The sequence below is a fragment of the Akebia trifoliata genome, chromosome 14 (assembly GCF_017979445.1).
Source record: "Akebia trifoliata isolate Shusen 1 chromosome 14, ASM1797944v1, whole genome shotgun sequence".
Taxonomy (NCBI): Eukaryota; Viridiplantae; Streptophyta; class Magnoliopsida; order Ranunculales; family Lardizabalaceae; genus Akebia; species Akebia trifoliata.
Genome location: NC_141388.1, coordinates 27,225,491 through 27,297,579, shown reverse-complemented (window position 1 = coordinate 27,297,579; position 72,089 = coordinate 27,225,491). Strand labels below are relative to the sequence as shown.

The 72,089-nt window shown below is 34.7% G+C and overlaps 1 protein-coding gene and 1 long non-coding RNA gene across 9 annotated transcripts in view; both read right to left on the bottom strand.

The window, feature by feature from the left end:
* LOC147386649 (putative inactive receptor kinase At5g58300) overlaps positions 1-5,594 on the bottom strand; it is an 8,311-nt gene extending 2,717 nt beyond the window's left edge. The window contains exons 1-3 of one of the 2 annotated variants that reach the window (XM_086423034.1): positions 5,127-5,594; positions 4,685-4,771; positions 1-241 (exon numbers count right to left, since the gene is read on the bottom strand). The exon at positions 1-241 is cut by the window's left edge and continues 1,094 nt beyond it. In XM_086423034.1, the coding sequence (XP_086279160.1) occupies positions 1-241; positions 4,685-4,748 (305 nt within the window). In that variant the 5' untranslated portion in view covers positions 4,749-4,771; positions 5,127-5,594. The remainder of the gene's footprint in view (positions 242-4,684; positions 4,772-5,126) is intronic. The other variant, XM_086423035.1, reaches the window with a different exon arrangement.
* Positions 5,595-18,256: 12,662 nt separating this feature from the next.
* Positions 18,257-46,659, bottom strand: LOC147386648 (uncharacterized). Of its 7 annotated transcripts, none has more exons than XR_015171660.1 (8): positions 46,499-46,658; positions 44,618-44,738; positions 42,674-42,752; positions 35,969-36,111; positions 35,817-35,861; positions 20,820-21,156; positions 20,388-20,474; positions 18,257-19,194 (listed from the first exon to the last, which is right to left on the bottom strand). It is a non-coding gene; the product is annotated as an uncharacterized LOC147386648 (long non-coding RNA). The 7 variants fall into 7 exon arrangements; XR_015171664.1 differs by having other exon boundaries at positions 20,388-20,466; XR_015171665.1 differs by lacking the exon at positions 18,257-19,194 and adding an exon at positions 42,458-42,498 and having other exon boundaries at positions 20,204-20,474; positions 46,499-46,659.
* Between the last annotated feature and the right edge of the window lie 25,430 nt (positions 46,660-72,089).

Sequence of the window (72,089 nt, the reverse complement as noted above, 5' to 3'; positions counted from 1 at the left end):
CAAGAAGAGCAGATGGGGGTAGTGGGATTCCAATTGAGTTTCCGACCGTGGGGTACAGCAGAAGCGAAGTCAAGGAGTGCTTGTTTGTCAGAATCAAGATCTGCAATGGTTAGAGGAAGGAGAAACAGTAGAAGGAAAATGAGCAGAGGGGATGCTGAATACAAAGAATTGAGGTTTGGGTAGTTCATGAGGAGTTGTCCAGTAAGAGATTTATGGAAGTGAGCTTGTCTTCTTTGTTTTCCTGATTCAATAACAAGAGCAATGGAACAATATTAGCTGAAGGGGAATGAAGCTGGCACATTATTTAAAATAAAAAAAAACATAAAGCTTTCTTGTTTTCTTATTGAGCGTGACTGTAGTAACGCCCCCATGTTCTGTTCTCCCTCTTTAACAACTGCCAACATGGAACTTCCAAATTGCAAAAAAAATACATATATCCTATGCAACAGTTTTAAAGTGGGGAATAGAAATTCCAAAAGAATGACAGAAAAAATAAAGGGTAAATTACTTAATAAACCCAGCCGGAAGTATTTATTTCTAAAAATCTCATAATTTTTCCACGATATCTTTATAGTTCATTTAATACATTATATTTCTGTCTTAGTGCCCTCTCACTCCCTCTCAATTGGTGAGATCGACCTTTTACAACTTTCAAGATTAAAGAATATAAACCACCAAGATAATTGATTCAAATTGGCAACATCAACGTTGTAATAACCATCAATCTCAATGTTCCAACATGAATCATCAAGATCAACGATTCAAATAGTAAAAAATATCGACAATTTGACTGGTTGATGATCTAATGATTCAAATCGTCAATCTTGAAAATTTTATTTCACTGCTTTGTCTGGTGAGGGGCATTTAGAAAGAAAGATTTTTACTAAATGGGTAGTTAAGGTAGCATTTAAGAAGGCACCCTCAACCCATGATCTATTAAATAATTTTTCCAAAATAAATATGCTTGGTGTTCACCTTCGAGATCAAGAATAGGGTTGACCCAAAAAATAATATACTAAGGCCCCTTTTTTGGGGGAAGTTGAATGGGGTTGGGACGCAGATCATCTGTAGAACATGATTTCTATAGCACAGATCCAACGATTGAAAGAACACCATATTAGACATGCACTTAGATCCCACACTTAAAATATTGGGTGTTCAATAACTGTTCATTTTCAAAGACATGGATCTCGAGGAAAAAAAACATTTTTTTCTAATTTTTATTTTTATTTTAAATCAGATCTAAATCATGATCACAAGAGGTTGAGATGTTAAATCAGATCTAAATCATGATCACCATTGGATCTATGAACCGTACGCTATAAAGGATCTGCTTCCTTGGAGACGTGGGTCACTATGTAATAAATGAGAACCCCTCCTAAAGCAAAACACCAATCTGCCCTCATTCATTTACCATGGTTTGTGAGAAGGCAATTTTTTTCTTTAACAATGGAACTCTTTAACTTTTTACATGAATAAGAGCCCTATGTGAAAAATATCTTCTTCTCTTTTAATTTTTTTTATTTAAAAATTCTTATGTGCTAGGTACATTACGAAACTTTCCTTAATAAGAGTAAAGAAAATATTTTTCATTAAAAAAAAAAAATTCAAATAAAAGATGTGTTTATTTTAAAGGCAAATTACTTAAAGGACCTTGTCGGAGGGATTATTTTGGAATAGTACCTAAGTTTTGAGTTGTAGCTTGATAGGACATTTAGAAACTTTTTATTTCTTTATGGTCCCTCATTATTGGCAACCTCACCACTTTTTATTTATTATAGAGTTCACCACTCAGTAAAACCCACCCACTTTTGATTTTTGAATTTTTTTCGACTAAAATACATGAAAAGATCAACTAACAACTCGAGATAATGACTTGTTTAATGACTTCAAATCAAAAAAAAAAAAAATGTTCTTGGTCACTTTTCATCCCAAAACTAAGAAGAAACAAAAATGTGAAAAAATCCTAATTTTTTAGGTACACCTTAAAAAGATTTGAAAAACCCTTGAAAATGGTTTGTCCTTCCTTCTTAAATCCTTTTCGACAAAATGGCGTCTCCAAAACTCAATTGAAATGCAAAAAATCCAATTTGTTTGAATGAAACCAATGAGTTTGAAAGGTTAGCACATTCAATGGTGAGAAATGTGGGAGAGGAGGTCCATCATCTAAAGAAACGAAAAGTTACTGGATGAACTATCAAGAGACCGTCCAAAAACATAGGGAGTACTTAGAAATAAGTCCCTCTGTCAGGGTCTTTAAGTAATTTTTCCTCGTTTTAATAGTGAGATGCACATGGGCGTAAATGATTGATAGCAACAGTGGAATGGCACTTTCGTGAATTAGGCAACGCAAGCTATAGTTGTATCGTTCTGAACAAATTAAGCATTAAATGAAACAGCTGTCCTTGAAATGAAATTACATAATTGCCCTATGCAATAGTAACATCATATTATCAGAAGGTTATATAGTTTAATAGTTTTTATTTAAAGATAGAAGGAGAAGAAGATGAGAAAATCATGTTGGCTTCCCACTTATTGTGGATTTTGAGGTTCGGGACCATCATCAACCTGTTCCTTTCTTAATTATAGTTTCTGCCGAAAAGATATTCGACTCTTAGGCGTAGTTTTGTTGAAGTGAACAGAAGAATATTTAAAGTACTTTGAACCGAAGATGTATAACATTAACACAACAACTCCATAAATATCCAGAAACTATTGGCTTATGTCTTATGTCCTACACTTTTAATAAAGTTAATAAAATAAAGGGTGATTTTGACATACCCTTATCTTTCGATGAATATTAGAGATTACCCCACATTTTCAAATTTATGACTTAGATCACTTGACTTGAGATCAACAACTACTTTTCAAAAGGTTGAAATACCATTCCAGTTAAGTCATGCTTACGTTTGAGAGGATAAGAAATTATCAAAGGATTAAAATACCCTCGCAATTAAAATCTAATAAAACAATTAAAATCTCTAATATTAAAATTAGTATAAGACGTCGGATTTAGGACATGAGATTTGAAAGTCTTGAATTTTCTTTTTTAGAAAGCTTGTTATCATCTTCAACCTCTCATTTTGATAAATACTAAAATTCTTGAGAAAATCAATCATCATCCACTAATTCTTTACATGAATTACACAATATAAAAGATTTAAGATCGATTCACTATCTCATTTTAAGCACACGTAATCTCAAAATCATAATGATGGTTGAAAATCTAATATTTTTACATCTTTTTTGTAAAAAAAAATTTATTTTTCACCTAGAATTTTAAATTTAAAATTTGAAAGTTCATTATCCATTCCTTTTTTAGGCCTTTGTTTTTAATTATTTATTAAATCTGATGCAACCATGAAATTGTAACTTTCAAAAGACGTTAACTTCAACAAAAAAAAAGATTGGAGAAGATGAATATGTTATGAAAAACACTTTCCTTAGTAAGAAAATTTCCTAACCTCGTCATCTCTTGTGGCATTCGAAAACACGATTCAACGTCACATGGTGGTTGTACATAACAAAATTTTAAGAACTTTGAAAAAAAAATTTCATAAAAACAAAAGAAAAAAAGTCATCTTTAAGTCTTTTGACAAGTACTTATTTACGAATTAATTTAATGTGAGGTATTTCAAAAGTGTGAGGATATTTAAGTCTTTTGACAAGTACTTATTCACCTAAACGTCATCTTTTGTTGGTCCCTCATTAATGACAACGGTCAAGTCATCAATTTGAAAATGTGGGGGTATCTCTAATATTCATCAAAATGTAGGGTATGTCAAAATCACCCTAAAATAAATATCATAATAACACATAAATCGACTAAAGTAAGATTTGTTTTGAAAAAGGAGACTGCTTTTTCTCTGTTTGATGCTGTTAGACTTTGCAAAGGCTTATATTCTTCTAAGTAAATGTTTGAAGTTCCTTTATTCCTTTTTCTTTTTTCTAATTAAATGAGAAAGGTATTTATGTAAAAAATTAAAATTAAAAAAACATTTAAAAGCAACCAATTATTTCCAGATGGGAAGGAAAGCTAGTCTATTTTATCTCTTTTTAACTAATACAAAACTTAAAAGTTGTTTAAAAAGACATTGTTGAGTCTTAAAGCAATTAAATATTCCATTATGGCACCAAGAGGTAAAGCTGTGGAAATAAAAAAGTAAACCCACAAAATCACAATCCTTCCTTTTTTCAAATAAATTGCTATTGGAATCCTATGTCATGTTGGCACCAATCCATAAATCAAATGCGACTATAGTCACAAAGCTCTCTCAATCTTTTCAAAAAAAAATAAAATATTCTTCAAATTAAATCGGAAAATTGACAAACTAAACAATGATCTATTACTTATTAATAGATAACATTGTTTATCTTTAAAATTTTACTTTTTCAACACGATCAAGATAGGACTTTTAATTAGATTGAAGATGATGGATTTTTGTTAATTCAAAATGTATTCCCCAAAGAATTTAAGATTTTTTTTTTTTTCTCTGAAAACCAAATTGAATCCCAAATGAATAATTGTCTTATTTCCAGAAAACATGCAAGTATGCGCCACAAATTGGTGAAAGGCGCAAGTGCGCATGTTAGGATTAACCTAAATTATCAGAAAATAAAACAATTTTGAATTTCAATGGTCTGGGTCAGCTAATGAGAAATTGAAGAAAGAGAGAAAACACACCAGAGACAATTTTTGACTGTTTAGCTCTTAGAATCCAGGGTTGTTGAAGATCCGGATGCATCATTGGACCTCAATATCTCAGCAAATCTGAAATAAGAAGTTCAGGAGGGAAGGAAAAGAAGAGAAGCTCCAGATCAATAGCTACTAATGAAACCCTAGTTTCACCAGATAGAAATTTGTTTCTCATAGCTGAAAAAGGGGGAAAACTAATAACATTTATAGTTCAGGCCTCGAAAGAAACTTTAAATCTCAAATAATTTAGGATACATTAAACTATTTGAGATTTAAAGTTTAAAAGTCAATGTCTCTCTTAAATTTCAGATACATTCGTGGATAATCTCTTGGAGACTTTAGATCTGCCATTAGATCTCCAAAAAACCGAAATTGAAAGCTAAAGAGGTCCAGAACTTCAAATTAATAATACAAAAATATGGATCCAAACCTTGAAATTTCTCGAAAACCTCGCTCACTCGTTCAATAATCCAGACTTGAAAGCTCCTAGTTCGCCATTATTAAAACATCACAAATCTGTCGCATAAAAGGGGAAGTTGAGAAATCACAACTGTCAGATTCCAAACTTCTAAGCCATTCTTTCATGAATGACTACTCTGGTCCAAACTCTGAATCCGCCATTAGAGCTCTACTTAGCTTTGTACAGTCGAACAGAGATGACTGAAACCTCGTGATGCCTCTCTAAATATTCGAGCATTTCTCTCGGGTCGGCAGCCTCAAAGTACGGAATCCTCCATTAAAGATAGAAACCGAACTGCATTTAAGTCTTATTATGTAATCAATGGGAAAGGAAATAAGACTACAAACGAAAAAACGAAGACTCAAGAAGCAGGGAGTGGTTTACATTTTAGAGAGAGAGAGAGAGAGAGAGATAGAGAGAGAGAGAGTTGAGATTTAAGAAGCAGAGCAAGTGCGTGGTTGTTGCGGTGTCTGATTTCTGCCCTAATAAAGAATAAATAAGGAAAATGCTGGTGTCACTACGTACACACTGACGTGGAGGTTTGCACAGGACCATAGAGATACGCGTAAGAAACATCTATCGTTTTCTTCGTACTTCCACGTCAGCACAACTCCTTACAAAATGACATTTTCTTAACTGCAGAATTACGAATATATCCCTGTAATGTAGTGTTTCTTACCGTCTACGATACTTCTATTAAGGGTGCTGATTTCCTAACAAGAAAGTCTTCAATCCATCAGCTGATGTGGCATAGACACGGAATCATAGATTTTTTTTTTCTAAAGATACACAATTGTACATTCCCATAAAAGATGTAGAGTGTGTATCTCGAGGAAAAGGATCTGTGACTCAGTATTTGTACCACATCAGTCGAGTATCGACTGAGTGAAAATTTTCTAGTTAGAAAATCATTATTCTTATATTAAGTGCTACAACTAAAACACCCTCCCCATTCCATGATTTTAATCTGGTTTCGACGTTTCATCTTGTCTTGTTCATGAACAAGATCGAGCTATCTCAATCGAGATATCCAATTTATTTGAGTCTTCTCGGATGAAATTTAAAAAATACCTTAGAATTGAACAAATCATGTCTTTGAGACGACTTGTCAAATGGTCTCATTGACGGACGATATCGAGCAAACTCAAACAAGTCATCTCGATTTGGGAAGAAATTTAAAACTATACTCCCCATCTATTCCCATGTGGTCACTAGTCAATGCACTACTACATTGGAAAGAGTTAGTAAATCCTTGACTAAATTAATAAGATTCCAAATCTTACCAAGCTTTGTGAGCTCACATCTTGGAATAAAAACATGAATGATGTCAAATTCTAAGAATTTAAAAAAAATTAAAAATATATTATTTTTTTATTATATTTTAAAGTTTTGACATGCCCATTTTCAACAACTTGGATTAAGTTCATTTTTTTCTCTCTTTTGAATATGAGATTGTCCATGAAATCTTTAAGGTTGTTGGGTTGGATTCTCAATGTGGCAATTCATGTGGGCCCAATGACTCTTAATAAGATTTCAAATCTTAATTAGTTAGTAAGGAAAGTGTCATTCCACTGAAAATGACAGAAGACAACGCAGTCATACCAAAGAAGGTGGTCTATTTGGTCGTGTGAGGTGTATCCCAAGGAAATCAAGGATCATCCAATGTGCATACTTTCACTTTTAAGATGACACAAAATGCTACTAAATACAAAGTTTTCATCATTCAATATATTTGATGGAATGTTGGGGATAAAAGTTAGGCGAACTCATAAAAATTGCTACTAAATACAAACTATCATCTCTACCCAATCCCTTCAAAACATCATCTTCTTTTTAAGTTTAAATGGGAAGTTCCTCTAAAGAATGTTGACAACCAACCCTTTCAAAAATGTGTTGTGCTTCCAATTGGATGCATGTCTTCAATATGCCATAGTTGTAATGGGTTTAGATACTTACAGCATTTGCAATAGTCTCTATAAAAATATTTTTTAAAATTTATTTTATTGTCTTGTAGTGACTTACATATCCAAAAGATAAAAAGAAATGATCTACCTAGTACTGCGTGAAAACTAAAAAATTCAACAGAAAATTTTGATGGGCAAAGACCCATGAATTTTAGAAACTGAATTTTGATGGTCTAAAATCGTTGAAATTATTGATGTTGACAGCTTAGAACTGTCGAATTTCTCCCATCCTTCATTAATTTGATAGTTTCGGCCTGTTGGAAAATAAAATTTGACAATAAAAAATTCGACGTCAATTCGACCCCTTGGTTCGTTAAATTTGAGTTTTTTCACATTATGTAGAAATCTAAGATAAAAATGTTCAGTTCAGAGACAATGAAGGTGTTAGGCACATTGTTCCTCCCATCCTAAGTGGTTACCAATAGTTAACCATAAGTGAAGTTAGGAAATTCTTTTTAGATTTTGAAAATAAAGAAAACTATAGAAAAAAGTAAAAAGTGAAAGTATTATAGTCTAGTTTTAGAAAATGAAAGATTTAAACTAATGAAAAAGTTAAGAATAAAAGAAGGTGCTTGCGGGAATTTTTTGTGAACATAAGATTTTTGTGAGAATCCACATAGATTTTACCTTCTTAGATCTTAAGAATTTTTTAGAGGGTTATGTGCTCACTTGGGAGCACCCTTTTATTAGTTTAACCTTTAAGAGTTGTCCATGAAAAGATTATGGACCTTATGTATGAGTTGTGTCCTCTTTGGAACTATTTTTTATTAGCTTAGAGTTAGATGTAGGTCTAGGTAGATCCCCACCTTTGACCCATGGCCATTTTAGAGAAAACATTATGATGTGTGTGCACATAGTGTATGCATGTAATAGACTTAAAAAGAAAAAATCACCTTCAATGAGATATTACTCTCTAACTGTTAAGTTATTAAGAAAGAAAACAAGATAGTCTCTATTATAGGAATCAAAATTTGCAAGGGAATTAAATAAAGTGTAAAAAAAAAAAATCTAAACTAAGAATTTAAAGCTTGCAAGGAAAGTAATGAAAAAGGACCAACTACTCTAATGCACTTATGGAGTTTATTGAGGACTCATAGGAGAAGATTACTTCTAAGAGGTTGTATTCTCTACCTCCAAGCTTCAAACTAAACAAATTAAGATCTACATTGATAAAAATAAAGAAAGCTTAAAAATAAACTTGCTTAAATGTAAAAAAAAATAGGGAGTAGATAGAAGAGGAAGGTTTAGAGGGGTATTACATAGAAAAAAAATCAAAAAGTTACAACTAGACCCCACCTTGATCTTTTCTTTTTCTTCTTTCTTCTTCTTCTTTTTCTTCTTCTTGGTTAGAATTGCTTAGGTGTTTGAGAAAGGATTTGAATAGATTTTTGATAGGCTAGAGGGCTTTTAGGAGAGACTTGGAGATAATTTTAGATCACTTGAACTCTTCTTTATTTGCCTTGGAAAATGGTCATATTCATAGGATTTTGGAAAATCCTTGAGGATAAACTTGTCCTAATTAATCATAGAGTTCTCAACATTTTCAATGAAACCTTAATAGAAAATCCAAATTACATATCTTCTCCTTGGCTTTGATAATTTTTACACTTATAGATCTCACCAATTATGATGATCAAGATGATAAGATTGTAAAAGGCAACAAGTTCTAGAAAATTCCATAAGAAGGTTAAAAAGTTCATAGGTCATTGGCTTTAGGTCAAATCCTAAAAAACTAGGCTAGATGGCATGTAAATATGGATTTGAGTGTTGAACGTTAAGATCATTTAGCTTAATTAACTTTTTATAACCTAGGGTTAATAATGTTTTTGCTTATAAGTTTTAGAGAATTCTATAGGTTGGGCAAAGTTGTCAAAATCTCTTGAACTTGGTCAATTTACATTGAACCTTCTAAGATTGAAGATAAGCTTGGGGGGCATAAGGGTAATCTACCCAAGTTTAGTTCTAACAAAATAGGGTTAGGATAGTAATTACATTCATGTGGGGATCAATTTGACCAAAGGTCTTTATTAAAAGAATAGGAAAATTACAAAAAGACCAAGGTGGTGGGATTATTGAAGAGTTAGAGGAAAGGTAAAAAAATAAAATGGATGGTTTCTTAGGAGAAAAGTCACTAAAGAGAGGGTTTAAAGGCTAATTATCCTTAAGAAAATTCAAGCACACATGGGCTTGTAACTACCCAACAAAATTAGCCTTGGGTAAATCAAGGCATGAACAAAAATATGCAGGGTTGTGGGTCCCCTTTGGACGAGGCAAAAAGTGTTTTTGGCTATAGGTCACCCTTGGCCAAGCAAAAAAATAAGTCTGGCCAATGATGAGGTACAATCAAGCTTAAATTTAAGTTTGGCCAAAGATGAGGTACGGTCAAGCTTCAATTCAAAATTGAAAAAACATGGCCTTCGAGCCTTGTGACTATTTGAAAATTGGGTTGTAAGCCCTCTTGAAATACACCTTAGATCAAGCCCCTTCTCAAAACGTTTTCGATGCTTTAGGGCTCGGCCTAGGCAAAAATTGGGTGTTTACTAGAAACTACATTGTTTATAGTGTTTACTAGAAACTACACAAAATTTATTAGCTTTGAATAAATAGGTTGATTAAAAATCAACCTTTATCAAAAGGAAATAAAAGAAATATAAATTAACTTAGAGCATTGTTTTGAAAATTTCGAGGGACGAAAACATCATCTAAAGATGTTGAATAAATAAATAAATAAATTTAAAAAAAAAATCAGATAAACACTACCTCCTACAAGGCTTCTGATGTTATTTAGAAAAGAGATGTATGTAACGAAACATTATATACCAAAATAAAGTACATCAGTTTTTTAAGTGATATCCAAAATATAACTAAACAACGTTAAAGAACATTACGGTATCGATTTTATAAAAAATCAATGTCCTTTTTTAGTTTAATTTGTATTTAAAAGGTCAAAATAGACATTGATATTAGTAAAACTCGACGTATTTTTTGATACTTTTTAATAAAATTCACATTTATATTATTATATTTTGTATAATGCAGATTGACATTATAAAACACGAGCATCCCTACAGATTACATACACACATTCCATGACACATCCAGTGCCCAAATCAGCCATTCTCACCTCATTAGTACATGTGATCGGGCATATCATTCTTTTTGTGTTATTAAAAAATGTTGAAAATTTTGTTGCTTATGAGTATGAGACTCTTTTTTAGTTTAAAGGCCTAATAGAGGTCATTACCATAGGTCGAGCCTGTGAAGCTGACATTGAGCTCATCTTTCTTATCTGTCGAGTTACATTTTCGCACAATAATTCGATAGACTTCGATCGATGGTTAAATCATAATGAAAAAATCATGGTTAATTTGAGTTGAGTTATTTGCTTCTCATCCTTCTCTTCTACTATGAAGGCCATGTGTATAATGTTCTAGAGTTTGGGAATCTACACGTGTCGAGGATGTCTCGAGGGCATTTATTAACACTAAGTCTTGTATATAGGTGTCCTTATGATTCTTGTATATGTATATGCATGTGTAAATGAGATTTTTTTATTAGGCAGGGCCCAACTCTTAAGCCTAGTATGCCTCATATGAGATTTTGATTTTTCTTTTAAAAATTGGGCAAAATTCATATCAGACACTTTCAAGGAGAGGTATTGATTCGGTGCCCAGGCCTAGTTGTCACAAAGTCGGACTATGAGTTTAAATTGGCAATGAAAATTTCGGAAAAAATGTTTAAAACGGGAAAAGAATGATAAAAAATGATAAAAATAAAATATACAAAATGTTAAAAGTCATGAAATATATATAATGAAAATTCATAAAATCAAGTTATTATCATTAAATCTCATATTTTTACATTTATAAATCAAAAATTCTATTACGTATCATACCCCACTTTGAAAAACTAAGTAAGTGTTCAATATTTTTTTTTCCTGATAAAAAATTGGAAAAAAACGGGTTTTTTCTGTCACAAAAGAAAAAGTTGCATTTTTTAATTAATTGGCAAAGATGCAAGACTCGTTTAAAAGGTCCACTATATCAAAAAGTCGTCATTTTTTGTTACTATGCTACCAACGTGTTCTTATTAAGAACTTCTTAAGCACACACTCACAATATAATTTTAGTGGTCATGTCACATCAACGACATACACTTAGCATTTGACAAAGTAATTTCAATTGTTTACTTTATTCAACAACATGGAGGTGACTCTTCAACGATTGAATTCTTGGAGACGACAAATTTCAACGAACTCACAATGACTTTTGATCACCATGAGTTTGAGGGGAGATGTTAAAATATTGGATAAGAAATAATGTACTAAAAGTATATTATGATACACCCAATCATTTTTTAGGATTCCATCAAATAATTGAGAATTAAGATAATATGTAATTAGATAATATTACATCTTTTTCAATCCCATCGGTTATAATTTCTTATGTTTTCTACATAAACCCTCCATAATCAAGTCATCAAAGGAGTAAATAACATCTTGGTTCTTAAGAATATATGGGCACCGAGGCCCGACAAGACGCTCAGATTATTTATATATAAGGTGGGGTAAGGGAAGAGAGCGTTTGGTGTGCTGTTTGCTACTATAATTCTTCACCTACTTCGATTCTAAAGTTGGTGAACGAGTTAGTAAAATATGATAACGACCAATAATTAATGTCTAACATTGTCAACAAAACAAGAGCTTCATGCATTGACAGTGGGGTGTTGACCAAATAATCATGTTCTAATGAGTTTGTTTATCTCAAGTAATATATGTAAAATATTGATAAACAGCTGGTTGGAGTAGTTACAGTTAGTGAGGGAAGCGGATCCTATGTAGCACATGGTTCGTGTAGCACCCTGTAGCACAGATCCAACGGTTGAAAGAGTACCACATCAGTCATACACTTAAATCCCATACTTAAAATATTGGGTGCTCAATAATCATTCATTTTCAAGGACATGGATCCGAGGGAAAAAATCTCTTTTTTGATTTTTTGATTTTTATCAATCAAATCTAAATCATATGATCACAAGAGATTGAGATTTCTTTTTCTTTGTCAAGATAATTCGCTCTCATCTGTTGGATTTATGCTACAGGGAGCTACAAGAACCGTGTGCTACAGAGAATCCACTCCTTTTAGTGAGACCCCTCTTTATTGGGGATAAAGGAAGACAAGGGACCACCGTTGTATTTTATTAACTATAATATAGTAAATTACATGTGGAAACTTTGAAGGAATATGCATGTACTACAAAATTTAGGATTTTTGCAACATTAAATATTTTGTACTTAATTTAAATTTTTTAAATAAATACACTTACTATATAACATAGTTTATGATAACACATTGGAGTAGTTTTTTTGCAATGGACTTTTCTAACCTCAATCGACAACATGACAATTGAGATTTGAGGGAAAATGCAAATTTCCTAAAGATTAGTATTGCTTTCTAAGGATTAACACACATTTACCTAAGGTTACGATTTTCTTGGGAATTCCTAACATCCCAATTGTCATACTAGGATTTTCCTTTTCCAATTTAAAACATTAATTTGGAGTACATTGAATTTGCATAAAACCCTTCCCTCATTAAAATATTGAATGTTAAAATGGTATTTTTAATTTTAGGAAATTAATTATCGTGATTATAAGAGTTTGCAATTTCTCCTTTTTATTGTAAAACTTAATAATTATCAAGTTTAAATATTTTATTATGGGGTAATATTTTTTAATACTATCTTCATTTCTCTCCATCCGTCTTTTCTCGTAATAATATATATATATATATATGGGGAGCGTTTGGAGGCCCTAAAGAGTGCCAAACATTTTTCAAAACATGGGTTAGCAATTTTGGAATAGACTGATTTTTTGTGATGATGATCTATAATGAAAAAATCTTCATGAAAAATCAGCTCATTCTGAAACTTTAACCCTAATTTACAATGTTTAGCTCTCTTTAGGGCCTCCAAACGCCACCCTATATATATATATATAAGGGCGGATCAAGAGACATATGTACAACAAAAAAAAGGTTGTTCAAAATATGAGTTAGAAGTTTTGGATTGAGCTAAATTTTTGTGAGGATGTTCTCTATTATGAGAAGATCGTTCTCACAAAAAAATCAGCTCAATCTGAAACTTTTAAGTCCATCAAAAGTAGTTTACAAATTATTAATAAAAAATCAATGATCCACATTCTATATCACTTTTGATGGGATTAAAAGTTTCAGATTGGACTGATTTTTTTTAGGATGATCTTCTCATCATAGAGATCATCATCACAAAAAATCAGCTCAATCCAAAATCTCTAACCCATATTTTGAATTTGTTTTATTATTACATTGTTTTTACATGTCCCTTAATCCTGACCCTAATATATATATATGCTAAAGTTTAAGATCTCATTGGAATGATAAAAATTTTAACAACCTTTGAATTTTGAAAGGACTTAATCTAATTAAAATCTCATTACCCAATGGGCACCCGCAAAGATGGACAGTTATTTTTAAATTAAATAAAGCACTAATTAATGTGAATATACCCAGATAATTCGATACATGTTGACACTGGTTGTGTGAGAGAGAGAGAGAGAGAGTGAGTGAGTGAGTGTGAGTGAGAATATTGTTGGTTGGGATGGGTAGCTAGGTATTAACAGCCAACCTTAAAATGGGATGGGCAGCTTTTAAATGCACAGGCCATAGCTCTGTCGTGTACACACTTCTGTAAACTTGATGGTCCTTCCTTGCTTTCCCACCTTAGAAATATAGCATTCTTTTTCAATAATGTGAATGCACCTTACGTCACTTTCACTGTACCAAGCCAATGAATGCTGCATGTCAGACCACAAAAGTTTTGTGAGGTCAAATTTTCTACTTAAGGTATGTTTGATTGAGGGAAAATATATTTTTTTTTTTGGCAAACAAATGATTTGTTGACAAATCCATTTTTAGGTTTTTTGTTTTTTTATTGTTTAAGTCCATTATGGAAAATTCTGGAGAAAATTATTTTCTATTACTTGAGTGGCATAGAAAAGCAAGAAATATATATATATATATATATATATTATATATATATATATATATATATATATATATATATATATATATATATATATATATAGGGGGCGGTTCAAGGGCCATATGTAAAAACATATGAAAAAACAATGGTTTTTCAAAATATGGGTTAGAGGTTTTGGATTGAGCCGATTTTTTTTGCTAGGATGGTCACTATGATGAGAAGATCATCCTCACAAAAAATCAGCTCAATCAGAAACTTCTAAATCCATCAAAAGTGATTTACAAATTATTGAAAAAAATTGGTAAAAAATCGACAGTCCATATTCTAAATCACTTTTAATGGGGTTAGAAGTTTTAGATTGGACTGATTTTTTTTTTTTTTTGGATGATCTTCCCATCATAGAGATCCTCCTCACAAAAAATCAGCTCAATCCGAAACTTTTAACCCATATTTTAAAAATTTATTAATATTACATTGTTTTTACATATGTTTTTTCATATGGCCCTTGATCCTTGATCCTGACCCATATATATATATAGATAGGGTCAAGTTCAAGGGTCATATGAGAAAACATATGTAAAAACTTTCATTTTTAATAAAATTTTAAAATATGGGTTAGAAATTTTGGATTGAGCTGAATTTTTGTGAGGATGATCTCTATGATGGGAAGATCATCCAAAAAAAAAATCAGCCCAATCTGAAACTTCTAACCCCATTAAAAGTGATTTAGAATGTGAACCGTTGATTTTTTATCAATTTTTATCACTAATTTGTAAATCACTTTTAATGGATTTAAAAATTTCTGATTGAACTGATTTTTTGTGAGGATGATCTTTTCATCATAGTGACCATCATTGCAAAAAATCAGCTCAATCCAAAACCTCTAACTCTTATTTTGAAAAACGAAAGTTTTTTCATATGTTTTCTCATATGGCCCTTGAACCGCCCCCATATATATATATATATATATATATATATATATATATATATATATATATATATATATATATATATATATATATATATATAGGATCAGGTTCAAACGACAACCATTTCAACACACATATAGACAATGTGTTTTGTCTTATATGGGCAAAAATGTTTGGAATGAGCTGATTTTTTGTGAGGATGATCTCTGTGGTGAGGAGATCATCCTTGCCAAAAATCAGCTCATTCCAAAACTTCTAGACCGTCCAATTTTTATTGAAAAATTATAGACCGTCCAATTTTGTAAATCAATTTTGATGGGGTTACAAGTTTTGGAATGGGATGATTTTTTGCCAGGATGATCCCCTCATCACAGAGATCATCCTCACAAAAAATCAGCTCATTCCAAACATTTTTACCCATATAAGACAAACACGTTGTCTATATGTGTGTCGCAATGTGTGTTACAGGAACCCGACCCATATATATATATATATTATTTTCATTTCACTTTTATAATAACTACATAAAAATCATGATAAAATCAATCAAAATTACCTGATTGTTTTGTGAAAATTTTAAAAAATATCCTTCTATAAAATTGCAATCCAACACCACATCCCTTTAGATTTCATGAAAAACTCATATCCAAAAAAATTTCGTCTTGATTTAAGATTTTGAAAATGAGCAGTTGTTGAACTCCCAAATTTAAAACCAAAGTTTAATAGTGAAAAATAATCTTATATTTTTTTCCATAAAGTTCATAGAAATTTTTTCATTACGTGCCTATGTCATTGGATCATGTTTTTAGATGCCACGAGGCGAGCTTAACGAACTTAATATCAACAACTACAAAGAAATCTGTAAGACTGGATTTATTATCAACAACTCACAAAGAGAGATTTAACGATAGACCTAACTATTGCATTTTTACTATAAAAACTTTGTTAGAGTTCCAAAGGAACCTTGCTTTATTCAGTTTGTTACCCAACAAACCTTGAAATGGAGATCCATATCAATTCAAATTGATGTTGTTAATTTGTTACTTAGCATACCTTGGAGTGGATCCTAACAACGTCAATTTTTGGCATCCAAAAACATGATTTGATGCCAAAAGATTATTAAGGAAAAAAATTTGTTAAGCACTTAGAAAAGACAAATTCTAAAAAAGAAGTCAATTTTTACAGTATAATTTGAGTTTTAAATTTGGGAGTTTGATAGCAATCCATTTTCGACACCTTTATTTTATTTATTTATTTTTTCCCATTAAATCTAGAAAGCTATGATGTTGGATTTCCAATTTGATAACCCATGTGGATCCAACAACCCTCGGTAAGATTTGAAATCTTACTAAGGCAAATCTTACTAAGGTAGTCATGCTACCTCATTCATAAAGTAAGGTTAGTTCAATAGATAACAAAAAGGAGTTCTTGTGCTAAAATTGGCACTAGATAGATACGCCATTAATCTTCCAAACACAAATAGTGTTGTATATGTTTTCTTTTTTCGTTTTTGGTTTTTTTTTTTTTTTTTAATTAACTCGTGGCAAATCGATTTCTTAAGGGGGGCGGGTGAGAAACCGATTTTTCTACCTTATTTTGTTGTCAAACACATGAAAATAGTAATTTTCCACGGTTAAATCATTTGCCACTTGCCACTGTACTTTCCACGTAATCAAACATGCCCTTAGAATTTAATTTAAAAAAACTTTTACTATCACAACTAATTTTACTTATATCACCAAAAAATAAAAAAATAAATAAAAATCATATTAAATTATCCAAATAAATGTCGCTATTTGTTCTTTTATTTTTTACTATTAATTGTACCACCATTGTTTTGTGTTTGATTGCAACATTTTCTGTGAAAATCAATTTTCCACCATATGTAAAATTCTTCCATTAATCCCACCGACCACACGGAAAACGAGTTTCCCACCTACACAAAACTTTTTATTAGATATTTTTTCCAGTTATTTCCCAAGTCTAGCTTTCCTTGCGGCTTTGACTCTACAACTCAAGAATCAACACACCGTCTTCAACGTAAGACTACCATATTCATTCTTCATAACCAGGTTTATTTCTTCTTCTTCTTTTGAAAACCCTAAATTCCTGGTCATAAAGATCAATCATCCAACCCTTAAATGATTCAACCTAAACATTAATCCTTAAACCAACACCCAAGGTCTCAGCAACTGCCACGATCGAGATCCAAAACCACAAGAGTTCTCAACAATTCATCTCTAAGAAAGAGGACAACTGACTCTTTTCCATTTCTTCTTATGTTCTTTGAAAATCCTATTGGAAGAAAATATATATATATATATATATATACTTATGTTCTTTTGAAAATCCTATTGGAAGAAAATATATATATATATATATATATATATATATATATATATATGGATGTGCCCTTTCTCTGTAAATCCAAATATCAAGTTTTTCTTTCAAAACCTTCTTGGAAAACTTTAGTGTTGAGTGAATTTTTATTATTTTATTTTTATTTTTAAAAACATATGTACGTGGTTACTTGATTCAATCCTCAAAAATCAAACTTTTGTTAGAATCGAGGATTCTTAACAAGAGTAGAGATTCATGAGTTTTCGAAGAACAAAATTCACAATTTCGAGAAGATGTGTTTTTCTTGATTTTAAAGTTTTAGATAAACCATAAACCTCTTTGATAGTGAACACCAAATTTCTAGGTAAGAACTTTGAGAAAGGAAGTAGGCGCGTTGCTGAACCACTATAAATTGTTTGTCTCGTATTTGTGAAAATGCTTATAGAAACTTACACATAAATGAATACATGTCATGAATATTTTGATTCTAAGTGAACAACTATTGCATTGCAAACTAGAGACTTGTCGTAAGAATGAATGTAGGCACATTGTCGAACTATTAGAAGTCTTATGTCCCGCGTATATTTTATGATTCCACAATTTACACTTGAATGCCATAAGAAACAATAAATGTGGAATAGATAAATCTTACATGAATGTATCATTATATGTCATGACCAAATGAACATTTAAATTCCAAGTGTATTTTCATTAAATGCATTTTAGAAACATAAGTACAAAATCGAGATTAGATGAATGACTTAGAACACAGTCAAATTATCAATCTACATTAAAATTGGATAAATCAAAAGAATTTTTAATTAACTTATTCACCCCCCCCCCCCCCCTCTAAGCCTAAATACAGTACGAAACTCATAATTTTCAATTGGTATCAAAACGGATTACTCTTGATAGGCTTAACATCTTAAAGTTTATCCCAAGACTTTGAACCATGTCTAAGTCCGACAATGATCATCCTCTAGACCTCCCATTTATTCAATAACTCAAGTATGCATGTTGGTACATTATAATAATAATCTACATCAATTCCCTTAAGTCGTGATGGATGAAACAAAGTAAAGGAAAGGTATGACCCACCAAAACAATTGAAGACAAAAAAATTTAATATAATGAAAACTTTAAATACTAGTTATACAGTCATATCACACCTGCTCCATCATTTCTTCTCTTCAACCAACATACTAAGATCACTAATGCTAAAAGAATGAGCAATGCAGAGGCCCCAATGCCAAGTTTCTTTTGTTTATGAGGGACTGTTGGTGGTGAAGGTGAAAGGGAGATTGGATGAGAGTATTGACTCAACAGAGGTGATCCACATAAGAGAGTTTCCGACAAATGAAGAATTTGGGAACTTTTCAAGGGAAAACGGAATTGAGCCATTAAGATTGTTATAGCTAAGGTTCAAATTCAGTAAGCCTTGCCAAATTCTTAATAACAGATGAGAAGATATGTCAGAAAGAAGACTCCAACTAAAGCGGTTGGATCGGAGGTTGAGAACTCTGAGGGCATCAAGTTTTCCAATAGTGTTGGACAGAATCGGGCCAGTGCCAAGGAGTCTGAGGGAAAGCCAACCAAGAAGAGCAGATGTGGGTAGTGGGATTCCACTTGAGTTTCCAGCCAGAATCGAGAATCGAGATCTGCGACGATTAGAGGAAGGAGAAACGGTAGATGGGGATGCTGAATACAAGGAATTAAGGTTTGGGTAGTTCATGAGGAGTTGTTTAGTAAGAGATTTATGGAAGTGAGCTTGTCTACGTTGTTTTCCTGATTTAATAACAAGAGCAATGGAACAATATTAGCTGAAGGGGAATGAAGCTGACACATTATTTATTTAATTTTTTTTTAAACAAAAAGCTTTCTTGTTTTCTTATTGAGGGTGACTATGGCAATGTCCCTATGTTCTGCTCTCCTTCTTTAACAACTGCCAACATGGAACTTTCAAATTGAAAAAAAAAATTCCTCTGCAACAGTTTTAAAGTGGGGAGTAGAACTTACAAAAGAATGCTAAATTACTTAATGAACCCAGCCGGAAGTTTTTCTTTATAAAAATCTCCTAATTTTTCCATAACTTTTATAGTTCATTTAATACATTATATTTCTTTCTTGGTGCCCTCTCACTCCCTTTTAATTGGTGAGATCGACCTTTTACAACTTTCAAGATTAAAGAATATAAACCACCAAGATCATTGATTCAAATTGGCAAGATCAATGTTGTAAAAACCATCAATCTCAATGTTCCAACATGAATCATCAAGATCAACCATTCAAATAGTCAAAAATATCAACGATTTGACTGGTTGATGATCTAATGATTCAAATCGTCTTAAAGCTATTAAAATACTGATTGCATAAATATTCCATTATGGCACCAAGAGGTAAAGCTATGGAAATAAAAAAGTAAACCACAAAATCACAATCCTTCCTTTTTCCAAATAAATTGCTACTGGAATCCTATGTCATGTTGGCACCAGTCCACAAATCAAATGTGACTATAGTCACAAAGCTCTCTCAATCTTTTCTAAAAAATAAAATATTCTTCAAATTAAATCGAAAAATTGACAAACTAATCGATGATTTATTAATTAATCATAGAATGTGATAACATTGTTTATCTTTAAAATTTTACATTTTCAACATTCAAATCTGATGATCAAGATAGGACTTTTAATTAGATTGAAGATGATGGATTTTGGTAAGAAATTCAAAAACATCATTTTTTTATGTAGATATATTCCCCAAAGATTTTAAGGTTTTTTTTTCCTGAAAAACCAAATTGAATCCCAAATGAATAATCGTCTTATTTCCAGAAAACATGCTAGTTTGTGCCACAAATTGGTGAAAGGCGCAAGTGCGCATGTTAGGATCAACCTAAATTATCAGTAGAAAATATAACAATTTTGAATTTCAATGGTCTGGGTCAGCTAATGAGAAATTGCAGAGAGAGAGAGAGAGCACACCAGAGTCAATTTTTGACTGTTTATCTCTTAGAATCCAGTGCTGTTGAAGATCCGGATGCGTCATTGGACCTCAATATTTCTGCAAATCTGAAATAAGTTCAGGAGGGAAGGAAAAGAAGAGAAGCTCTAGATCAATAGCTACTAATGAAACCCTAGTCTCACCAGATAGAAATTTGTTTCTCATAGCTGAAAAAGGGGGAAAACTAATGACATTTATAGTCCAGGCATCGAAAGAAATTTTAAATCTCAAATGATACGTTAAACTATTTGAGATTTAATGTTTAAAAGTCGATGTCTCTTTTAAAATTCAGATACATTCGTGTATAATATCTTGGAGAATTTAGATCTGCCATTAGATCTCCAAAAAACTGAAATTGAAAGCTAAAGAGGTCCAGGACTTCAAATTAATAATACAAAAATATGGATCCAAACCTTGAAATTTCTTGAAAACCTCGCTCACTCATTCAATAATCATGACTTCAAAGCTCCTAGTTCGCCATTATTAAAACATCATAAATCTGTCGCATAAAAGGGGAAGCTGAGAAATCACTACTGCCAGATTCTCAAACTTCTAAGCCATTCTTTCATGAATGACTACTCTGGTCCAAACTCTGGATCCGCAATTAGAGCCCTACTTAGCTTTATAAAGTCAAACAGAGATGGCTGAAACATCGTGATGTCTCTCTAAATATTCGAGCATTTCTCTCGGGTCAGCGGCCTCAAAGTACGGAATCCTCGTTCAAAGATAGAAACCGAACTGCATTTAAGTCTTATGTAATCAATGGGAAAGAAAAAAAAAGAGATTAGATGAGGGAAACCGAACTGCATTTAAGTCTTATGTAATCAACAGGAAAGAAAAAAAGAAGAGATTAGATGAGGGAAACCAAAGTACATTTAAGTCTTATGTAACCAAAGGTGACTTTGGATCAAGATTAGGGAGATGAGAAATTTGGAGGTTTAAGGCATGGATACTTAAGTAATTAAGAAGAGATTAGATGAGGGAAAATCCAACTTAAGAAGGTTGATAAGGTCATTTCCCATGAAAATCTCATGTGCACAGGGGCAGGCTAACTATCTAATTGACTTGGTCATATGCCAGGAACAGCCAAAACAATTTAACCTTGGATGTTCTTGAAGAAGGACCAGTGTTAAATAACTTGTGCACTACACAAAACAAAGGTCATAATAACCAATGGATTGGCCATATGTGCCAAACGGCCAAGCATATCCTATGATATGCCGTTTGTCCCCTATGGTTAAGCAAATATTTATTTTTCAGGTCCCCTTTGATTGGTTTTGATCGGTCTAAATGACTCCCACTTATTTGATCAAAATTATCTTGATTTAATCCATGTTAGTCCATATTTGATCAATCCAGAGATTTAAGTTGTGCATCAGACCGATTTACAATTGAAAACACGTAAAGACTCCAATAAAACTGCTCAACCTCAAGCACATCGACAAAACGCTCCAATCGTGTGTGCACAAAACCTAATAGATAATAAGACCACCTAAACCATTCCCCAACACCTAGATGATTGTTAGATCGAATTTTATTAATAAGTTAATCGTATCCCCGACCCGTTCATTCATCAAAACTTCCGAGAGCCAAAACTGACTTGTCTGGAGTCATAATGGTTATAAAGGGTATTTTGATAATTTTACCACCCTTAGACCATATCCCACCCTTGTTGAGTGTTTTGGCATCTTAGATAAGCAAGATATACTAAATCCCCGAATCATTTAATCATCGGACTTCCCAAAAGCTCAAATTAGCTCAAAATGGCTAAAAGTGTATCTTTCTAATTTTACCACCCTTAAGCCATGGCCCACACCTTGGTGAGATTTTGGGGAACTTATATTGGTAAAATCTAAAAACTCCCTAAAACATTTAATCATCGGAGCTTCCGAGAGCTCGAAATAGCCAAAATAGCATTTTCATAATTGTAACTAGATCCGAAATGACATTCACCAGGGCCGCCAACAGCAAGCTGCCTAGTTCCAACAATGCCATTGGTGGGACCAAAGCCTCGCCTGTGGAACAATACGATGGCTCACGACGCTGCCAACAGAGCACTCTAAGGGTCATATATTTTTACCGTTGAGCCTCCGACGTCATCGGTAATAACTCTGGTGCCATCGATAGGTTAGAAAAAACCACCAAATGTCTATAAAACTAATCTCTTTAGTTCATTTGTGAGTTAGATCAAACCCCAGAGAAGATTGGCTCTTCCCTCTCCATACTTAGAGAGTCTTCCCTACATCTTGGAGGATCATACCTTAGTCAAATGCACTCTCAACTCTAACAACCTCCATGAGAACCTAACATTAGGTGAGCCTACTCTCGACCTATGTAGATCTCTCACTTGATCCCACTCCCACCATCAAATGTCACCTTGCATACACATTGATACATTCTTGGAACAGAGAAGATGAAAGAAGTTATCACAAAGAGCCGATGAACTCAAAAGCTTGATTAGAAGATCCAACCGCCTAAACACACTTGTGAGCTTAAGGACTCGAAGAGCTCAAGATCGCCATTGACAAATCTTAAATGTTAAATGAGCCCTTGTTATTTTGTTTCTATTTTTAAAAATATATGTATAATTACTTGGTACAGCCCTCAAAATCCAAACTCTTGTTAGAATCAAGGATTCTAGACAAGAGTAGAAGTTTGTAAGTTTCCGAAGAACAAAACTCACAATTTCAAAATGAAACATTTCTCTCGATCTTAAGGTTTTAGAATTTAGCCTAGGTATAAAAATTATATGTAAAAGATTCGAGATAAACCATAAACCTCTTTGATAGTGAACACCAAGTTCCCATGTAGGAACTTTGGGAGTGGAGGTATGCACGTTGCTGAACAACTATAAATTATTTGTCTCGTGTTTGTGAAAATGCCTCTATCAACTTACACTTAGATGAATACATGTCATAAATTGATATTATGCCATATATGACATGCCATGAATGTTTAGATTCTAAGTGAACAACTATTGCATTGCAAGTTAGAGACTTGCCGTGAGAATGGATATAGGCACATTGCAAAATCATTAGATGTCTTATGTCTCGTGCATATTTTATGATTCTGCAATTTACACTTGAATATCTTGAATGTCATGAGATGCAATTAATGCCGAATAGGTAAAATTCTATATGAATGTGTCATTGTATGATATGAAAAAATGAATGTTTAAATTCCAAGCGTATTTTCATTAAATGCCTTTTAGAGACATAAGTGCAAAATCGAAGTTAGGTGAATGACTTAGAACACATAGTCAAATTATCAACTTAAGTTAAAATTTGATAAATCAAAAGAATTTTTAGTTATCCTATTCACCCCCCCCCCCTCTAAGACTAGACACAGTACAAAGCCCGAAATTTTCATCCTCACCATTGGATTTGAATGAGCTCTTAGGCCCGGAATTATCCAATCTTGCATAAGCAAACTGTTAGTTGTTTTGGGCGTCCATGCGGACCCAACCTATGTTTTTCACATATTAAGACTCCTCTTGGAGTCAGAGTCTTAATAAAGTTGAATCCCTATTAGAATAAGAGACTGCAACCCTTATCTTATTTTCTCTATAAATAGATAAGATGTGGGACGTGAATAATAAATTAAAAAAAAGAACAGAATATAGAAAATCAAATTCTCCCAAAAAGAAACCCTCTTTCTCTAAGTTGCAGTTTTCTAGGTTTCTATTAAGAGGACCCTAGGGTTTAAGGTGTGGAAAACAACAACAGCTCTAGTAGCGTCAACGTGACGGTTTTTTGGACTTCCGATCTCCGGCGATCGACTCAACGTGACACGATTCAAGGTTCGGATCTCCGCTGCAATAAGAAGGCACGCTCCCTATAAATCCTAACATAGGTATCAGAGCTGAATTTTTGGTTTCGTGCTCCGTTGTGTTGTTATAATAAAAACCCAAATCAATTTTTATTAGATAGAACAAAGCCTTACGAGTTCAACTACTAGAAAAAAAATTTTAATCGATTTTTTTAGGACAGCAATTTATTTAATCCCTAAATCAATTTGAACCAGAAATTTGGGGGTTTTTCTTCAAACCCTCGTTAGACACTCAGAAGACCCTATTTTTTCTTTCGATTTCTATTAGTTCTTGTTGAAGTTGGAAGAGGGTAGAAGTAGAAGGAGAAAGAATAAAAATAAAAAATAAAAAAGATGTAAACGATGAACATGAGAAGAAAACAGATCAAACTCACCTAATTTGTCGATTTAATGCGGTGAGCATGGATTGATCTTGTGTAGTGCGCCTCAGATCCATGCCAAGGCTGCCACAAATCAAAGTCATGGCTACTCTTGGATCGAAGCTCCAACGTGGCAAGTTGCCGCTTGGTCATAAAGCTCTCTAAGTTCATCCACAATGGCTTTGCTTCCACTTTAATCCTTAGTTTGAACGAAGAGATTTTTTTTTTTGTAAGAAGAAGATGAGTTCAACATAACTCTATTCTTACTAATAGAATGTCTTTAATTTGATTTTTTAAATATAAAATAGTAGTTGTATAAGTAAATGAAATTGATATTTTTTTAAATATACATTAGAAACTGTATAATTAAATGACATTGGTTTTAATTTGGTTTGTTAGTATACAACAGTGGTTGTATAACTGATATACACTGAGTTCAACAGAACTTTATGATTGTTGACATAATGCATTGAAATAGGATTTTTTAATATACAATGGTAATTGTATAATAAATTGCATTGTTTTTTTTAATAAATTGCATTGAGATTACTGAAATTAAATGGATTTTGTTTAATACATCCTTATACAGCACGTGTTTGATGTAATTCTTTAACACATAATATGCATTTTTTTTTGTATGGCTGGGATTTCCAGCAACAATTTTGTTAATTTAAACTCCATGTGTATATATGTTTTGCTGTTGTTTATTGTTCCAAAACTTGTCACTGTCATGCGACAATATGTGGGAGTTCTTTTAATGCACTTTTGTTTGATATGAAATAAAATAAATCAGCACACTATCCTATATAATAAGATGAGTGTTGACTAAGAATCAAATTCATTTTGTCTTCAAGCAAATAGTCTTTTTGTAATCTTATATATAAATGCCGACACATTTATATATATTTTTATGAGAATGACCTTTCTCTTTATAAATTATATTTAGTATGCCCATATTTTCATCTGATTCATCAAAGGGTGAGTCTATCACATAGATGTGTAATTGGGTAGATTTAATGCATTTTACTTTCATGATTATTTGTTTGATTATAATTGTTGGAATAACATGATGTCAACAATTATTTTTGGGATCAAATTTAAATATTTATTATTTTAGTTACAATTTAAAGTGGTAACCTTTGAGATTCCTCTTTAAAATTTGCGCGTCACAGATTTAACAATTAAGATCAAAAGAGATGATTGTTAACTTTGACAATCGTCAATGTTTAATCTTTCGATCTGATGTCATAACATTGATCTTGATTGGCTGGTCTGAAGGACTGAGCAAATTTTTTGTGTGTGGCATAATTGATAGAGTAACTAAACTTTCTGATGATCAAATGATCGTCGAGGATAGTGGGAGTGTACCACTAGATGTTATTAATTTCATCTTACATAACAATCATCCATTCTTTAGAAGTAGATGATGACAATGTCTCCCAGTAATTCCTAAGTTCATCATCATCAAGTAGAGCAAACATTAATGATTCCCCTTCAATCTCAAATCAACGATAGGGTATTGTTCCACGTTTACTCATACGTAACTCAAGATCATCATCTGTAACATCTAGTGGTACACTCCCACTATCCTCGACGATCATCGGATCATTAGAAGGTTTGATTACCCCACCCTCATCGAGAATAGCTGGAGGTTTCTTTTCTGATTCCGGAGTTGGTTCTATCAACTCATAGAAGACATGTGATGTCTGAGTTTTCTTTCTGCTTGGGAAATCATTCTCAATGAAATTCACATCTCGTGACTCAAGCTCTACTATTCCACCATTGTCTCGTTCATATATAAACACAAAGCCTTTAGAATGCTCAGAATGGGCTAACTCTAAAGGAATTGACGCACGTACCGCCTATCCAAATGGTTTCCTACTCGACTTTCTAGCTAGAAATTGTTCACAGACTGGAAGATCGACTTTTGAAAATGGACCTAATGGTCCATCCTTAACTAGTCTTTTCATCTTATTTTGCCCAATATGACCTAATCTAGCATGTCATTTCACAGAATCAGAAACATCATTGAAAATCGAATAAGCATCAGGGTTTAAATTATTAAAATCAATATCTAATTTAAACAAACCATTTGAAATAAAAGCATATTCATAAACAACTGAATCCAAAGAAATGCTAATTGTTTATAACGAATGATAGAAATCAAAACATAAATCTAATAGCGATGTAACTGAAAGCAAACTAAGTCAAACTCCTGGCGCATAAAGAATATCATGAAGTAACAATGTGCATCCTGTGCGCATCCGTAGTTGGTATGTTCCCACTCCCACTACATCTTCATTAGAATTGTTTCCCATGAAAATTTTCATGCTACTATGCGGGACTCGACGAAACTCTACGAACCCTACTCTATCCCTTACTATATGTTTAGTTGCTTCGGAATCAACAATCTAATCAGGATCACAAGAATCAGCAACAAGCACCTCTGTGCAAACAAAACAACGAAAGGGACTTTTAAAGTTGATTTTTACCTTCTTCGACTCGGTGCATTCAGGAGCACAAAGTGTCCTAGTTTCTTACAGTTATGACATGCCATTTTAGATTTGTCTTTCTTTCCACCAGTTTTCCTCTATGGCATTTGAAATTCGAGTTCTTCTTAGGCGCAATTTCATTATTATAAGTTCTTTTCATTGGCTTGAGTTTGGATCTAAAGTTTCCGTGCTTACCGGATTCAACAGTGAAAACGACACTATTAGTCCTTACAGACTGACGTTCAGCTTCTAATTCAAGATGTCGCAACAACTGAGAGAAATTGGTAATACTCTCATTGTGCGTCATATTGAGTTTTATCGACTCCCATGAATCAAGTAAAGATCTCAAGATAGCAAGAATTTGCTACTCATTTGTCAGAACATTTCCAACAACTTTCAGATTGCGAATCATTTGAGATATTTTCCTAAGTTGCTCGACTATGGTGTCATTGAGAGCCTTCTTATATGAGTCAAATTTCAGCATCAATACGCGCAATCTGATTGCTAAAATACTCGCAAATGACAGTTTCAAAGCATCCCACATATCTTTGGTTATTTGATAACCCTCGAATTCGCCAATAAGATCATTGTGCATACTATTCAGCATAGTAAAACAAGCGCACCGATCTTGTTTCTACCTATTCAAGTATGTATCCATACTACGTCGGTGTTGTGCAGAAGTCACTTCTTCTGGTCTATCCATAACTATGGTCAAAATATCCAAGACCCCTTGCTCATCAAAGATATTGGATCTTACAATGCCAAATGTCATAATTATTACCATCCAATTTCTCCCTTATTTAAATCCGCTACTACATTTTTATATGACATTGCAAAATACTATATAAAAAAAAACAAAAATGTGCACAAATTAAAATTTTATTTTTGTTATATCTATCAATTATGCCACACAAAAAATTTGCTCAATCCCTCAGATCAGCCAATCAAGATCAATGTTATGACATCAGATCGAAAGACTAAACATTGACGATTGTCAAAATTAACAATCATCTCTCTTGATCTTAATTGCTAAATCTGTGACGCGCAAATTTTAAAGAATTCCAAAGATTACCACTTTAAATTATAATTAAAATAATAAATATTTAAATTTGATCCTAAAAATAATTGTTGACATCATGTTATTCCAACAACTATAATCAAACAAATAATCATGAATGTAAAATGCATTAGATCTACCCAATTACACATCTATTTGATAAACCCACCTTTTGGTGAATCAGATTAAAATATGGACATACTAAATATAATTTATAAAAAGGGGTCATTCTCATAAAAATATATATAAATGTGTCGGCATTTATATATAAGATTAAAAAAAAATTATTTGTTTGAAGACAAAGTGAATCAAATTCTTAATCAACACTCATCTTACTACCTAGGATAGTATGCTGATTTTTTTTATTTCATATCAAACAAAAGAGCATTAAAAGAACTCCCACATATTGTCGCATGACAGTGACAAGTTTTGAAACAATAAACAACAGCAAAGCATAGATACACGTGGAATTTAAATTAACAAAATTGTTGTTGGAAATCCAACCATACAAAAAAATCCATATCATGTGTTAAAGAATTACATCAAACACATGTTGTATAAAGATGTATTAAACAAAATCCATTTAATTTCAACAATCTCAATGCATTTTATTATACAACTACCATTGTATATTAAAAAAGCTTATTTCAATGCATTATGTCAACAATCATAGACTTCTGTTGAACTCAGTGTATATCAGTTATACAACCACTGTTGTATACTAACAAACCAAATTAAAACTAATGTCATTTAATTATACAGCTTCTGATGTATATTAAAAAAAATATCAATGTCATTTTCTTATACAACTACTGTTGTATATTTAAAAAACCAAATTAAAGACAATCTGTTAGTAAGAATAGAGTTCTATTGAAATCAGGGTTAATTCATTATGAGCATTCTAAGGGCTTTGTATTTATATATGAACTAGACAATGGTGGAATAGTAGAGATTGACTCGCGAGATGTGGATTTCATTGAGAATGATTTCACAAGCAGAAAGAAAACTCAGACATCACATGAGTTCTATGAGTTTATAGAACCAACTCCGAAATCAAAAGAGGAACGTCCACCTATTCTCGACGAGGGTGTGGTAACTAAACCTTCTGATGATCGTCAAGGATAGTGGGAGTGTATCACTAGATGTTACTGATGATAATCTTGAGTTACGTAGGAGTAAACGTGGAACAATACCCCGTTGTGGATTTGAGATTTATTCATGTCTACTCTACTTGACGATGATGAACCTAGGAATTACTAAGAGACATTGTATCTGTTTCTAAAGAATGGATGATTGCTATGAAAGATGAAATTAGTTCTATGATGAAGAATCAAGTTTGGGAACTAGTTGATCTTCCGCCTAGACGCTGAAAATACGTGTTTCGTACCATATCTAGTCCTAGAGGGGGGGTGAATAGGATAATTAAAATTTCTTTCGATTTATCCAATTTTAACTTAGATTAATAATTTGACTATGTGTTCTAAGTCATTCACCTAGCCTCGATTTGGCACTTATGTCTCTAAGATGAATTTAATGAAAATACACTTGAAATTTAATCATTCATTTAATCATGTCATTCAATGACACATTCATATACGATTTACCTATTCAGCATTTTATGGCATCGCAAGACATTCAAAACATTCAAGTGTAAATTGAGGAATTATAAACACATGCACAAAACATACGTCATCTAATGGATCGGCAATGTGCTTACATCCATTCTCATGGCAAGTCTCTAGTTTGCAATGCAATTGAAATTCTCTTAGAATCTAAACATTCATGGCATAACATACTTAGCATAATATACATTCATAGCACACATTCATCTAAGTGTAAACTAATATAAGCATTTTCACAAGCACAAGACAAGCATTTTATAGTGGTTCGGCAACGTGCTTACATCCACTCCCAAGGTTCCTACCTAGGAACTTGGTATTCACTATCAAAAGGGTTTATGGTTCACCTCAAACCTTTTACATAGAATTTTTATACATAGGCTAAATTTTAAAACCTTAAGATCGAGATAACGTATTCTTTCGAAATTGTGAGTTTTGTTCCTCGGAAACTCACAAACCTCTACTCTTGTCAAAAATCCTCGATTCTAATCAAGAGCTTGATTTTTGAGGGCTGAACCAAGTAATCACATACATATGTTTTTAAAATTAAAAACAAAATCAAAGACTCACTCAACTTTATAAGATTTATCAATGGAGATCTTGAGTTCTGTGAGTCCTTGAACTCACAAGTATGTCTCGACGATTGGATCTTCCAATCAAGCTTTCGAGTTCGTCGGCTACTTGTAATTACTCCTACCATAATCTCTTTTTTGCTCCTTACTCCATGAATATACCAATGTGTGTGCAAGGTGACGTTTGATGGGCGGAGAGGGATCAAAAGAGAAGTCTAGGAATGTTGAAGGGTTCACCTAAGTTAGACTCTCATGAAAGTAAAGAAGACTCTCAAAATGTGGAGAGAGGAGAGGCAATCATCTCTAGGGTTGATCCAAAAGAAGGGCAAAGGGTTAAAAGGATTTTCAATGCAGTTTGAGCCCTTCCATGGCTAGAGAGAGGGTTAAAAGAATGTAGAAATAGAGGATTTACTTCTCTCAAGCTTCAACCAACTCAAATGAATGAGTTGGAGTTGTTATATATGAGAATAGAGCAAATTCGTGGCTCAACGGTCATAAATATGACCATTTGAGCACTTGCTGTAGGTGGAACCGTCAGGACTGTCGGTGGCACCGTCAGCCAAAAGTGAGGCACATCAATAAATTACCAAAATGCCCCCGTAGAGTGTTTTGACCATAACTTTCAAACGGTAACTCCATTTTGTATGCCGTTCGAGGAGCTAATAGATATTACTATTTAGAACATCCCCAAACTGCCACCAAGGGGTGGGCCATGATAAAAATGGGTAAAATGACCAAAATACCCTTTTTATCATTTCTGGTCAAAGCGAGCTTTCGGAAAGTCTAACGTCGAAACGGTTCGAAGGTGTGCTAGATTTTACCTATATAATGACACCTATAAAGTACCAAGGACAGAAAATGATTTTAGGGTGGTCAAATCTTTAATGTCCCCTCTATATCCATATTTGATTCCTGAAAGATCCAATGAGTGAACAGGTCGAGGAAAGAGTTTTCTTAGTTACTACGGGTCGACCTATCAATCATCTAAATGTTGGAAATGGTATTAGGTAGTCTCATTACCTCTTAGGCTTTGTACACACACATGGGAGCTTTTTGTCGAGGCATGTACGGTTGAGCAGCTTTAACAGAGTCTTCATATGTCTTCAATAGCAAATAGATCCGACACTCAACATGTGTCTCGGGATTGACAAAATATGAAACTTACAAACGCAAGACTATTGGAAACAAATGGATTCTAAAAGTCAAACGAAAGGTCAATGGAACTATTGATAAGTATAAAACATGTCTGGTTGCGAACCAAATAAAGGGTATTGACTATGATAAGACTTTCTAGCCAGTAGTGAGACTCACATCCGTTCGCCTCATTTTAGCCATTGTTGCATATTTAGACTTAGAATTCTTCCAGATAGACGTTAAGACTGCATTTCTCAATGGAGATTTGGATGAGAAGATCTATATGGATCAACCTGTAAGCTTCAAAATAGAAGGACATGAGCACAAAGTCTGCAAGCTTAAAAAATCCATCTATGATTTGAAGCAATCATCCAGACAATGGTATTTTCGTTTTTATTGAACCGTTACTACAAATGGGTTTACAATGATAGAAGAGGACCATTGTGTGTACGTTAAACGAAGTGAAAAAAGTTTCTTAATGTTGTCTTTGTATGCTGATGACATTCTGTTGACTGGAAATGATATGGAGTTTATCGTTGCCACTCAGAAGTGGTTATCCTCAAATTTTGAAATGAAGGATATGAGTAAAGCGAATTTTGTACTTGGAATTAAGATCACTCGTGATCATTCCAAGAGACCTCTTTGTTTGTCTTAGGAGACTTACATTAAAAGAGTGTTCGAGTGTTTTCGTATGCAAAATTATAAACCCATACACACTCCAATCTAGAAGGGGCATTCCTTACATCTTGGTCTTTACCCTATGACGGATGCAGAGAAGGAAAAGATGGCACAAATGCCCTATGCAAATGCAATTAGGAATCTGATGTATGCTATGATGTGTACTCGATCGAATATTTACTTTGCAATAGGATTGGTCAGTCGTTATCTAAGTAATCCAGGAACTACTCATTGGAAAACAGTAAAAAGAATTTTTTCGATACTTGTGTAGGACTGCTAATTATTCACTATGTTACCAGGGAACAAATTTACGATTACAGGGCTATAGTGATGCGGATTGGGCTAGTGATTTAGATAATCGTAGATCCACATCAGGTTATGCATTCTTACTTGAAGGTGTTGTTTCTTGGTCTAGCAAGAAACAGTCTTGTGTTGCTTTATCCACGATGGAATCAGAATACATTGTATGTAGTGCTGCGATTCAAGAAGCTGTGTGATTGAGAAGGTTCCTTATTCGACTCAATATAGTGCATAGAGCCTCACATCCTGTATTATTGTATTTTGATGGCATGGCAACACTAGCATATGCAAAGGATGCTAAATACCATGGAAAATCAAAGCACATCGACATTCGCTACCACTACATTCGAAATATGATTGCGCAGAAGGAGGTAATCTTATCACATATTTCTTCAGGTCAGATGGTAGCAGATCCTCTAACTAAACCTATCCCCCGAGACATTTATCATACTCATGTTAGGAGTTTGGGACTTCGTAGGTTTTGAAGTGTGATTGTAATAAACTTCTTATTTTATTGGATATTTCTTTTTTATATATAGATATTTATTCCTTCCATTCGATTATATCATTGACATATGGATTTTTTTTTTTATTATCTTATGCCCACACATTTTTTTTACTATATTTTTGAACATGGACTTATTTTTCGTCATCAGGCTAAGGTCATTTACTCACACAATGATCGCCCTGACGCATAGACTGCGAGTAGGAAGGTATTATTTAGGCAATTAAACCTTAAGGGTTGAACCAATTTTATAAGATGCAATGATTGCAAACTTAATAATTGCATTATTGTCAACTCGAATATTGTCGAGATGAGATTCATAGGAATCAATTATGATTCACAGACTTGTAGAATCATAAAGCTTAAGAAAGGCGGATGTGAACTTTAATCAGGTGCTTTGGTAAGCATTTAGATTAGAAAGTTTAAGTTAGGCACTAGCAATGCGACTAGACTTAGATCCGTATGGTGTCGAGGTTGACGAACTCTTGAGGAGCTCTACCATAGCATGTAAGTCATACTACATGCGCTACTTATTTTTGACCTATGTTTACCTATATGAGTAAGTGAATGATTCCCTGTTTCCTTACTATGTGAGTATTTTGAATTATTGGGTAATTATTGTGCCCTTAGTGACTTATGACTATGTTGTAAAGTAGAGGTCAATGTTTACTGACTCTAGCATGTTACCTATGACTAAGATTGATAAGGTCTAATGAAACATGACTGGGAAAGAAACTTAACCAAAACTAAACAACAAGAGGGCTTGAGGAAGATTATTTGGCATCACATTCTGTTGATAGATTATACACAATGGCTAGAGCTTGTGCCGGCACTGATATTTCTACTTTCAAATTTTTTTTTTGTATACTTTTGTATGTTCAACAAAATATATAGATTTACAAATTATTTTGGTTTTTGGAGAGAAAGCTCATGTATTGTGTACAGGATTGAACATTGTTCTGAGCTTAGGCTCATAAGGGTTTGGAAAATGCTCAATCCAATGTGGCAAAATAAATCTGGGGCATATGTGAGTTATAGGAGATGATATGTGTTTTGTCAGTTAGATAGAAACTTAGCATAATGCTCTCTTCAGAAGTCAAACTCCCGTTGGTCGCACACCTTATTCCCTTGTATGAAAAAAATACATGCATAATTTAAGATGAGGAGATGATTGTTGAGCTCCACCATGGACCAGTGGGAAAATGTTAGTTGTTTTGAACGTCCATGTGGACCCAACCCATGTTCACATATTAAGATTCCTCTTTGAGTCAAATTCTTAATAAGGTTGAGTCCCTATTAGAATAGTAGACTGCAACCATTATCTTATTTTCTCCATAAATAGATAAGATGTGGGACATAAATATAAAAAATTAAAATTAAAATTAAAAAAAATAGAATATAGAAAATCAGATTCTCTCAAAAAGAAACCCTTTTTTCTCTAAGTTGCAGTTTTCTAGGTTTCTATCAAGAGGACCCTAGAGTTTAAGGCGTGGAAAACAGCGACAGCTCTAGTAGCGTCAACGTGACGATTTTTTGGACTTCTGATCTCCGACGATTGACTCAATGTGACATGACTCAAGGTTCAGATCTCCGCTGCGACAAGAAGGTACGTTCCCCATAAATCCTAACACAAACTTTAATTGAAGTGGAACGTTAAAATACAGGTAAGAGGTGGCCATTCCAAGCTCTAGGTCTGACAGAGATGAGGTACCACTTTATTCTCGGTTCCGTGGCTCGATATATGGTTCTTGAAAACCTCAAATCAATATTCTAGCATGATGTAGGGCTCCAAGATCGATTGAAAAAAATATGTAAATGTTGAAAAGATGGCTTCAATTCTTGCTTGCGTTCAATAAAACTGCATCAACTTCTTGCCTATTTTCTTCGCAATTTCATAAATTTGGATTTATTTTCAGGAATTTCTTACTTTCTGATTCTGTTATATTTGTTATATTTCTGTTCTTCGACACTTGCCTTTCTATGAGAACATTTCTTGCTTGTGCCTTTGAGAGTGATCCCCTGGGGGATTTCTTGAAGTGCATTTATATTCGTTATTTGAGATTTTGCCAGAGTAGGAGTGTACCCACTAGAATAAGGGTCAATGTAATATGAGCTCTCCATCTATAATCTAGTGAGTGACAATGAACCTTTAGGGATACGGGATTTATGCGCTCTCTATCTATAATCCAGTGAGTGACAGTGAACCTTTGAGGGATACGGGATTCGGACTGCCTACTATAAAATGGAAAACTAGGGATATAAAGATGATTTGTGGGGGTATTTCCGACTTTCACTCGATTTTTCCTCTTCTTTTGAATTTTCCTCTCAACTCAATGAATTTTCTCTAAATTTCAATTTTTCTCCTCTTTTCTTTTTTTGAATTTTTCTAGAATTTTTTACTTTTCCCTCTTTTTGACTTTTTTCTTTTTCAAATTTTGTTTTTAATACATTTTTCTATATATATATATATTTCATATTTTTTTTGTAGGAAGCTTTTGGCAGTGGTCCAATACTTTCCCAAAAGCATTTCAATGCCCTTACTGAGGTATTTGATCAAGCCATGATATATCATCAAAGTCTGAATTCAATGTGCAGTCCTCCTTAGGTAGGGGCTCATCAAACTCCTTTCCTAGTAGCTCATAGCCATAGGGACTACCATGCTCATCTTCACGAAAAAGACACGGTCCCCATAGGCCCTGAACACATGTCTTGAAAGCCTTCTTTCCCCACACTCACAATGTTTGCTAGCGGCTAGAACTTCGAATCAACACAATTATATGCCATGACAGTGTCAAAAAATAAGGAAAGACCAAAACAGAGAATAATGGAAATTTCACAACATAAAAAAACTGAGATAGGGATATACCTTTATTGGTATGCACCAATCAGCCTTAAATTTGAGTAGGAAAATCTAAGTAAAAAAAAAATGTTGATTTGTATCAAATAGAAAAGATAACATGATCAGATAAAAAAATAGAAAAGATACCATGCATGGAAAAATAAATGTTAGTTTATTACCTAATATTTTGGTGCACCATATGTAAGCAAGTGAGATAAGGAAAATTCCAACATCAAATGTCGTAAAAGCTAAGACTTACACAAAGTCTTCTATGGCTAAATATACCAATAGTACTGTATAAACATGAGCACTCTAAATCCACCTGTACAAAAGAGAGAAAAAATAAGGATAAATATCCTATATTGTTCCACTTGAAATTATTCCAACAAAAATTGAGTACACCACCACCTTTGTACATAACCATCTTAATCCATCACATATTTTTCTCTACTTTTTTCCTCATTCCCATTTTTTCCTCATCGTTTACTTCATAAGAGTACTTCTATTAGGATTTTACCATTTACAATAATCTAACATGTGCTTAACCATAATTTCTTTGAGTCTTCAAACCAAAATCTCAATCTCCTTATCTTCACCACCATGAAAACTTGATGAGTCCCAATAAAGGAATGCCAACATTTGATAAGCTAAATTGGATCCAATTTTTAGATTGCATTTATGGTTTAGAATGTAAGGGCTAAACTGGATTAACAACAAGGTTAGTGCCTCCACAACGATTTGAACTTAAAAAAAAACAAAAACAAAAAAAGAATTTCTTGTAGATGTCCTAAATTTCGTATCTAAATTTTGGCTGGACTCATGTAGCTCAAGGTTGTGTCTAAAAGAAATGTCCAGTTGAAACATCTGTTCAACTTCATTCTTTCTAATTATCCACTTGAAGCTATGAGATATGAGCACTTTCTCTAGCATCCTAACATACTTCCAATCTCTCTTTATCAATCTGATTTTAGTTACCATATGAGAAGCCAGAAAGATGCGTTCTATGAGATTTTATGGATGTTACAACAAAATACCATTTAGTTTTCTTGGTGTATTCTTCATGGTTATAATTAGGGTAAAATTGATGTTCTTGCGCCATTTTAAGTGAGTTCAGGGATTTAAAACATATACCAACTCGGAATCAAAAATTTTATGAAATAAAACAATTCAACTATCATCAATCAAATCATAAAAACAACTATTAAACTAGATCAATCATGATCCAAATGAAGTTCTTTACTCATTCCCTTCTATGGAATGTGCCTGATTAACTCAAAGAACAAAATCAGCCCATCCATAAAATCAAGTTGATCACCTAGGAGAATACTGATGATCGATTAGATTAAATTGAGAAAATCCTTATCGATCAACCTAGAATATTGAAAAATAGAGTTGGAAACCATAAAACCCATCCAGTTAGGGTTTAACAAGGGATCATCTATCGTTCGAAAAAACATCAAATTAATCTCAACAGAGCTTCGACAAGCTTCTATTTGAGTTCTTCAGAGATCATTCACTCCATCGCTTTCAACCTTGGGAGATCGAGATGAGAGATGAGATAAAAAGAGATTTGGGGTTTAGGGCTAGGGTTTCACATAGGGTAAGTGAGCTTCGATTTCTTAGAAATCATTCACTCCTTAAGTTATTCAATTTGAGCTTCAACAGAGATCATTCACTCCTTGAGTTCTTCGATTTGAGCTCGATCCAAAGAGAGAAGAAGCGAGGAAGAGATGAGATCGAGAAAGTTAAGGGGGGCAATATGCGAGATTTGAGATCGAGAGAGTTATGGGAGGAAATGGAGAGAGAAAGAGAGAGAGAGAGAGAGAGAGAGATAGATTTGAGGTTAGTGTTTCGCACAGGGGACTTCGCACATTTTCTCGCACGGTCTCAATAATTTAAAAAAAAAAAAACACAGAATTCGTCAACTTGTAGCCATCAAATTCAATTTCTTGAAATTTGTCAAGCAATGGTTGACAAATTTCTGGGTAGAATTTTTTATTTTTCACGCAATGACATCTGTAAAAATCATATTTCACATCACATTTTGTCTAACATTCAATCAAACTACAACACATATTGAACAATTCTAGTAAACATTTTAATGGGTGCCTAGATTTTTAATTTTGCCTAAAAAATATTTTTGAAAACACCATTAACGACATTGGCCATTCATAGGAACACACTGTTTATTACAGGTTTCAGTATCCTATGCATTGTGGAAGCATCCAACTGTGTTAGAACATTTGGATGTGTACATTATTTGAATGCATTTTTCATTTTGAAGTACCCTTGACAGAGCCAGCCATTTGTAGGAATACCCTATACATTGCGGGTACCAGCATCTTGAATATTGCAGATGCATCCAGCTATGTCAGAATATTAAAGGCACATGAAACATTTTATTCTCATTATTCATTATCATCATTATCATCATTATCATCATTCATTCATTCATTCATTCTTTGCTTTTTTTTAAACATTTATTAATTTGCAACATAGAAATTTCATATAAGAGACAACTTGAAAACAACAAACATTCTTCATATTTGACAATCTCAAAACAAGTACATTATTCTTAGAAGAAAATATATATGATCAATCATTGCCTTTAGCAAACTAATTTTCTCCTATTGCAAATATTTGTATTCCAAAATCTATTATTTGACGAAATCATGCACGATCGAAGAAAAGAGAAACAAACAAATTATTCTTCATACTCAGAATTATTCAAAACATTTTTAGCTATTTCTCATTTTTTTTAACCATCCAATGGCACATAATAAATTTTCTTGTTTGACTGTGACTATGGCTGAACTGACGGGATTGCTTCCTGAACTAATGGGATTGCTTCCATATTCTCTTCTTCCAAGAGTAAAGTTGTTGTCACTCCATTTTTAATGGCTCTTCTCAAAATTTTGGGTGTCTAGAACTATGTTGAATCTTCAATGGGAGCACTCATAATGTTTGTTGGTAGGGAAAACTTCGAATCAGCCCAATTAGTTTCCCACGTCTCAAATGTTCTTTTACAGCTCATGATTTTCTACTGTCTATTCAAGGAGTATTTGAAACATTGATGATAGAATGAAGCTATTCCACTATGTAGTGAATCCAGGGCTTTCCCAACAAAATGTGGTTAAAGGCTACGACATCCATCACACAAAAGTTGTGAAAAGAATTTAGCTCCCCACAAATGATTCTAAGTGTTATCGTCCCCATAGTCTGTTGTAATATTTTTCCAACCCCTTAAATAATTTGAACACTCTCAGTATGAATTTTGCTATCGGAATCTCGCCGACTTGCATGTGAATATACAGGGGTCGATTATGGGGAAATTTTATTGTTAAGTATTCATTGGAAAAGCATATCAGACTCCTTTCATCCTTACAACTATATGCACTAAATACCTTTTTGTCTTCCGTTTTATCATCCTTTCTATCATTAATTCTTCTATTTTCTCTTTTACCTCAACGAGCAAAGCTTCCTCCCATGTCTTTGATGGAATATAAAACTTATTCAACAAAAAGAATATGTACTTCATTGTTTCGAGGTAAAGCTTCGACTAAAGCTATTTCGAGCGCTACCCTTGTCCTAGGAGAAATCTTTAAAATGTCAAAAACAAATACTACGGTAGGAATATTATTTAAATGTACTACCACATTGTAAAGATATTTTGATGTATTTATCCGAGTATTTCCTCCATAAGCTTATACTTCATTTTACTCAAGTAAGCTACCTGTTCAACTATCCTTCCACTATTAATTTATGCTGGTATTATCTTCCCTTGTGCTTCTATCACATATTCTTTTTTTGAGACCTCTTCAACAACTTTCCTCCCCATTTATTTCTTGTTTTCTTCTTTCTTCTTTCTTCTTTCTTCTTTCTTATTTTCTTCAAATTTCTTTTCTCTTTTCCTTTGAATTTCCACTATCATTACATCTTCACTTATCTTATTTTCTACATTGTTATCTTCTATTTCTATCAGTGTAGAAGTGTGGTGAGTAGAAGTGTGGTGAGTTTCCATTCTTTCCAATCCTCGACCGTTTGCCTGTTCGACCAGAGTACCATTGGCTACTTGATCATAGAAAACACTTTGTAGCTTGAAACAATATTTAGTCTCATGTCCAGGCATTCTACAAAATTCCCCCCATCTAGCCTCGTCAATCAAATTTGTAAACTTTTCCTAAAGGTTTGATGGTGGTAGTGTGATCAGATTTTTTCTAGCAAATATCAAAAAATAACATCTGTCTTATCAACATCATAGTTCAATTTTTTCTTAGTTTTATATTGATATCTCCTATTATTTCCTCTAGCTCTTTCTCGAGCTCTTCCTCCTCTCCTTTATGGTTAGACTAAAGTCCTTTCTTCTACAACATGTGCATATACTCATGTCTAATTATATAACACTTTGTAGCTTGAAACAATATTTAGAAAATACTTGATTGTAAAAAACACTTTGTAACTTGAAACAATATTTAGTCTCGTGTCTAGACATTCTACAGAATTCCCGCCATCTAGCCTCATCAATCAAATTTGTAGACTTTTCCTAAAGGTTTGATGGTGGTAGTGTGATCAGATTTTTTTCTAGCAAATATCAAAAAATGACATATGTCTTATCAACATCATGGTTCAATTCTTTCTTAGTTCTGTATTGATATCTCCTATTATTTCTTCTAGCTCTTTCTCGAGCTCTTCCTTGGAATCCTCCTCTCTTTTATGGTTAGACTGAAGTCCCTTTTCCTATAGCATGTGCATATATTCATGTCTTCAATCACTCTTTGAAGGTCTACCATTGTTCTTGCTACACTAACAATCAGGTCTTTCCAAAATTCTACAGATACTCCTCCAATGAAAGCACTCACCATGCTTCTTTCTAACACATCATTAGTAAACTTGTAGATAAGTATTTGAAAATAGTCAAAATAAGTAAACGATTATCCAAGTTCTTGCTTACATCTTCGAAGATCTGCAATCGTCACGATCTTTCAAGAGGAAAAAAATCTTCCACAAAATAGCTCACAAAAATCCTCCCAATCTTCCAGACTATTTGTTGGGAGATTTGAAAACCAAGTAATAGTTGGGCCACTTAGAGATATGGGAAACAACTTGATTATCAACATTGAATCCATAACATGTTTTTTGCATAATATCTTAAATTTGAAAATGTGTGCACTTGGTGCAAAGGATCTGTCATATTGTAGAAAAATGGCTGGAGTAAATTTCTTAAAAAATGGGTGGAGTAAATTTCTTAAAAAATGGGTGTAAGAGTACTTCTCTTCGGAACACCCTCCAATGATTCTTCCTTCTCATTTTTTTGAGTTTACTAAATCTTTCATCATTTTACTTGTATCACATTCCTAATGCCAACCATGTTGTTCAAAGATGAGCTATTTTTATTTCTCGATTGAATCCTCTTGACATTTTCGATGTTCAGAGAATTTACATTCTCTTTCAGGTGCGTGTTCTTCTCTATCTTTCGTGATTTTATCCATTGCCTTTCATATGCATTAATTGTGATTTCAATGCCCTATTTTCCTCTAGGATGTCATTATTTTTCCTTTTATCAATTGTTGGTGCCTTAGAAGTAGAGGCATTGTCTTTTTCTTATGCAATTTCCTTTTCTTTATCTTTCTCTTCTCTCATCTATACACGAAACATATCATTGAGAACATCCATGTCCCACATTTTTTGTGATACTTTGTGAGCTTCCTTGTCAGCCATTTCACTGACCAATTCCATTAGACAACCATATATCCGAGCATTGTCTTTTTACCATTTGGATTGGCTTAAAATTTCTTTTACTTTAAAAATCTTATCATCCATGCTGAAAATTTGATAGATTTTTTTCTTTATATAATAAAAAGAATTGCATTCATCTGAATTTTGTAAATAGATAAACATTTGATCCAATCAGTGATATGTCACAAGCAAAAAGGCTTAAATCAACAATCCAAACTACCCAAAGATATCAAGTAAGCATGGCTTAAATCAAGAATCCAAACATTCCAAATTTTTTGAATAAACCAAAGTAAAGATCACAGGCCATATAATAATTAAAATTATGTCTGATTTCCTACATAATATAAGAAAACTAGGTAAAAAGAACAAAGTAATTCAAGGGAATAATATAAAAGTTCTAAATTTATGTCAAAATTGTTATATTGCAGAAATATAAAAGCACTTGAGAAAATAAAATAGTACTACAAATTTTAAAAAAAATTGAGCAGTATAACACCTTATTGTGGAATGCAAAAATATTTTTATGAAGAAAAATGTGGGGTGTTACTCAATCCTCAACCTTCATCTAAACCAAAATCACAAAGAGAGGAACAAAAAAAAAACAGTAGAAGAAAAGAAAATGAAACAAGGATCATAAAAATAAAAGCACAAATATAAGTAGGAAAAACAAAAATATCAAAATAATTACACAAAAACTGAATATGATATTGTCAAAAAGCACTATATGTCGATATACGAAAAATCGCTTTATGTTGCGACATGGAAAGAAATTGCTATATGTTACAATACAAAAAAAAAAAAAATCTCTATACAATATATATAAAACAGTCTAAATATCACTCTGCATATATAAACTAGAGTTTGCCCGTGCCTACAGCATGGATGTATGTGTACATATATTTGTCAACAAAAGTACTTTAAAAACTACATACCTATCCTGCAATATATTTTTCCCTTTTCATCTAAAAAGTTCCTATCAATTTTAAAGATAGATATTAAAATGAAGAAATTATAATAAATTCTATTATGAAAACAATAGTATGTAATTCAATACTTTTTATTGTTACTTTTGTATATGTATAAGAATCCACATCTACAAAGCTTTGCCATATAAAACAAAATAAAATTGTTAGGATGGTACCACATACCTCAAGAACTTGCTCAGCAATGATATATGTCTCAAGAATCCAAACCATGTAACTGTTGATGTCCTCTTATGGTTTCAACCTAATGGAGTGTAAGGCAAATTTTTTATCAGAAGGAAATGTAATTGTTGATTTAAATAATTGCTAACAATACAAAAGCTAGTGATAGACCATTATATGTATATGTAATGTGAACTTGTATCATGAGTAACTCTTAGTGAAGGAAGTAGTGGTAACAACTCTCTCAATAATTAATTTCAAAGCAAAATGATAACAGTGTGAGAAGTTTTCTGATTGATGAACTTAAGTTCTACCCGGCCATGAAGAACATATGACAAAACCCACCAATTGGGACAATAGATGTGAAGTATTAAGTTCAGAGTAATGAACTAAAGCCTCATTATTTGGTAGTTACATCCAAATAATTTTTTAAGCTAACATTCAAATTGGAGGACCAATATAAGCATTACAAAAATGTATTTCAAGAATATATAAGGCAAAAGGTTGAAAACTTGAGTATCTCAAATGTATATATGGACAACACATCCATGTGACACCCAAAACATGATTGAATTGAAGATGAAAATATCAAGGAATGAATAAGCTAAACATGAATCCATTGACCACTATACAGATGATCTGAGAGCAATGGGTATTATAAAGTCAGTTGGGTATAAGGCTCATTGGATCAGCCAAAGATTGGGTGTAATGGTCACAATGAGCTAAAATAATAAATGAGATCAGACCAACAATGCACCATACAGTTGCAGTTGCTTATTTAGTAAATTTATATAGATGAAGATCTAACAAATGAGATATAATAAATTTCATACCTCAAAAGTGATTATTGACAAACAATAATTACACCTTGGATACGCACCATTACATTCAATTGGATATGTATTGTTACATTCATCTACAGGTGTTACTCTTTCTATTAGGACAGAAGATCTCTTTTGGTGGTTAATTACATTGATGAGGTCAAAGGAGATATCATCATTTGAAAATTTTATAGAGACGCCTCAAATATTCACATAAGGGTTGGGTAAAATAAGTCTAAATTAATTGAATTAAATAACCAATTCAATCTCACACACCCTGAAATATCCAAAATTATAAACACGACCATCAAAATACAAAAAATCTAGCGTAGAGGGCGATCTGGTTTAGGTTAAAAAGATAACAATGTTTTGTGGATCCGTGTTTTCTTCACACACTGAAATTTTAATCCATGGAAGATTGTTTGTAGGAAAATCCACTTGAGCAACTTCACCAAAAATCTACAACAAAAAAAATTAATAGAAAGGGGAAGGAATGAAAAACAGACTCATTTATATACAATATGTATGTCTGATAAACATTTTATGAATTTTTTTTAAATCCACAACTTCTAATAATGTAGAAAATAAAGGAATGAAAGCAAATAACCTAGATATTTGTGAAAGAAAATACTTCAAAAAGAAACATGTACCCGTCACGTCAAAAAATTCACAAAAAAAAAGTTATTGTCTTCATCTAAATATTTCTATCACTGTTAGACAATTATAGAAACAAACAACTTTGGTAAATAAGGGTGTTAACCACATTACACTCACATTCAAACAACTTTGTCAATTGTTTACAATTAGGATTAGGCCCATAAAATCTTAAATCTAACAAATAGAAATAATAGAGAGAGAGAGAGAGAGTTTCTATTGGCACCCTCACATTTGCTATTGTACATTATTTTGAGAGAATTCATCTCACTTTGAATTTGAACTTATTACACCCTACATCTTAAATTAGTTATCACACCCTAATTAAAGATTTAAACTCACCAATCAAACATTAAAAAAGTTTAGTTAAATTTATTTCTTCAACATTACAAAGCATCATAAGATATTCTAACAAAATCCTAAATACATTACAATTTACAAAGCATTATAACACATTCAAATATGAACTAACCCCAACTTCTTCAACGACCATTCCGATTGTGTGGTCCACCAGGAACTCATTTAGATTGTGTGATCAAGCGACCATTCCTTCTTTTGCTTCCATGGCTTCTAAGAGAAAACCTTCTTCAAGCCTTATTACATTGAAGAAATTGAGATGGTCACTCATGAAAAAGCTCAACATTACAAAACATTGTAACACTCACCAACATTTAAAGATTAAAACAATCTTCCATGGCTCCATTTATAATTTCAACCTTACAGAACACTATAACACTTGTAATGATTATGCTCATATAAAATCCTAAACAAAAAATAAATAAATAGTAACCTAGCATAAAAGATGGGTAGCTTCTATTGGCACCCCAACTTTTACCTATTTTCAACCATTCACCTATTATCTTTAATTTAATAGCAGCTCTCTTTATTTTTTAACTTTTACCTATTCTCAACCATTCACCTATTTTCTTTAATATAATAAGTAAAAGTTGGGTGCCAATAGTTGTTGCTCTCTTTATTTCTAAAGGCTTGGCTCAAATTATAATCTCAACATTACAAACAATATGACACTTATAATGATTAGGGAAGGTAAGTGCAATTATCAAAATGTTAGGGGCAAAGTTTAACTTACCCAAGATATTTTTGAAAGTTACTTATGTTTTGTATGTCATTCCGGATTTGATTTCGATCTGTTCTCATCCGATTCTATTAAAGAAATATTGTAGAAAACCCAACCTGAGCCTATTGGATTGATGCCCCCAAGTCTATCCATTTCCTCAACGTCAGTTAAGGGTTAGGGTTAGTTTTGTCAGTTTGTAAGAAGAGGTCTATGGCATTGTTTTAGGTTAGATATTTTTTAGGAAGTTAAGGTTAGTTTGGTCATTTCATTCTCATAGCAATAATGGCATCTGCAGGAACTCTATCCACCAGAGAGCTCCACAGCTACCCAAAATTGTCAAACCAAATAAAGAAAAAGAAATAAAAATACTAAACAAAAAAAGGTTTTGGGGTTTTGGGTTTCATTCTCATAGATTCATGCTGGAGTAACGTTGGCATTCTGATGATTTGATGATGTGGAGCACACATAACCAAAGATGCTTTTCACTTGTATCTCAATGAAAAGCATCTATGGTTATGTATGCACCACCGCATCAGATTGTACAATCGACGTACATTTTAATTTTACTTCTGCATTATCCACCTTTCTATCTCTCCTTTATATAATTTATTTTATTATATTAAATATTTTTTTATCATAATTTTCTTCTTTCACCAGAACCAGAGACGTTGATTCTCTTCCTTTTATCTCTGTTCACTGTTTTGAAACAAAAAATTTGATTGTTGTTGCCTCATAGATCATGGAGAAGACTGAGCTTAAGAAAAATCATAAAGCATAAGCCATGTTCCAAGAATCCTACTGAAGGACGGAGTCCTCTATCAACTTTTTTTTTTTATTTTGGTTTCTGATTTATGCCGATAAAATGTAAGTTTTTCATATTTCTTCATTTTGAGGGAGTTCCCTGTTTGAAATTTGGGTTTACTCTTTTCTAGGTATTCTTCATTTCATTTTTTTTTTTTCTTCTTCTAGGGTTTAGGTTTTCTTTCGATAATGGGTTGTTTGATTTTTTCAGTTTGAGGATTCGAATAAGGCACCCAGAAAAAACCAAAGCAAAGTGAGAAATAATGGGTTGTTTTATTTTTTCAGTTTGAGGATTCGATCAAGGCACCCAGAAAAAACCAAATCAAAGAAAGAAATCAAGAGAAAACACTTACCTTACCGGATCAAATCAGAGTGAGAGAACCACAGTGATCTGAAGAAACCCTAGATTTGCAAAAATACAGAAAACCCCATACAAAGAGAAATAGAGAGAGAGAGAGAGAGAGAGAAACTCACTTGTTAGATACTTTAGGGAGAGTTCAGAGCGATAGTGAGCTTAGATACTGTGAGAGAGATGGAGATGGAGATGGAGATGGAGAGAGAGAGAGAGAGAGAGAGAGAGAGAGAGAGGAAGAGAGAGTGGTGAGCTCAGAGAGAGAGAGACACGTTCTTTAGAGTGGCGGGAAAACAGAGAAAAGAACCACCTATAAGCTGGAAGTGAATTTAACGTGGGCCCCACGTTTGTCTCATGTTCTAATCTTCACAAAACTGTGGCATTAAGGACCAAAACTGTGGCACCGTGGGACCCCTATTTTGAAAGATAAATATATAATAACGGTTTAAATATTGCTCCGTATAACAATATTGATAATAAAAAATCATAACAATTTTTTACGAGAAAAATATGAAGAAAAATAAAGTTCAAATAAAAATTTGTAAACCAAAAATAGTGTGATATAAAATGTAGAAAATCGTTATATAACAAAAAAAAATTAAGAAACAAATAAAAAGAATTTGTAAATGTGCATAATATACAGAAATCAACAAACAGCAAAAGAAAAAATAAATAAATGAACTCCAATCTTAAAGCAAAACAAATGATTAAAATAGAAGCACAAGAAAAAGAAATAACGAGATAAGAAAAAGAAATTTAAGAAAATTATAATCAATTAAAAAAATTAAGAAAATAAACGATTGATTTAAAGAAATAAATTAAATAAGAATTGTAAATTTCTAAAATTAAAGAAAAAATTAAAGAGATGCAACGAAAAATTAATGATACAAAATAATGGAACTTGTTACAATCAAGATCATCTCAATGAAAATATCATTTTGTTTTTCCTCTCGTGGTTCACAAGTACAAAAATTATCAGATTTAGAATTTGTTACAGTGGGAAAATAATGATGAGTTCTTGATTAATCTCGTCCCTACCGCAAAAAAGAAGATCAAACATCCAACCTCGCAATACAGCTAATTAATTACTCCGTTCTATATTTCAGAATTTCTCCAGATTTCCATAAATAAGATTATCTCTTAAATTCTTAGATCTCAAAAATTGATGGAAAAAAAATTTAGATTTATTGATTAAAAGATCATTTTAATGGTGAAAATCAATTTTACGATCAAATCTAATGAATTCGTGAATAAACTTGGATTTTAACAGTGAAAACTATGAATTATTGATAAAAGTTGAAATTATTATAAATAAATGAAAATAGTGAGAATTACAACATGAACTTAATCTCACCTTTTTCATGAATCGGATAGATTTTTGTAGATTTGATCAAGTTTCTTTTTTTTGCTCTTTTATTGATTTGAATTCAAGTTAAGTTATAATAGATCTTCACTTTAGATGGGAAGAAATCACTATTTCTTTTTTAATCTGAACTTTCCAAAAGTGAAAAATTCTAAAAAAAATATATTAATTTCCTTCGATCCATCCATCAATCCCCTAAAGAGTAATATTTCCCCTCTATTTATAGAAATCATAGAGGGAGAAAATTTACAAATTAGGTCTTTTCAAAAAATAGTCAAATGTAATTATTATGCAATATCTAAAAATAAATGTGTATAAAGAACATATAGAAAATTACATTATAATGACACATACGTGAGGAAATTACATTACATTCCAAAGAACGTATGGAGAATTACTCAATCGGGCTGAAGGACCAAAAATCGCTATAATGATATAATGGTTTAGCGTTACAACTTGAAATAACGATTTTTTATGTAGCACTCATATAACATTTTTTATGCACTACTCTTTAGAGCAATTTAGATAGTAACATCATTTCTCCACTGATAAATTTCTAATTTCTTACTTTCTTCAATTGATTCTTCAAATTTTGAACTCTTCAACTCTCAATGTTTTTTTCATAAAGCTCATAAGGCTCTTGACGTCCACAATTGTGTTTGATAGACAGACAAAAAAAGTTTAATCATGATAACGATGTATTTGATAGAACTAATAGATTGATAATTATTTGAATTAGTCTACTATTTTCTTTAATCCTTACATGAATGCTATGTTATATCAAAACTTATATGATTTAAATTTTAATATGTTTATTCATTGCATATTGTATCTACTTGTTAGAACAATAGACATCCTATTGATTAGTTCCCGTTACTTACCCTACCATTCACATTTTTTTATCACATGACTTTAAATGGATCAATCATTGAGTATGAGATTTATGAGCAGGCACCAGAGTTAGAGTATGTGGAGGTGCAACTACCTTTACCAGTTTGAGTAATCTTAGAATTTAATAGATGCTTCCTTTTTATGTTTCAGTTTGAGGAACTTACGCAAGGATACTTCTTGCATTTTATTTCAGTATTGCATATTAATAATTTTTAAATATCAGATTTTGAGTCATCAGTTTATATTATCATAAGATTTAGGATTATGGATTATTGATTGATTGTTAGCTTTCGGGAACTCTTTTTAATTGATTTTAGTTATTATTCCACTATGTTACAATTGTTAAACATAAATTATTTAATTATTATATGTTATCATAAGATGGGATAATTAATCACACCTTGAGATTTTAAAACTTGATCATTGGGATTTGTGTTAAGATTTTGGGGCTTGACAATATGATATTAAAGCGTCATATTAGGCTCGTATGAGACATAAGTAACTCTGCTATAAAGATCTAATTGATATGAAAATATAGTATGAAAGCTCAATATTAATTCTATATGGGACGAGAGCTTAATTGTGTCTAGAAGTCTATTAGAGTCTAAACGGGAGGTAGGATCAAGAGTATTAGGAGATTCATTGTGACTGTTAAGTTATACAAAAATATTATATTCTAAGAGTTAACGAGATAGGCATGATTTAAAAATAAAAAAATATAATATATAAGAATTTTGTAGACACCTCAATTTGAACGGGCCACTTCTCGAAAGGGCCCAAAATTATCGATTTTCTAAATAAATGGGCCAACGGGCCTTAAAGGCCCAAGTCATTGAAAAGTGACATTTTTACCAACCCGAGGTCCCTAAGACCTCTCAATGGTTTAGGAGACCTACCAAAAGGACTCGGCCTACCTTACGTCTTCCCAATATTCACCGCTCCGCTTCCAAAATAAAAAACGCCAAATTTTCGATAAATTTCCCCAACGGGCCTAAAAAGCCCGATTCGCCAACACGTGGCATTTTTGATCAAACTAATGATTGTAAAAATCTAAAAAAATTAAAAAATTAAAAATGTGAGACTTGGGATGCCTACCCCGCCTCTACTACTACCGCTCCGCCTCCGAATCCACAAAAAACCATAGGCCCACCTAAGGCCCATGAGCCCTCAACACTTTCCTAAATCGATTTCTCATCTTACCCCTAGCCTAAAATTAATCCCACATCACCTAAAATCTAAAACCAACCTATACCCTCAAAATCCATTTCAAAACAACCCTCAACCAATCCCTAAAACCGAAAATCATTTCTAAAACCTAAGCCCAACACTACAAAGCTCACAAATCATTAACCATATCAAATTCATTATCCAACCCACAACCCTAACCCATAAACCACAACCCATATCAACCAATCACTCTTTTATCATCAAAAGATGACACATGTCATCACCCCATCTCACCTCCCTCACCCAACTACCTACCCCATTAATTTGCTTTAAATCCCATCTACCCACACATCAACCCATCACCTTTTCTCTCAAATCAAACACATCTACCCACACCCCTAACCTATACCTCCCCTAATCTACCCTCATCATTCCCTACAAAACCTACATCTACAACCTAAACCTACACCATCCTCTCAAGTCAAACACTCAACCTCTCCCATCAACATATCCCAACCCTTCATTTCCACCCACCTTAACACATGGCATCATCTCCTTCACCCTCCCAAAATATCATCAACCACCTCTTTAAATCCTCCATTCTCTTAAACCAAATACCATTTAATCTCAACCACCATCTTAAACTTACCTCACCAAACATTCCACCCAAATGGGTTGGGTAGGATCCAAACCATTTGGGTCAAAACTCACCCATTTAACCCCCCTTCCCTAAATACCCTCCAATCTCCTCTAAATTACACCCACTTCTTTCTCAAACTTATAATCATTCTATCATTTTTCTTCATTTCACCCCATTATATCCCTAAACTAACCCCTCAACATCTATAAATACCCTTCTCCTCTTCCTAAAAAAGCCCCCAACTTTCACTACAAAAATTCTCCCATCCCACTCTTACAAACAAAATACTACCAATTCTCTCCCCCAAGTCTCACAAAAAATTTATTATACTCCACTCATCTCTCTCATCATCTCTTCTTTACTGTTTCAACCATACAAGAATTGTATTTTCATAAAATACTAAGGACTCAAGAAGAAGAAAAGAAGAAAGAAGATACAAGGTGGGTTCAAGGCAATCCCCCCCTCTCTCTTCTACACCCTCTCCTCATCCCTCTTCTATCACCCCTCTCCCCTTCATTTTATTTTTTAGGATGAATGGACCCCAAGGATAAAAGTCTATAAGGGTAATTTCCATCAATGGAATGACCCTATGATCAAGCCGAAAATGAACCCCTATCTAGGGTACAAATGCACCCACGTGACACGTTGTCTTTCACATCTCTTTAAATAAAAAATGACCGAGTTGAGTTGAGGTTACCACTATTTAGTGGTGAGAAAAGGGTGCCTAATACCTTCCATTTTCTCTAACCGAGCCGCTTACCCCGTATCTCAAAGTTAGATTAGTTCCTATACATCGAGAGTTAATAAAACGCCAAAAATGTCACATTTTCTAAAAAATGCACATCGGGTGACCATTCACACCCACTTACAAAAATGAATGGTGGCGACTCCTAACCTTAGTAGATGTGGTCATCGTAATGATGAAATCACGTGTCTACAATATGTTTCTAGTAATTGATTTTCCATCAAGACCTTGAGATATGGGACTTCCCTTTCAACTGGTAAGACTGTTTCTGTGCCCCCATAGTGTGAATGGTAGCTTCTCTAACTAATCCTGGTGCAATTGACACATTTTCACAATGGTTATTTTGAGATTATTATTAATTGCTTGCTTCAACCGCTCTATTAATCTGAGGACGATAGGGAGATGATGCATCGTTGAAATTCTTTTAGAATTTAGTGGACCAGAGAAAGCTCATAAGGTCATACTTGAATTTGCATATTAGACAACATGAAAGGCGTCCAAACCGGTTATAAAGAGTTAATCTTCTGGAAAAAATATGTCTTTACTGAAAATACCTACAAGGATGGAGATTATAATTCAAGGAATCTTATAAATTTTCTAGAATCAGGCTAAAAAGGAAAAAAAGACGAGCAAAAATGTTCGAAGATCAAATGGCTATGATAGGTTAGTTAGCAAGATTGATGGAGCGAATAACAAATATGATAAACCATACTCATAATGACAAATCATCAAGAGGTCAAGAAGTAAATATTCCACTGCGGGTATGTTTGATTACACATGGAAAATAAGGTGGAAAATCAATTTTCATTGAAAATGACATTTTTTAAGTGTTTGATTGCACATATCTATGGAAATTCATTTTCCACCTCAACCAAAAAGTCCACAAAAACTGAATTTCACTTTCCCACTCATATGGGTGGAAAAGTGAAATTCACCCATATTTTTCATCCCCAATTCTTCCCCACTCATCTTCTTATTCCTTACCACCACCACTATCACTAACCTCGTCGTTGTCATCACCATCTTCAGCCACCTTTTTTTTTTTCTCTCTCTCTCTTCTTCTTCTTCTCCTTCTCCTTCTCCATCCCTCACCTCCATTGCCACCACTACTAACATGTTCTCCCCTCATCTTCTTTATCATCTTCTTCCTAACTTACCTTCATCGCCACTGTCACCACCACCACCATGTTCTCCCCCCTCCCCCTTCTTCATCACTTCCCTTCGTTGCCACCACCACCACCACATCTTTCCCCCTCATTCTTCATCCTTATATTCTTCTTCTTCTCCCCCTCCTTTGATCTTCTTTCTCCTCCTCTTCTCTTTCTTCTTCTTTTTTTTTCTCATATAATTTTTCGTGATTTTATCCAAGTAAAATCAAATAATGCAATTTGATTTTCCAATCCTACATATTTTTCACTACTATTTTTCCATGGATTTCAAATTCCATGGAAAGTCACTTTCCCATGCAATCAAACATACCCTACGTGAAAAATAAAAGAGGACATAGAAATGGTACAACCATTGTATCAAGTTTCAAGGAAAATAATGGAATCAGAAACTAATAAGAGATAGAAGATTACAAAACAAGGTAGTTTAAGGATGCAACATTCTTACATAAGAAGTGAGACTATATTATTATCAATTCAAGAGGTAGAACTTTTTTATTAAAAAAATAACAGAACATACTGCAAAATCAGTCAAACGAAAGAGTTTTTGCATATTATGAATGTGGTGAATTGGGATACAAAAGAGACCAATGTCTTAATCAACTTCGATTGATTAAAGATGAGTGGTGTAAAATCCCAAGTTTTCAATTCGTATCTCGAGAAAAATAAATAGTGGAATTTTGAGAAAATCTTGAAAGTGGGACTTAAGGATAAAACTTTAGGATATTTCTGATCATTTTTAATGGAATCTGACCTCACCATTGGATTTAAAATTATCGAAAAATATATTTTAGCCTGTAAGCACGCTTAAGTGTGAGTCCGAATAGAAAAATAACAAACTCCTCGATTATCGAGTCGAACTAGGTTAAAATAGTAACTTTTTACTAGAGGAAGAATTTTTAAGATTCGATCATAACATTGGGTTTATAACGAAAAATTATTGAACATGGACTATTTATTTGTCATTTTTGGAGCACAAAAAGTCGAATTATCGTCAAAAATGAAAATGACGTCAATTTAAGGGGTCACCTCAGACCAAAAATGTAAATTTTTGTTAGAGACAAAATTTTTAGAAATTGACTATACCATTAGATTCAGAACGAAAAATTAGATGAAATAGAATATTCATTTATCAGTTTTGGAGTCTGGATGATCAAGTTATTACCGATCAAAACAATAGACAAAATATCGATTTCGTCCCAAATTTTATTTAAATAAAATTTTTAATTTTTTTTTATTATTCATCTTCTCCAACCCGTCCAAACCAGCCAACCCATTTTTTTTATTTGATTTTCAACCTCGGATTTGTCGCAAACCGCTCGCCGTTGACTTCTGTCGTAGAAGGAAAAAAGGTCCACAACCTCGACATCTACAAAAACCATCCAAGATCTCTTCTTTTTTATCTTCTCTTTCACCCCATATCGTCGAAAATCAGTCGTATACATATACGGGGGTTTCGAAACTTCAACCTCAGATTTCGCCTATTTCGGGGTCAAACCGTCTTCCATCGTAGAAGGGAGAAAAGACGACGGCATCGAGATCTTCAAAACCACCAGGTCAGATTCAAAAATTAACCGCTTTAAAATCCAGTCTGTCTCGATTTTCATGTCAATCGCCTCGATTTTCGTGCACGTGCTTGTATTTCGTCGTCTAGAGACTGTAAAGAACTCTCAATTTCTATTAGTAATCGTATATTGTGAAAATTGCATTTAGGTTTTTATTAAAAATTTGTGGTGAGTTTCCAAAAATATAAAATTAAATCGATTATTTCAAATTCACGCCAGAACTTGCATATTTGATATGTATAATTATATTTTTTAACAAATTATACGTGGATATGATATTTCAACGGGCTATTTCTATCAGTTGGGTCATGTGCACCGCTTGGACCCCGTTTTGATATAAATTTTGTACTTTTTCAATATTATTGATGAAAATGAATTTTATAATTAGAAAAAAATGATTTAATATTCAATGAACTCAAATTGAGTTGATGAATATTAGAAAGTGGATATTTTATTTGAAAGATTGAAAACGGTAAAAATCGAAAAAAAGAAAAAAAAATGTATGAAACGATAAAATGTCAGAGTCACACCCAAGGGGTGATGTCTACATTTTACATTGTTGTGTTGTATGTAGGTTGGTGAACGGATATCTAAGGATAATGTTACTGGTTGCATGTTTATTTACTTTCTGTTAGCGCGATGCGCTGTTTACTTTTCCGTTCAGTTATTTATTTTAGGCCGATTGGCCACACTTGCATGGTAGGAAACTTGATATCCATTCTCAACCTTGTATTGTTAATTTCTCTTTTGTTTTCAAATGAAAATAATATATATATATATATATATATATATATATATATATATATATATATATATATATATATATATATATATATATATATATATATATATATATATATATATATATATATATATGTAGTTATTTTGTGAGCTGTTAAAGAGTTTATGAATGCCTGAAGGGATAATGCGTCGTATCATCTGGAGTGGTGTATTATCCTGGGATATACGATAAGGACCACCAAGCTCATACGTGGTATGGGACGCGTATGAGAGTGAAGTCATAACTGGAATCCGGATTATTTCTCTCTATCTTTACCAGTGAACTTGTTATGTAAAGGTGGTCGTATACGAATGGTTTGTATATTTGAGAATCACGTGCACGCCTAATAGGCATAGACGAAGATGATTAGTCAGTGATCACTAACAATATATAGTAGTCGAACGTTTTGACACATCGAGAAGAGACCAATTGCTTACGGTCACGTCAAACGGCCAGTCTGAGCTGGATAAATAGTCAACCAAACGTGGTAAGTGCAGCGACCGGTCACAAAATCAGGAACTAAAATCCAGAGAATAATTGTAACATCATGTCCCGATTGGGAGCGATCCAATCGTGAATTCCAACTCTCTAATTCCAATACTCCATCATAGTGTATTATGTATTTGTTGCCTTACTTTGATATATAAAATGAAATGCATGTTTAATGTTTCCATTTGATCAATTAGATTTGTACATAAAGAAAATGCTATAGTGAGTACTATTGATTGATGTAATGTCAGTTTTACAATGTTTAGTTGCTCATCCTTTGCTATATGTACCAGTTAATCGTAGTTTATTCTATAAAATTTTATATTGTTAAAATAATTTAGTATGCTTATTCGTTCATGCTGGAGGGGTTATTAGCAGAAATTATTTGTTTCCCTACTAGGTAACCAATTTTACTCACCCTTTCCTTCTCTATTTTTTTTAGTTTCAGATTCAGAACTTGACGAGGCAGATATAGAACACGAATGAGGATCATCTAGTTGGTCAGATAGACAACCAAAGTAGTAAGTATTAGGGCTATACCCCCTAGTGGTGTCAATTCCCCCAGGTAGTCTTATGGATTATGTCTTGAGTATTAGGATTTCTGTTAAAGTGAGAAATTTTGTATAATCCTATATTCTGGTTATTCTTTCGTACTCTGATCTTTCGTACGTTATTATACGTATATAGGCTTCCGCTAGTATTATATTTTATATATGTATGCAGGATTGTATGTCGTTTATCAGGTGCAGGTTGAACGCCTTGGAATGCTAACATAAACAGATTAGACCATGCTAAAATTTCGAGGTGCCACCTAGTACCTCGAGTTTTGACATAGGGATTTGTGTTAGTGTTTGGCGAGGTGCCACAAGTGGCTTAATAAGATGTTAGGTATTAAATGCCTAAAGATTTGTATTTTCTCATTATTTTATAAAGTATTTAATTATATTTTCTAATCTAAGAGCTATGGTTTCTTTATAAAATCATGTGTAATAATCATTTCATTATAAGTTATATTTTACTAGTTAAATTACAAGTATTTTATGAATTTTAAGGATTTAATTATATGTCCATTTCTTATAGTCAAAATATATGAGAATTGAATAATCAAAAAGTGCAAAAAGACCGAAGTCAAAGTTCAAAGTGAAAGTTAAAGTCAAAACACGATCCAAGAAATTCAATGGTTCTGAATTGACAAAATCAAATTATAAACCTTTAATATCATAATATTTTGCCCATTACTTTTGACTAGATTATCGAAATGAGGTATGGTCAGTGGGGTTAGAACTTTAATTGAGATGAGAACATATTTATATTTCTCATAAAAGATTAGATTCAAACGAAAAAAATGATGAAAATGAGTTGCCAAAGCAACCCTAGTTTTTTGTGTATAACATGGCCTTAACTCTTTAGTTTTTGGACTCTCTTTGATCCATCTCTATTATCCTTTCTTAATCTCAATTTCTTTGCTTTTTATTTTTTATTTTTGTTTTAGTTTATTTGTCTACAATTGGAAGATACATTATTTAAATTAATTTTTTAAATTTTTCTTTTAATTTTTTAGTTTTTATTATAGGTTTTAAAAGTGTGTCGATTTACATACGGATCTGATTTTTTGGAGTCACCACCTCATTTAGGTTCAAGAACCATAAGTTTGACTCTAAATGGAATTTAGGTCAGCTTATGACAAGAATAATGGGTAAGGGGTCAGATTGCAAAATTCGAAAGGTGTTAGGCATCGACTTTGCCTGATTCGAAAATTGGTATCTACTACGATCCAATATAACTTATGGTCAACTTCTGAAAATTAAAGCCAAACTAAGGTCAAAGTCAAAGTCAAAGTCAAGGCTTCATAAGTTAAGGTCCTAAGGTCAAATAATGAGACTAATGTTAAGGTTTTAAGTGTGATAATTATTATATTATGACGAATCGATCAAATCAAATCCTATGGCTTAATCAAAACACATGAATTCCTCAAAATTTTCACATAAAAATTTAAATAGAGATTATAATTTCTACATGGTGAAAATTAACAGATTGACTTATGATTAATTTCAATGTAAAAATTGACAAGTCAACTCATAAATCAAAAGAAACAACTTTGACCACTCCACGTGCATAAAAACCATCAATTCAACTCGAGAATTTTAAAAAGAAAATTAATGAGTTTAAAAAATGTTATAATTGATCAAAATTTGTCAAGCCAACCAATTTAAAAAATATCCCTTTTGCAATTAATGAGTCGAGTCGCAAATTTTTCGTAAAAAAAAATAATCATCAATCTATAATAACTTAAAATTAATGAGTTGACTCGCCTTGATGAAAATTCAATTTTGAATCGACTCAACCCATTAAGTTTAAAAAAATAAAAATAAAAATAAAAGCTTCATGGACAATCAAAATAATAAGTTGACTCGATTGAAAAATATTTTCCAAAATATCACTCATGCATAGAGACGTTGAGTTGACAAGATTTATTTTGAAACAAAAGTATAAAAAAAGGCTTACCTTAAATATTGAAAAAATTGGTTCGAGTTAGGGCTGCCAAACCATGAGCGGTAAGAAGCTTTTGGCCTACCAAAATGATGAGGTTCTAGGGCGCTTTAGGTGCTATCAAACGAAGGGTGGGAGGTGAGGTGAATTTCGTGCACTACTAAAGGGGACTGCTAATCAAAAGGTTCGAGGTAATATGGGTATTGGAAATGCAAAGCTTGTGCTACTGTTCTGTGAGTGAAGGAGAGCCTAAAAACGTGAGTGAATGAGGAGGGTTTGTGCTGTTAAAAAAAATGAAAGAAGAGTGATGGTTTTAGAGTATGAAAAACAAAGTCAAAAATGGGATTAAAGGGGTACTAATAGAAGGTTAGATAGAGGTCATTTAGGGGTCTAAAAATGAAGAAAGATATGATGATTAGATTGCTGCTAACATGATGTTAGATGGAGGTCATTTGTGGGTCTAAAATTGAAGGTAGATGTGATGATTAAACTGGTTTTAATGGCTGGAAAACGTGAGGTGAAGAGATGACGTTGGGTGGTTTTGTGAGAGAGGGATGGAAGGAGAAGAATATGGAAATTGAAGGTGCATTGTTGGTCACGACTGAGGGATGGAAGGAAAAGAAGGTAAATTCATTCTTTCCTTCTTTTCTTCTTTCTTTTTTCTTTTTTTCTTCTTGTTTGTGTTTTCTACTAAGGTATGAAAGGAAAATAAGGTAAATTCCTTCTTTTCTGCTTCCTCACTTATTTTTTTCTTCTTGTCTGTGTTTTCTGCTAAGGTTATAAAGATTGAGTCCTTCATGGAACTTCTCTCTCTCTCTCTCTTTGTGTCTCTATCAGTTTCTCTTGGTCGGACCCTAAAGAATGGAGAAATCTAGTCCCACAAGGATTCTCTCTTCTCTTTCTTGGCAGACCTAAACAAAACATGTAGGTTTTAGTTTGGAGTTATGATCCCACGGACCTCACACGCGTTGGAGTAAGAAACTCATTTACTAATATTTATTAGTATGATTAAAGTTGATCGATTTAAGGGATTAATTGGTCAATTTAAAAATAAAATTAGCTCACGAGGGTGCATTGGAATTATTTAAGTGAGTTAAATCGGAAGAATTAATTACTTATATTTGTGGTGGTCTGTTGTCAATTCAATTATTCTTAATTTATGATTGGTTTATTAATTATTTTTGGATAATCAGTCTTATCATCTAATTCAAGAAAAATACTCTTTGCACTCCATTTATGTTTAATTTTAACATTATTATTTTTTAAAAATTGGGGTGTGTGGACATGGGATTTTTAACGTTTTAAAACATCCCTCCACTTTAGGGTGTTTTGGAGTCGCCACCATTCAAATTGGTAAAAGGGTGTGAATGGTCACCCGATGTCACATTTTTCGAAAAATCATATGTTTTGCATATTTGATGACTCTCGTTGGATAATACACGTGGTCCAACCTTGATTCAAAGGTAAGGGAGTCCATTTATGGAGTAGGGAAGGTGTTAGGCACCCTACTCCATCCATGTAATGTGGTAACCTCGGCTTCGATCATTTTTAAAATAAAGAAAAATAAATCAAAAATGATTTGATGTGTGCCCTCAAGTGTGAGGGGTTTTGATGTTGATTTAGTCCATTGAGGGCACCCTTATTGAAAAAAGGGCCCTTCAAGGACTCAAATCATTGTGGTGTGTGCAAAGTGTAGAGAAAAGGATGAGTAAAGGAGGGGAATTGAGGGGGGTGTTCTTCTTGTCAAACCCACCCTGTTCCTTCTTTGTCTTCCTTTGACTTTGCTTGATGAATCTTTTTTTTTTCTTTTCTTGATTTTTTTTGAGAGAATGTTGAGAGTTGTGAGTTGTGAGATGAGTTGAGAGTTGGGTGTTGAGAAGAGAGTAGAATAGAGAGTTGTAGTTTTTGGAGGATTTTTTATCAAATTTTTATTAGTTCTTGTAAGAGGAGAATGGAGGGTTTTTTATAGAAGTTGCGAGGTATTTTAAGGGTATAATGGGGTGAGGGATTAGAATGAAGGATAATGACATGATTTTGAGAGCATAGGGGTATGAAATTTGAGATGAAAATAAGGGTAATTTTGTAATGGGGGAAATGGGTTGTGTTTTAACCCAAATGGTTTGGATCTTACCCAAATCCATTTGGGTAGAGTGTTTGGTGGGGTGAGATGAGTGATAGTTGATGGGAGGAATGGGGGGTGTAAGGGAGTTGTTTGGAGAATAAGTGTTGAGATGGTTGAAGAGGTAATGTGTTGGATTTGGGGGGATGGGTAAAGTAAGAGGTTGATTGGTTAGATTTTGGGAGAGTTGAAGGGATAGTGACATGTGGCAAATGGAGAGATGAAGAGATTAGTTGATTGGTGATGGTGGTTGGATGATTAGAGAGAAGAGTATGGGGGTGATACTGGGAGGTATGGGTTGAAGTGATTTTGTGGGAGTGTTTTAAGGGAAAGTGATGGATAGATATGGGTTGTGATGTGGTGGTTGATAGTGTTAGAGAATGAGGAATAGGTTCGGGTATGTAGGGTATGGGTTGTGATATTGGTGGTTGATGATGAGAGGATGGGAAATAGGTTAGGTTAGGGTAGGGTTATGGGTTGAGTTGATTTTTGGAGGGAAGTGACGGAATTAGTTGATTAGATGGGGGAGGTGGAAGGAGATGATGACATGTGTCATCTCTTGGTGATTGGTTTGATGTGATGATGATGGGTTGGATTGGGTTTGGGTAGTGAATTGGGCTTTGGGCTTTAGTAATGGATTGGGTAGGGTTTTAGATTGTAGGTTGGGTTGGGTTTAGGAATATAGAATAAGGTAGTTTGGGTTTTATGTGATGGGCTTAGCTTAGGTTGGGTTTGGGCGTGGTCTTGGACCTTTTATTGATAGGGTTTCCGAGGGTATGGGGTTTGGAAATATGGAATAATGGTTTGGGTTTTTATCTGATGGGCTTAGGTTAGGTTGGGTTTAGGTTGGATTGGGTTTAGTAATATAGGATAATGATTTTGGGTTTTTAAGCAATGGGCTTAGGTTAGGTTGGGTTTATATTGGATTGGGTTTAAGTTAGGTTGGGTTTATATGGATTGGGTTTAGGGGTAGGAAGATGGTTTTCGGGTTGGTGGGCTTGGATAGGGAATTGAATAGTAATGAGGATGGATTTTGATTTAATAAGAGTGATCGGGCTTGGGTAGAATAGTGTTGGGTTGAATTTAAGGATGTAGGAGAGTGGTGAGGTGTGCGGGTCCATGGGCCACGTGAGTGGCTTCGGACATTTATTAGTTGAAAATGGATTGGGTTCTTGTAGGTTTTGGCCTTAGGGCCCATTCCAATTTTTCGATTTTTGGAGGTATTTTGCGTCGAGGGCCCGCTCAAATTCGGGTGTCTACAGCTGCCCCTCTTTGTAGGAATTACGTGCAAAGAATTGCAAAGAATAGACAAAAACCCTGATTTGTGCGGGTCCGAGGATTTTGCTCAGACAAGTTTTGAAAACACCGATTTCATTTGATAGATAAGAGATGGCTACCCATGCACGGGGTCTGACAGGGTGCCAGTTGATTTCCTTGACCTCGTGGCGCGGAGCTCGTGTGAGGTCTTGGATTTGTGATGGTTTGAGAAAAATTTTAACATAGGTATTTTCAAGCGAGTCTTTAAGCAATTGAATTTGACTTTTCCAAAAAATATCATTTTGATTTTTTTGATGATTTTTTTTTGATTTTTTGATTTTTTTTTTATTCTTTTCTTTTTTTTATTTTTTATTTTTTTGGTGGTCCGTTCTTGAAGCACGGACTGTTTAAACTTCATTCGGTCCATGCTTTAAATACGGACTCTATTTTTAATATTTTAGGTCCGTTCATGGAGCACGGACTTCGCGAAATCAACTCAATCCGTGCTTCATGTACGGACTGTTTGAATTTTTTTTCTGTCCGTGCATGAAGCACGGACTCAAGTGAATTTATTCAGTCCCTACTCCATGTACGGACCAGAACATTTTTGTTTTGCTTTTTAACCCCCAGAACCTCATTTGGTCGTTCTCTTCCGCGATTTTTAAAAGTTTCACACATACTAGGGCATCCATGGAGCCCACTCATGCCTTGGAGGATACAACCAACTTTGATCTTGAGGTCGAAAGCTCATCTCCCGCTCTTGAAGGTAACTTCAACCTTCCAAATCTCAAAAGGTACGCCGTTGTAAACCCATTTTTAAATCAATGGCTTAATTCTATGACCCATGAAGAGAGAATTAGGTGGGACTCCAACAAGCTTGGGTTCACTCTCTCTTTGTCAAAGGTCACTATTATGTGGGACTTAATAGAGGCTCTTATGAGATTTTGGGTCCCGGAGCTCAATTTGTTTCGTTTTGGAGACAAAGAGATGACTCCTACGATTGAAGAGTTTGAGCGCATTCTTGGCCTTAGCCAATCGCCTCGGGTGGTCGTATCACCCTTACGTGAAAATTATAGGAAAGAAGCATCTGGATTCTTTGGGGTTACAAAGCAACAACTTGGGCGGATTGATGGGAACTCAAATCGACTCAAGGTTTCTAAGGAATTTTTTCTTCGATGGCTTGGGGACACGAATTCCCCATCTCGTTTTGACATTTTGACCTTGGTGGTAGCGAACCAACTCTTGTTCCCTCGGAATGATGAGTATGTGAATCTAGCTTTGATAAGCGTGTTCAACCAAGTTCGACAAGGTTTTAGATTGGCTCATATGCTTCTAAGAGAAACCTATTTGTCTCTCACGGCTTGTTCGAGAGGGAGAGAGCGAGTGTATCATGGGTGTGCTCCATTGTTGCAGGTAATGTCCCTTTCAAATTTGGAGACATCATGATTAGAGTTGAAGCCTTTAAATTTTGAGGCATTGTGATTTAGAGTTAACTTCCCTTTTTGTGCAGCTTTGGTTCTTCGATCATTTGGCTTTGACTACACTCATTAGTCGCCCTTTCAATGTCCACGCTGACTTAGTAGTTTTGATGAACAAAAGGAAACTCCCTGTTCATTTTGGTGGCAAGTTGGGTTGGTTTGAAGGTTTGCAAGGTATGCCAGATGAAGAGATATGTTGGTTAGGTACCTTCCAGCCTTCGGCTTCACCGGTTCTCTCATTTTCAAAGAGTTGTTTTGCCATACTGATTGGATTGACTGGGGCTACTCACTACATCCCTCTTCGCGTGTTGCGGCAATTTGGTGAAGAACAGGGCATAGTGTCTCATGGAGACTTTAGAGAGTTGGTGGGACCATTTTCTCCGTCTTCACCCTCATGGCGATTGCGTGATCGACTAGAGAGGGCTTGGAAGAATGTGGTGACTCTTGACCGCCCTGTGTTCCCCGGTTATTCTTTCCCGGACTATCAGCTTTGGATGCAACAACAGATTGCTTAGAGAACTTGTGTCACGCCTTCGGTTCATGGGACGTCTTCTGGTTCTCGTTCTTTTGACCACAGTGATCGACTGGCGGAGATGAAGATGTCTCATAAGCGGATTGAGAAGATTTGGTTGCGATCTGAGACTGATTTGAAGAACCAGATAGCTCGACTCGAGTCTTTGAGGATTGAAGAGTCTTCCATTCTGAGGGCGGAGATTGCTGATCTTCGGGAGAGGCTTGCCCAGGGTCCCAGTTTTGATGCCTTTGCATCCTACCTGGTAAGCCGTGATGCTTCGGACGCTGAGGTGGTAATGATGGGGCAAGCTGCCCGCATTCGTGCCTTGGAAGAGAGACTTGATTCCTTCTTCATTTCTCGTTGAGATGTGTGATTGGCACCATTTTTTTTTGTATTTTCTTTTCATTTACAAAACGTAATGTGAAACTTTTTGAAATGAAAGGAAAATATGTTTTTTTACTTAATTGGCCTCAGGTGTATCTATTGCTTTGAAAACATGATGTTTGAATAAGTCCTAGATTTTTTATCATCGGTCAAAATAGTAGTTTTGAAAGCATTTGAATTTTTTGTGATTTGTCTTTGTCGAATAGATATTGTAGATCCAGAACATGAAGATTTTTGAAAAACCTTTGTTATCTCGATGATATTTGTGCTTTTGCCAACTACTGAGGATATAGATGTCAGTAGTTCTCAGACTCTTTTTAGAGTCATCCCCAGTGCCCCAGTACTGGGTGAATATCGATTGAGCAATGAGACTTAGGATTTTGGGAAATTTTCGCCGTTCACAGTTTATACTCATGCGGGCCAGGAGTTATTCATTTTGTTTTTTGTTGTTTCTTTATTTTTTTTTTAATTTTTTTTTATTCCCTTATTGCCCCTGGTGCCAGTTACGATTTTCACCAGACCCGATTTCCACATTTTTGCGCATCGATGCCTTTTTGGGTTTTCATCGTGCTAGTGGTTTTGATCTTGCCATAGTCTGATTCTTTTACTCATAGCGCCCTTTCAGGTTTTCACTATGCCCTTTCAGACTATGCTTGTATTTTTTAGATTTTTACATTACAAATCTTGTTTGGAGCCTCTGTGTCTGTGTGGCTTGGTGACTCAAGTTGAGCTGCGAGATCGGCGACTCTACTCTTGTAATGGCACTCTTTCTTGAGTAACATATCTAGATTCCCCTCTCGAGTGTGCTGACGACTATTTGTGGCTCGGCAACTCAAGTTGAGCCGCGAGATCGGCTACTCTACACTTCGAGTACTCTTTTTTTTCGAATATCCGACCTGGATTCCCCTCTTGAGTCTTCCAACGACTAATAAGATTTGAGGACCAGATCAAGTTACCAGATCATTGGTGCTGCCACCGTCATTATGATGCCTCAGAACATTCCCTGATCCGAAAGGACTTTTGATAGGACGAAGGGTTGGCTAAGGCTGTATGTAGTGGAAAGATACAAAAAAGGTTAAGGTCTAACTTTATCTGAAGTGGGCTAGACATGGGGTTCATCTATTTTTGTTTCGAAAAGGTGATCTATGTCTCCTCCCAGCGTCTCTCGAACTTGTTTAGGCTGGAGATTTGGGTCGAGCTCAGATCAAGTGTCTGAGTTTTTTGAATTTTTGAATTTTTTGGTATTTTAGCCGTTCACAGTTTATCCTCATGCGGGCCAGGGGTAACTTGATGCTTTGACTTTTTGATTTTCTTTTCTTTTGTCTTTTCTTTCTTTTCGTTTTTTTTTTTGTAACGTTGACTTGCCCCAGTCTTGGGTTAAGAAATGAATGTGATGGCTCAAAGGGGTTGACTAGGGTTAGATAGTTGTTTTCAGGCTAGCAAAGATGGCCTTTCGTCATCTCAGGGTCAGATCTCAAGCATAGTACTTCTTAACGGTGTCAGCATTGATCGGCTGAGGGAGGACTTGTCCGTCCATTTCTATAAGGATCAAAGCTCATCCTGTCATCCCCTTCTGCACAATGAATGGTCCCTCGTAGTTTGGTCTGAATTTTCCCCTAGCATCTTCTTGTATCGGTAAGATCTTTTTTAAGACAAGGTCTCCTGGTGAGAAATTCCGAGGTTTGACTTTCTTGTTGTAAGCCCGTGCAATTCGCCGTTGGTAAATTTGACCATGACAGATAGCTGTGAGACGCTTTTCTTCAATCAGATTTAGTTGATCAAATTGAGATTGAACCCATTCTGTTTCATCCAATTCTACTTCTTTTAAGATCCGGAGGGAGGGAATCTCGACCTCGACGGGTAATATAGATTCCATCCCATATACCAATGAATACGGAGTTGCCACAGTTGAGGTTCGAAATGAAGTCCGGTAAGCATGAAGGGCGAAAGGCAACATGTTGTGCCAATCCTTATAAGTGACTGCCATTTTCTCGATGATTCTTTTGATGTTTTTGTTGGCAGTCTCAACTGCTCCGTTCATTTGGGGCCTGTAAGGTACAGAGTTGTGATGAGTGATCTGAAAATCTTAACACATCTTGATCATGTCTCTATTCTTGAAATTCTTGGCGTTGTCGGTTACCAACCCACTAGGAAGTCCGTATCTGCAGATAATATTGTTCTTGACAAACTTTAGAACACTGTTCTTTGTGACATTGGCATAAAAAGCTGCTTCTACCCATTTCGTAAAGTAATCGATAGCGACTAAGATGAAGCGGTGCTCATTTGAAGCTTTTGGCGAAATCTATCCAATAACGTCCATGCCCCAGAGTGAGAAGGGTCAGGGAGTAGTCATGTTGTGCAATTCTGATGGTGGCGCGTTGATCTTATTGGCATAGATCTGGCAGAGATGGCATTTACGGACGTGTTGATAACAATCACTTTCCATTGTTGTCCAGTAATATCCCATTCTCATGATCTTTTTAGCAAGCATGTGACCATTCATGTGGGGTCCGCAGATTCCACCATGTACGGTTTCGATAAGTCGTTTTGCTTCTATTTCTGCCACACATCGGAGTAGGACTTCATGGTGTGATTTCTTGTACAGAATGCCATTGCTCAGGAAGAATTGGCCTGCCAACTTCTGAATAGTCCTTCGATCATTTGGCGTTGCGTCTGATGGGAGAGTTCGATCTTCGAGATAGGCTTTGATGTCTGAGTACCAAGGCTTTTTTTCAGATTCTTCTACTTCGACGGGTAAGTAGTAAGCTGGTTCATCTTGAAGTCCAATCTCAATAGGGTCAATGACTAAGTCCTCTGAAATACTGATCATAGAAGCGAGAGTTGCTAGTGCATCAACAAATTGGTTCTTAGCCCTAGGCATATATGTGAATGAAATTCTATTGAAGCTTGAGCTTAATTCTTCAAGGTACTCGTGGTAAGGAATCAATCTCTGCTCTCAGGTCTTCCATTCTCCAGTTGTTTGATAGACTACTAGGCTTGAGTCTCCGAAGACATCGATCTCATCTACCTCGAGATCCAATGCTACTTTCAACCCTGCTATGCACGCTTCGTATTCAGCCTCGTTGTTAGAACATTGGAACTTTAGTCTGATTACAATTGGCACGTGGGACCCATCTGATTTAATCAAGACTGCCCATATTCCGTTCCCCTTTTGATTTGCTGCTCCATCAAAGTACATTTTTCAGCCTGGTTCTTCGTCATCGTCCTCAATCTCAGTGAGTAATATGGTTTCATCAGGAAAATTTGTCATCAATGGCTCATAATCAGGCAATGGATGCTCGGCTAAGTGGTCGGCGATGGCATGTCCCTTGATGGTCTTTTGAGTGACATAGGTGATGTCAAACTCAGATAATAGTAACTGCCATTTCGCAGTACGACCCGTCAATGCTGGTTTCTCGAAGAGGTACTTGAGAGGATCCATTCGAGCGATGAGCATAGTCGAGTAACTGAGGAGATAATGGCGTAGTCGTTGAGATGCCCAGACCAATGCGCAACAAGTCTTCTCGAGTGCCGAATACTTCACTTCATAATCAGTAAATTTCTTACTGAGATAGTAAATGGCTTGCTCTTTTCTACCTGACTCATCGTGTTGCCCCAGTACACAACCCATAGACGTTTCTTGCACCGAGATGTACATCAGTAAGGGTCGTCCTGGAGTAGGGGGAACCAAGACTGGTGGATTGAGCAAATATTTCTTTATCTTGTCGAAGGCTTCTTGACAATCTTCGTTCCATGCTTTCGGCATATCTTTCCTGAGTAACTTAAATATTGGTTCACAGATAGGCGTGAGTTGCGCGATGAATCTGCTGATATATTGTATTCTACCTAGAAATGCTCGGAAATCATTTTCTGATACCGGTGCTTTCATTTCAAGAATGTACTTGGTCTTTGCTGGATCTATCTCAATGCCTCTTCTACTGACAATGAAGTCCAATAACTTGCCTGATGTTGCCCCGAATACACACTTTGCTGGGTTGAGCCTTAAGCTGTATTTCCTTAGCCTGTCGAACAACTTTTTCAGATTTACCAGATGGTCTTCTTCTATACCAGATTTATCGATCATGTCATCTACGTAGACTTCCATTTCTTTATGGATCATGTCGTGAAATAAAGCTGTCATTGCCCGTTGATAGGTTGCCCCTGCGTTTTTAAGCCCGAATGGCATGACTTTGTAATGAAACGTGCCCCAGGGTGTAATGAATGTTATTTTCTCTTGGTCTTTTTCTGCCATTTTTATTTGATTGTACCCGGAGAAACCATACATGAATGAGAACATATCATGCCCTGTTGTGCTATCGACTAGAGTGTCGATGTGAGGCAGTGGAAAATCATCCTTAGGACTGACTTTGTTCAAATCCCAATAGTCGACATACATTCGTACTTTCCCGTCCTTCTTTGGTATCGGAACGACATTGGCTAGCCATTCGGGGTACGTAGAGACTGCGAGAAATCCTGCTTGAAACTGTTTCATCACTTCATCTTTGACTTTGAGTGTCCATTCTGGCTTGAGTCTTCTCAATTTTTGCTTGATTGGCTTGCTCCCAAGAGCGATCGGCAGTTTGTGAACAACAAGATATGTATCTAAGCCAGGCATATCTTTGTAGGACCAGGCAAAGATGTCTTGATAATTACGCAATAGTTCGATCATTTCTTCTTTTTGCTGAGGGCTTAACAAGGCTCCGATTTTTACAACACGCGGGTCATCTTCAGTGCCGAGATTAACTGAGTCTGTATCCTCAATGTTTGGCTGAACACCTTTTTCATGTCGTTCTAACATGTCCTTGATTTCTTTAGGAGGGTATTCCACTTTATCCTCAGACTCTTCCTCAATTCCCATGAGATCGAAGTCGAGTTCGAGATCGAAGTCATACTCATCCTTTTCATATTCTGCTCTGTCTAAAGGTCCATTCGATTGAGACAAATCCCTTAAATTATGAGAAAACTCTTTTTTTGGTTTTTGAAATATATCTATTTTTTTGAGATTTTGAAAGCTTTTTGATTTTTTTATTTTTTGCAGACATTTTGATTTTTTTTTATTTTTGAAGAATTTTTGATTTTTTTGATTTTTGAGTACTATTTTCCGGACATCTAAAATAAAAAGAACAATCATGCATTAGTAAAGATAGGGAGCCCTCAAAACAGTCTTTACCCGAGGACGAGGGCTCGTTATGATTCTCGGGCAAACTAATGCCGTCTGACGGCGTTTTTTTTTTAGGCTATGGTAGCCTCTAGGGTTAGAGGGAATTCTTTCCAATTGTTCAGAATTTCCCCTTCTTTGAGGGGGCGGATGAGATGTGAAAGTGATGTGTTGGGTGATTTGGTTGGTGGTTCGGAGATAACCATGATCTCCGAATGATTGTTGTTGTTGTCAGGTTGGGGCACAGTCCCTCCCAAACTCGGTGGGATGATGACTGATGCCCAGTCAATTCCCTTTGGAAAGGGTGATTTGTTCCCATGGCCAGTAGTGATTTCCACTTTGATGTATTTTGGAGCGGTCTCCGATGGACTTTCCTCGGAATCCCCATTGAACAAAATGTTAATGCCTTCTATGAAGGATGATTGGGACTTGACGATTGGGTCTTTGTGAAGTGGTGCGATATTTACCTTTTTTGGCCTTTTTGCCAATGGCGGTTCTGATAAACCATCAGGTCTGATATGGGATTTCGGGAAGTTAACACTGATGTGAGGGACTCGACCTAGATTCCAGATGTTCAGCTCACGATTTTGCTTTCTTGCTAGTCGAAGCTCTATCTTCTTATAATTCATTTCTGCAATATCCCTTTTCGTAGGTCTAAAGCCTAGACCAAAATAAGGAGTATGCTTCACTGCTTCGACTGGTGTACCTCTTCCTCTTCCTCCTGGTCCCAACCCTCGCTTGGGTCGGTAGCCTCCCCTTTTCATAATCCGGCCAATCATAAGGTTTGCTCTTGATAACTTTGCTTTTACCTTCTCCTTCCCCTTCTCAATGTGATTAACAATCGCGAATTGGTACGAATGGTATAGTGCCTTGTCCTTCGTCATCTCTATATCAATGAATGGCACGTCTGGAGCTCTCCCAATCGGAATAAGGTTCTCTGCCAATACTGATATCATTCTCTGCCCCATGATAAATTTGACTCTTTGGTGAACCGAGGAAGGCACAGCCCCGGCAGTATGGATCCAAGGCCTGTCCAGTAACAAGTTGAAGGTCGTTGGTATATCCATGACTTCAAACGTCACTTCAAAGGTGCAAGGTCTTATTGTGATTGGTAGGTCTACTTCGCCCAGCGAGTCCCTTCTCGAACTATCGAACCCTCGAACAACCTTGTTGTTGGGTTTCACATACGACCAATCGGCGTTCAACTTTCGGAAGGTCTCAAGTGGACAAACATTAAGCGCTGAGCCATTGTCAATCAGCACCCTGGCAACCATCATGCCCTTGCATATGACCATGATGTTTAGTGGCTCAACGTGCCCCGTCCCTTCAGGTGTAAACTCATTTTCTGTTAAAATAATAGGATTGGGGGCCATGATTTGGCCAACTGTTTGCTCTAACTGCGCTGGTGTCGTGGTCGAAGGTACATGTGATCCCCCTAGGACTTTTAACAATGCCTTTTGGTGCTCTTCCGATTTTTTGCATTAGTCCTAGGATGCTGACTTGGTCTGGCTGCTTGTTCAATCTGTCTACTATGTTATGCTCTCTCTTGAGGATGAGCTTAATAAAGTCTGTGGCTTCTTTGTCTGTCACTTTAGCTTCAGCTTCTTTATCTGTCGCTTTCACCTCCTCTTTTTTCGGATCACTCTCGCTCATTTTGCCCTTTCCTTTTACCTTTCTATTTTCCTCCTCTGTTATCCCTTGTGTCGTTTCTTCAGTCTTTTCCCTGATGCTTACCCCCTTTGTTGGTATTTTTTGCATCTCCCTGCCTTTGTCATATGACCGATATCGGCCACTATTGCCTTCTTCATAGTTTCAACCCCGGCGATTGTGGTGATGGTTGTCTCGTAACTCCAGGGAACTGCCTGGATAGAGTTATAGGGGAATGGTTTGGGTGAGTGTATGGTCATGGGGGGTGGATCGGATTTCATATTGAGAATGAGAGGAGGTGGTGGTGATTTGGATGTAGTGGTAGCAGGAGGGGTTGATGAAGTGTATGTGATAATGAGTGGTGGATGTGAAGATGCAGTGTATGGTATGTGAAGGGGAGATCGGGTTGATCCTTGGGAAGTTGGTGGTGTGTACAGTATGACAAGAGGGGGTCGGGTCGAACTTTGATGATGGGGTGATCCATAAGGTATGACTAAAGGTGGTCGGGTAGCGGCATTTTGGTGAGTGGGATGGATGGTGAGGTCGGCTAATCTGAGTGGTGGTAATGAATTTTGGGATGAATTTGTCGTATAATGGTTGATTGTACTGACTGTTGGTGCTTCTGGTCCCTGAGTTAAATGGACCCTGATTTTGGACCCGACTGGCGCTATCAAGACAGACGGATTGAAATCGAGTTCCTTATGAATGACATTCACCCTGTGTCCACTTCCCCCTTCATTGTGAGTAGGTAGGGGGTTTTGATTGATATTCTGTTGTTGGGGTGGGTTGGGAGGTCCATCCAGGATAAGCGCCTTCTTACCAATCAAGTTTTGTACCTGATGTTTGAGTTGCCAGCATTGATCCGTAGAGTGCCTCGGTGCACCCATATGAAATTCACAGAACAAATTGGGGTTGTACCCTGGCCCCTTGGTAGCCTCAGGATTTGGCGGACGTTTTGCGAGATACTCACCCCTAAGCAAGATTGGCAGTAACTCAAATAATGTCATGGGTAGCCTAATAAACACTCTATTAACCCTGTTTGGTCTTGCTTGTTGATTCTGCCCATACTGTTGTGCTGGTTGTGCTGGCATGGCTTGTGGAGGAACCATCCGGAAGGGATTCTGCGGTGTTGGAGCCCAAGCAGCTCGAGGTACTGGCGTCCAAGGGGCTTGAGGTGCCTGTGGCCGCTGAACTGGTGCTTGAATGATGAGAGGTTGGCTGGGTTGTACATTATTGACCTGGGTATCCTCTTTCTTTTTGACAAAAGGCACTGATTTCTTTTGTGCCGAGGTCCCCGCTGTTGCACTTAATGCTGTAAAGTCAAATATTAAACCGGTTCAGATCTCGTCCTCGATCCGGTCTGCTACTTGAACTAAATTCGAGAATGTGCCTGTAGTGTGTCCAACCAAATGAGTGTAAAAGGCATGCCCCAGTGTCGAGATAAACGTAGTGTTCATCTCCTGTTCAGTCATTGCAGGTCGCACTTGTGAAGCGGACTCCCACCATCTCTGGGCATACTCTTTCACTGTTTCTTTGTGTTTCCTCGTCATCTTAGCCATATCATTTCGATCCAGACCCACATATGTATTGAACCGGTAATTGTGCCAGAACATTTCAGCCAAGTCCTGCCAACTCTTGATGAGTGTATGGTCCAATCCTAAAAACCACTTGAGAGCCGGTCCTGTTAAGCTTCTTTGGAACAGTTGTACTAGCAGTCTGTCATCCTCGCCATGTTGGCACATTGACCCACAATACAACTTGAGGTGTGACAGAGGACACCCAATACCATTATATTTCTCGAATTCCGGGCATTTAAACTTAGCCGGCAGCTGTGCGTTGGGATAGAAGCATGTCCCTGA